Source organism: Cololabis saira, chromosome 9, assembly GCF_033807715.1.
Source record: "Cololabis saira isolate AMF1-May2022 chromosome 9, fColSai1.1, whole genome shotgun sequence".
Classification (NCBI taxonomy): domain Eukaryota; kingdom Metazoa; phylum Chordata; class Actinopteri; order Beloniformes; family Belonidae; genus Cololabis; species Cololabis saira.
Genome location: NC_084595.1, coordinates 10865357 through 10926304, shown reverse-complemented (window position 1 = coordinate 10926304; position 60948 = coordinate 10865357). Strand labels below are relative to the sequence as shown.

Here is a 60948-nt window from a genome sequence, read left to right as displayed (position 1 = left end):
AGTTGATTTGTAATGAATCCAGAATGTATGACATTTTTGTTTTTTTAATTGCATTACAGAAAATAAAGAACGTTATCACAATATTAAAAATGTTCTGAGATATATATATATATATTTAAATAATATTTGTATATACATACATATATAAACATATATATGTACATACATATATATATATATATATATATATATATATATATATATATATATATATATATATATATATATATATATATATATATATATATATATATATATATATATATATATATATATATATATATATTAATATATATAAGACAAACATATATATGGAGAGTGTGGTGTGGGCTCGGTTGGCTGCAGCTCCAGCGCGCTGGTGACGCCGGTGACGCCGCGGCTCCGCCATCTTCAACTTCCTATTGTTTGCATCAGACCGAGGCGTCTGAGACACCACAGCCAGCGGATCTATCCCTGACCAGCCCACACGTTTACACCCGCTCAAGCCCAGCATAAGCCACGTGTATGTCTTTGTACTAGGTCATTCTCAGGACGTGGACCAGTAAAACCTTGTAAACGATGGAGGACGATCAACCCAGAACCTTGTGAGTATCCCGGGTCCCGTCTATGTGCAGGAATGTAATGGCTCCGTCTACTTGCTGCGCTGCTGCCTGTAACGTTTCCACGTTGGTTGTTTCACCTCAACGCCGCGGACGCTAGGAAAAACGCACGACTGTTGCCATTTTTGCATTGATATTTCACTTTTAATTAATTGGCGTTATGGTAGTGTATGTTTTTCCGCGAAGGGGGACATAGAAATGTATGTTTGATCAAGCGAAACCTTATGGTTACGCGTTAAATCGACGCAGAGCCTACGCCGTAGGGTACGGCTGTAACGCGGAACCATAAATCAGCCCACGGCGTATGGGGCTTGTCGCCGCGTACCCTACGCCGTAGGCTCTGCGTCGATTTAACGCGGAACCATAAATCAGCCTTAAGTGCTAGTGCGAGCTATCATGAAACATCTGCTCGACCATTTCCCACCGAAATGATGCATATTTGTCAATAATAGTCGGCGATTTTTGACCGAAATTATGGAATGGGGGGTTTATACTACGCAAAAAGGCGGTGTGGTTTCATAAAACGTCGTTTTTTTTTTTTGCTGTCGACACCGACAGCGAGGCCCAGTGTGAGCCGGCCGGCTGGCGTGTTTAGCCGGCCGGGTTGAGGAGCCACGTCAACGGCCGGAGGGACGGCCGTGGCCCCGCCGGCGAGGCGGTGACCCCAGGCAGCGGCTCTCTGTGGGGGACCTGCTGCAGCCTGCCACGTTTTACACCCGTTTCACCGTGGTTTCATCCAGCCATTGGGAGCTGATGATGACTGGTTGCTGGTCGCTAGGCCGTGCGGACTAGTCTTTGTTTGCACGCCACTTCCTGTTTGAATGAATACTTTATTACAGACTCTAAAGGTTCCATGTAAAATACATAAAAATTACAGGACACACGTTAAAATACATGCAAACATCTGTTCCAATGTTTCCATAGTCCAGATGTGTACCTTGTATCACTCCGTTTGATGTTAGTGATTGCAGTTATTAGACCATTTTCTGACTCATGGAGTCGACACATACATTTAAACATAAAATTCCTCAGCAGAGCATGGAAGGTGGGGACATAACGATTAAGAAATAATGGCTGCGTCCAAAATTGCATACTTCCACCCTAATGAGTATGCAAAAACAGTATGTGAGATTTTTTCGTCCGTCCGAAATATTAGTACGTACTCAATAGTATGCTCTATCCATACTCATTCCGGAGAAATTTATTAGGCTGCATCCGAAATCCCATACTCCCACCCTAATGAGTATGCAAGATTTTTTAGTACGTACTCGATAGTAAAGATGCACCGATCAGGATTTTGAGGGCCGATCACCGTTAACTGATCTCCAAAATCAGTATCTGCCGATTTCAATGTTCCCGATCACCGATCACAGCGTGAAATCCATAAATTCGTCAATAGTATTGTCTCATGTACAACACTGACATTGGTATAAAAATTAGGAGATGAAAAAGTATCATCAATTGTCTGTTTTATTGCAGGCTGAGGCAAAGTGCTAGTATTTCACACTCTAGAGACTTTTAGAGATGATTTAGACTCGGCTTACAAAGAGTAAATGTAGCTTACTAGTTTAAGCTTTCCTGTGGCGGTTTGTTGTTGTAAACGTCATCTGATCGGCCCGCTTTGAACTATTATTTTCCGATCAAAACCGATAGGGGCATTATCGGGCCGATACCGATGGGTTGTCGATCAATCGGTGCATCTCTGCTCAATAGTATGCATTATCCATACTCTTTCTGGAGAAATGTATTAGTGTGTGGATTGATGGACACTAGCTAAGCGGAAACTTCCCACAATGCAATGCAGCGGTGTTTGGTTGCTAAGTGATACATATATGTCATAAGTATAATAATATTATTATATAATATTCATATTATAATATTCTAGGGGTGTAACGAGGGATGTTACTAGTCAACACAATAGATTAATATTAATAACCCAATATCACAATACAGTTTGTCACCTCCACGACACGTATCGTGACGTTTTTGTATTGCGAAATTTCGTGGCACGATATATTGTTGCACCCCTATATTATTCGTATATATTAATAATATTATATAATGTCATCTTGTTTGGGCCAGGATAAATGGGAAATAGCGGAGCGGTGTGCTGCTACTGCTGCTGTGACACGTCACTTCCTTCCAACGGCAGGAAGTGACGTGTGCGCTCTGAATAGTACGTCCGAATTAATGCATACTACTGATATTTACTCAAAAGTGTGCTGAACTTAAGTATACTTTTTAGTATATACTGTTTAGTATGGCATTTCGGACGCACCAATACATTTAAACATAAAACTCCTCAGCAGAGCATGGAAGGTGGGGACATAACGATTAACAAATAAAGTGCTTGCACTTGTCCATCTTGGAAGCTTAAGGAGGATCCTGAACGCATCATTATATCCTACCTGCAACTTCTTTAGCTTGGCGTTGGTATAATTACACCAAAGGTGAGCTGTGTACAATAGGCTCTGAATAGATTTACTTTAACATCAGCTGTGCACATATGGAATCTATGGACAAGCATATTGGCCTGAGTATAGCACAGCACTGATGCTGGATGTCGTCATCACATAGATCCTGTTTGATGAAGATCTTAAAACATGTCTCTCTCCCCCCTTGTTTTTCTGCAGGTACGTAGGGAATCTGTCCAGGGATGTCACCGAACCTCTCATTCTGCAGGTCTTCACACAGATAGGACCCTGCAAGAGTTGTAAAATGATAGTTGATGTGAGTTTGCTATTTTATTAACCCCTACACTAAATGGCCAGAATCAGAATAAGAATCAGTTTATTGCAAAGTTGTTTAACACTAGGTTTGCCAACTCTGAAAAATAAATAAGGGACACCTCATCGGCAGGGCCGGCCAACCCAATTGCCTTCACCCTTCCTGGCGTGGTGATTTTTCTTTTTTTTGCCCCTTTTTTTTGTGAGGGAAACGTTTTTTTTTTTTTTTAAACCATTTGACTCGAACCTGAATTGAATTAGATGCATATTTTCGAATGCCATGAACACATGGAAAACAAATTATTATCCAGCAATTCACTTTAATACAAAATAACAAAATTAACTGAATAAAACAAGTATCTTTCTTAAACAGAAACCTGACCTGCTTAACTCAAAATTGTATAAATTAATATAAATCAATAGAAAGAAAGCAGAACATCCATTCTGTAATAGTGCACATTTTTAGTGCAATAACAAAAGTGCAAACAGAAAACATATGTAAACATATTTGGGCCTCAAAGGCCATGACTGTAGGCTACAGTTGTAGTAAAAATGAACTCAACAGCTCAATGCCAATTTTCCATTGGCATTTTATGACTTTTTTTTGACTCTCACAGTAATACGAACAAAGTGCGTCCCTTTTCAGCTCAATACGGGACACATACTTTAGTTTATGAATATCGGACGATTCCGTTTTTCAAGGAACGGTTGGCAACCCTATTTAACACACAAGGAATTTGTTGTGGGGATTGGGGCAATACAAAAGAGCAAATAATATTAAAGGAAAAAATTTAATGTAAAAAAAATAATGTACATGAGGTGACCTGGGGTGTGCGTTTAATGTAACGCATAAGGTCAGGAGTGGAGTCCTTACGTTAATGTAGAGTGGGGTTGGGGGACAGTCTGTGTTAGACGGGGGAGACGGGGGTCCGAGGCCTTGTTGACGAGGCCCGCTGCAGTCGGGAAGAAACCAGTACGTTTTGTTGGTGCTCATAGTTTCCAGAATCAGTTTTATTGGCCAAGTCTGGTCAAACAAGACAGGGAATTTGACTTCGGTTATTTTCGCTCACTGTACAGTAAATAGACAAATGACAGCTCTTATTAACATATATAAAATAAAAAAGTGAAAGGTGCAGCAGTATGAGGTAGACATGGTTATTGGAAGGTGCATTGTTACAGCATATGATTGTGGTTATTATTATTATTATTACTGTTATTATTATTGCACAGTGATTGATTATTCTGAGACGCTGAATGTTGAGTTCATCAGAGCAACAGCTTGGGGGAAGAAACTGAAACTGAATAAAGTTCCCTTATTCAAATGAATATCTTTATGTTGTCTCATAGTTTCCGTAAAGTTTTGTTTTAGTTTTTAATTACTTGTACCACGTTTGACTCAAAAATAGCCTGGTGTTATCTGTAATGATTGAACTGTTAATTTTGGTGTTGTTTTCCTCTCTACAGACTGCTGGAAATGATCCATACTGCTTTGTGGAGTTCTACGACCACAGGCATGCTGCTGCCTCATTGGCAGCCATGAATGGAAGGAAAATAATGGGTAAGGTAAGCTATCGTATCTACAGGGTGAGTGGGGATGGGTGGGCTATGGGAGTGGGACATTTAACGTGTCTGATGTTATTTACTTTTTTTTTATTTTTAATTTATTTTTAATTTTTTTACTCCTAAACTAAACATACAGCCAGTGATTACTACATTACTACACACCTATGCACATTATTCATTCATTAACTTGGTGTACTGACCTGCAAATGAAAATAAAGTGTTACAATGGTCCAACGTTGGTCCACAGCCTGCAATACTATGTGCTGCAAGGGAAGAAACTGTTAAGTTTTTAATCAACAAGATTTAAAAGACCACAGGGCCTGATCAAATAATATATAAACCTTAACTGAATGGTTTAGTCATGAATACATTGCCAGGGCGTAAACCTATAACTTATAGTGTACAACTGTACTTTATTTTGACATCTCTCACAATCCAATACAGAGAACATACCACATTCACTAAAGGGAAGCGGCCTCATAGGTCCTCTATCTCAGCATCTCTGTTTCACAAACATACATATTTATGCATGCACAAAAATAACTGAACACACTCTTAATACACAAAACCAAATTGATACACAAATCAGCGTCAGGTGTGAGAGGATTATACATTGTTGATGACTACAATTAGGAAGACAATTTTAACAACATAATGTAGAAAATAACCTGAAGAAACCTTAATTCTCTGTTGTGCAAGAAAGTCCCTGTAACTCTCTGATCACTTGTGAATGTTAGTGATGAAGATGATATTTTACTTTAATTGTCATCATTACTAAATGTAAAGAAATATTAATAAAGCTCGTCACAAGTATGATCTTTTCCGTGGGAGGCAGTCATTGATGCCCCCTGTTTTTGTGTCATTACAGGGTACATTTTATTTGTTTTCCACATTCAGAAGACAATGTTATGACAAAATAGAACTTGTATTGAGCAATTTGTACTTTTTATTTATTTATTTTTTTACTGTTGATTGTAATAAGGCTGAAGTGCATTTTAAGGCATCATATTGCACTGAATTTAAAATCTAATGAGGCTGCCTTCATATTTTGAGTCCTATACTATAGTGGAGGTTTTACTCAATGATTTAAACATACCCGACCTGGTTTGTTCTCTCTCTGCCCTGTCTGCAGGAGGTCAAAGTCAACTGGGCCACAACGCCCACCAGCCAGAAAAAAGACACAAGTAGTGAGTACAAGTGTCTTTCACTGGGGATTTAAACTTTCACCGTAATGCACGGGAAAAACTTCAAGATGGAAATTGTGTCTAATAAATAAATAATTTCATTCCACAGTGACTTTAGAAGTTTGGTGTGGTATTAATGCATTTTATCAAGATGAAGGAACAACCACAGAAGATATAGAAAAGTGTTTATTGTAAATATTACATGTCTGAATCTTTTTCTTCCCTTATAGATCACTTTCATGTCTTTGTTGGAGATCTCAGTCCAGAAATAACCACAGAAGATGTCAAAGCTGCCTTTGGTCCCTTTGGCAGGATATCGTAAGTACAAGAGAAACATTTTTTTTTATTTACAAATGAAATTACCCGATGACCTTTGGAACTGTTGAGTGTAACATCATTAATTAGTTTGTGTAAACATGGCCTGTTATCCTTTGACATTTTATAAAGTGGAGGTTTTATGTCGTAGTTGGTATCTGACATGCTCAAGCTGGTGATTTTGTCCACAGAGATGCTCGTGTTGTGAAAGATATGACCACAGGGAAATCTAAAGGCTATGGCTTTGTGTCTTTCTTCAACAAATGGGTAAGTAGGTGTAATCCTATTATTAGCAGGGATCTTAAAAACAATATTATGACATATGTGAAACATGATGGAGGGTTTTTTTTTATGAAACAGACTTCCATTTAGATTGCTTTGTACTTTATGTTCTGCTTCCAAATATCATAGATGACCAGTTTCTTTGTTTATTCCAGGATGCAGAAAATGCCATTCAGCACATGGGGGGTCAGTGGTTAGGAGGCAGACAGATTCGAACCAACTGGGCCACAAGAAAGCCCCCTGCCCCAAAGGCCACCTATGAAAGTGCGTTGCCACAAAATTGCAGAATTTGTTTGGGTCTTGTGTTGAATTGACAGTTGACGGCAATAAAACTGTATCTTTCCTGCCAGATAACTCGAAGCACCTGTCTTTTGATGAAGTAATGAGTCAGTCCAGCCCCAGTAACAGCACTGTGTATTGTGGTGGAGTCAGCACAGGACTCACAGGTATTTAACAAGCACTCCCATTACTTTAACTGTTAATAGTTTACTAATGTATTTCTACTTTTTATTATAGAATTAATGAGTTGAGTGGGAAATGTATTTCAGGGTGTAATGCTTTAGATAGACCACAGATAATTGGTCTGCAGTTAGTGTTTTTCTTTTTAAAAGCAACATTTTATGTAAGGTATTTATTTTTCAATAATTTTAGTGGCATAACAGTTAAACAGCATAATAATGGTGATGATAATGACAGTTTTTTCCCCTTAATATATTAAAAAGGGGAATTTTGATATTTATATGTATGTTTGTACTTATTAAATGTATTGAAATAAACACAACCACCTTACTTAAAGGTTAGTTAAACTCAGAAATGTAGGTAATATGAAAATGATTAAAATGTTCTTTCATAACCTTTTTTCCCCATCAAGTATAAGTGCCAACAGTTTTCAAATCTTTAATATGTACAAGTCTGATTTGATAATGTGCTCTGTTAACCAACGTTTTTCTGAAATGCCAATAGGTTTTGATATTTATTGAGGAAAGAAATTCATTTCAAGTAACGTACATGGAATCTGGCAAAAATACGGTGTGATTTAAGACAATGAGGCGGGCAGCAGGGCTGGATCCAAACTTCAGCGCTCGCTGCTCTACTTCTGATTATGCTCCAGCGCCATCCCAAAATGAAACATGAATAGGAAAAAGTGACATCATTGGCTGCAGGATTTGCTCCGATAGGCTTGATTTGTTAAGGCTTTTCCATTTTTTTCCGACTTTCAAAGACGAGTAAATAACGATGAGTTTCTTTGTCTTTACGTTTTTAGTTAAGGATCCTCTGCTCAGTGAGGTCACTATGAATCCTTGTAGCAGCAAAATCCTTTCAAGCCTGTCCACCAGGAGACCTATACCCAGAAATAGAGCTTCAACTGATTTATTTTAGTCCTTGACAAATCATTTATTTACTGAATAGGTAATCAGAACACAATTATTTCTGTCAAGGCCCCCAGGTGTACATGACCTTTGTGTAATTTTTATACATCCCATGGATGCAAAAATCCCAACAATAACAAGTTTTCCTTGTGAACCCAATCAATTATGTTGATGAATTGCAGTCTTATCAAGGAACTTTACTCACCCAGGGATTGTTTTTTCCCACGGTGCATCAACCACAAACGCATAAACAGTGTTCATCGCCCTCTTTCCCTCTTTCTGCTTGACTTTTAGAGCAACTGATGAGACAGACCTTTTCCCCGTTCGGACAAATCATGGAGGTCAGAGTTTTTCCAGACAAAGGCTATTCATTTATAAGGTATGTGTGTATATTGACTGAAAAAGTATATATTGCTACAACTTTCATCAAAATCCAACATCACTGACATTAAACACCATTGTTTAAAACTAAAAAGTGTTACTACACATGTAACTTACCTGTTTAATCTTTAAGAACCTCTTTGTTTTGTGGTCTCTCATACGGGTCTTTAACGTTTTAGTCCATGTGGATGCTGGATCTCTGTACATGCAGTACTATTATTATTTTTCTTGAGAAAGTTTGCCCTTCTTATAGCTATAAATCCATATCTGAGTTGGCTCAAAGAATAAAAGTCCAATAACTTGGATACTGCTGCTGTGGTTTTTTTGGTGAAAAAGTAAACCCTTAAACAAAACAAACAAAAACAATCTGTTTTTACCATGTCACGTCGTCATGTAAATACAAATTCAGTTAAAACGACACATTTCACTGTGGCGTTGCTTAACAACAAAAGGTAAACTAAAATGCAGGAGCAGTGTGGTCAAGTAAGTAAAAAATTCAATTGTTTATAGAGCCACAGCAGTAATAACTTGAAGTAATTGTTCTCTAGTCCCCACACTCTTTCTTTACAACGCTCTTTGGGCTCTCTGATGGTTACAGCATTTATTTATGTGCGACTCTCAGAAGGTCCTGCCACAGCAGTTCAGTCGGCCCTGCTTGGGTGTGAATCTTTACTTTTTCCGACAGATTTTCTGGTGTGTCTGGCATCATTTTCTGGCTGCATAATTCCATTTCAAGTTTCATCTCTCAAACAGTTGGCCTCAGATTTGTTTCCACAATATTTTGGTGCCCAGAGAAGTTTATTGTAAATTCAGCAATGTGCCCAGAGGGCTGTTGAACAAAACCAAAATAAGTGATTAATCCAGGATATGTCAGTTATCCTGGTTTAATTTGGTCTGAAGTTGGTTGCATGAAAGCAGGGCTGGATAAGTTGCCATGGAGATGTATTCTGTGTAGCTATCCTGGTGGCCAATATAGTTGATTCCTTAATCCTGATGCTCTGTTAAATCAGTTGTCACTCTAATCTGAAATAAATGAAATCAAAGGGGTCTAATGATCTTCTTTGTGTATGTTTCCTTGTTTTCACCAGCCTGCATTAATGTTTGTTTCACAGATAAAATATATTTTTATCTTATTGTTTGGCACCAAACCTAGAACCAATACTACAAGTCACTGTACTTTTCGTGTATTACGTCCTTTTTCGGGTGAAGGAGCATTTTTTTTATGGGAGGTTGCAGTTGTGGAAAATCTCTGCCCAACATCGGTATGATTGCCATCATTCGGTTAGAATTCACATCCTATTGCAAATGAGTTGTTAAAGTGTAGCCTGTAAGCTGCACTGGACTACTGAGCATTCAATCTCTCCTGCTATTGTCTGCCAGGCAGACTCTAAGTTTATGTATTAATAGTGGCTTAATTTCCTTTTGAATTATTGGGCGTTAGACCTTCTTGTGTGTTTCCATTAAAAGCTGTTGCTCACTTGGTGAAACATAAGCGACACGTGTCCTCTCCACTTCTGAATCAGAAAGCTGTTTTGTTGAAAAAGCCCCAAGTAACCAGGGTTAGTTAAACCTGAGTTAATATATCTGTTCCTTCTCACCCTGGCTTGGCATTCATGCAAACGACTAAACGAACAAGAACTTTTACCAAATGTGCTAGGCGGATTGGACAAACGTTGGGAAATTCTTGTGGTTTATTGACATGTAACTGTGAAAACCTGCTCCAAACCTTCCTAACAAGTCACACTTGTTCTGTTTGACGGTACAGTATGAAAGTAAGACTTTTAACAAAACTACTTCCTTTGTAGATGTGTTCATACTTGTTAGTTGTATTTACCTAATTCTAGGACATTTTGATGATTAGATGAATGTATATTACAGTTGGTATGTGAAACCTAACAGTTGAAAGGATTACTTCCTCTTCCTATATATGAATCAGTGTTATTTTTGTTTGTGTCCAGGTTCAACTCCCATGAGTCAGCAGCCCATGCCATTGTGTCAGTGAATGGCTCTTCGATCGAGGGCCATATAGTGAAATGCTACTGGGGTAAAGAGACCCCAGACATGATGAACTCGATGCAGCAGATGTCTATGCCCCAGGTAAGGGTCGACTTAATAGGGGCTCATAGGACAAAATAAGCCTGTGATGCTGGACAGATGCTGCCATATCGGAAAACATTTGCCTCCTGCATTGCAATTGATGTCCTTACTTAAGGCTGAATTATGGTTCCGCGTTAAACTTACGCCGTTGGCTACGCGTGAGTCTCTCCGTAGCCTGCCGTGCACCTCCCAAAAATGTAAATACGTGTTGAGGCGACGCAGACCGAGAGGGCTGTGATTGGTTTGCTTGGTAGCAACGCATTTCCGGTTCGTGAAGCAGTAGTGAACTTTCAGCGCTTTTCTTCGTCTGTGTGATATTTTTTTGCACAATAGTTGTTCTTATTTCTTTGATTCACTGTGACCGGAAAAGCCGGAAGCTAAACAAAGTATCAACTAGCGCTCTGGTGGGGTACTGCACCGCAGCGAAATGGAGTGACGGAGAAGTCCGAAGGGTTCACGACGGCGTCACGGCAACGGTGTAGGCTCTTAAATCCGCCTTTAGAGTGGGTGGTGTTTTTCAACGGTCATGGAAAAAATGTGTGGCGTACGCACACTAGTATTTGACTTTAAGAAAACTTTTGAAAGTATTCTTTATCCATTTTGCAATAACTTTAAAACGAGCTAGTTCCTCTGCTCAAAGAGCTGGAAATATTTGTCCTGGCTGATCCTGTGTTTTTAAAAGTAACTTATCGCATCATACGGGGACCAAATGTTTGTCTTGTTAGTTGCCAGCAGATAAGTTGAGCAAGTTCCCAGCAGTAAAGACTATTTCCACATGTATTATAGTATGTGTGTATGTATGTATATGTATATATATATATATATATATATATATATATATATATATATATATATATATATATATATATGAAATATTCTTATTAAATACTTAGTTTCTTACATAGTTGAATGAGCTAAATCACACAAATTATCAATGGAAATCAAAGTTGGGTCTGGGTTTGGATCGCACACAAAATTAAAGAGGAAAAACACACTGCAGGCTGATCCAACGTTGATATAATGTCCTTAAATCACATCAAAATGAGGCTCAGGAGTGTGCGTGTCCTCCATGTGCCTGTGCAAATGTGATTGACTTGGAGTTACACTGTGTTTAAGTGTTCCCTTTTATTTATATTTTTAAGCAGCAGCAGAACAAGATCAGTTTCGCTGCAGCCCAGCCCTACGGCCAGTGGGGTCAGTGGTACGGCAACGGGCCCCAGATCAGCCAGTATGTCCCCAATGGGTGGCAGGTCCCCACCTACGGTGTCTACAACCAGCCATGGAACCAGCAGGGCTTCAAGTAAGTAACTCGGTGTGCACAAGGCTCCTCCACACCACCTCCTCCTACTCCAGCAACCCAGAGCTACCCCCTTCAAGACTGGGGCAGCAAGACTCTGGCCACGCAAGGGAGCAAAATCCTCCCACCTACCTGCTCTCTCCTCTTCTCGCCAAGCCCTCACCTTTCTCATCTTAAGGAGATCACAGAACGAACATGAAACTCATACACACACGCACACACACATGCGCACACACGCGGTCTGAACTAAAGTTGTGGTGTTTGCCAAGTTTCAACCTGACTTTACTGCTCACTCTGCACATCACAATCCATGAAGAATCTTTAGTTTTTAACTTTTTTTTTTTTTTTCCATGTATGTTGAATTGTAGCAACGTAGTAAATAAAAGCAAACGTTTTCTTAAGAACCAAGCGACAGCTGAATGGTGAACATTTTTAAAGATTATTTACCGATCAGTACATTTGCTGAACATTTGGTCAGTTTTTTTTTTTTCCTTTCTGTACACATCCAGGGATAGTTGCTGATGAATAATACTGTCATGTCGTGTCAGATGTCCCACCTTGAGCCATCATCAACTTTTCTGTTCTTTTATTTTAATATACATTAATGTCAAACAGTTCTACATTATTCTCTTTTGGGTTTCATTACTTTCGTTTGAATGATGTGATCAGTATGTGAATGTCAGTCGGACATTATGAATCTTTCATTGTCAATGTGCCGTTGATGTGCACTCAAGAATAACAAAGGACAAGCATTTTGTCTTCTGACAGTTAAATGTTGAACAACTGTATAGTTTCTACTAGGGCTGGGTGATGACTTGATTTATAGTTTATGGAGATTTATTGGGGGGGAAAAAATCTGAACAATTTTCACTTGAATTGGCATAATCTCAATATGGCACTGCCATCTTACTGCTGGACCAGCTTTGTGGTTTTCTTCTGGAGAGTTCTCAAGAGACTCAGACGAATCCACAACGTAGCGCGCTATGCCCTTAAAAGTTAGAACTCAAAAAGCAGCTTTCTCTAAAAAACTGACTAGTTATCTCTAAAAGAGGCTGTTTCTTCAGCTGCCTGGAAGTGGTTTATATTCCTGTCTTCTAAACCGCTGTAAAGTTTCTTTAGTTGTCCAGAGTATGTGGCACCTAAAGGTAGCAGCTCCACTCATTTATTCCAGCATCTTAAGAGTTAGAGGAATGTGTAGCTGCATAATACAGCGGGGGTCTTAAAGCACCCAGGAAGCGCGCAGTAGGATAATTTTCCTGTAATATATCTATGTTGTCCTGCATATGCTGAGTACAGTCAAGCCCAGACACGATGCTGCTTCTCTTCTGATTTAAATATTGAAGTAAAGATTGCCCTTTTTGTATTCAAAATTAGTTAAATTGAAAATATGACGTAGGGCCGTTTTTAGGCCATAATCACCCAGCCCTAGTTTCTATGGAGTTTTGAGTTGGATGTAACTGAAAGTAATGTTTGATTTTTGCGAATGTTTAGTAAATGGACAATGGCTAAGAGAAAGGCTAGACCTGTCTTCACTTGAAATTTGAAGGTAAAACTTTATCCAGAATAAGCTGTCTAAATTTCACGCTGAACTCTGAATTTAGTCTTATTTTCTGAATGATAAAGCTTTAAAAAAAAAAACAAAAAAAACATCCATCCTGTGAATTAGGAGAGAATTTCTGTAACACTTTGTGGCCAAACGTCGGAGTGTGGCGAAGAAAACAAAAGTGTCTGCGTTCTTGTGGATTGTGTGGTTCATTTGTCTGTAAACTGGTTTACGTTAATGAATATCAGTAGCTGGGAGTGGGTGGGACTGAAAATAATATCTGCTGTGCTTAGCTTGTACGCTTTTTGTCTGCTTGTCCACCCATATATATAATCAAAGGACACCTTTGGCTTCTCCAAAGAGTCCTCCACTTCCTGTCTCCTTGTTTTTATGCGAGCTTGATTTTTACCCAGCCTTTCTCACCTTCACAACCTGTGATAACCGTTTGCCTTCCTCTTCTCACTCCGACCTGTCCAGATTCCAGTAACTCTTAATACAAAGCATCCTTTTGGCTCCCCTTTCGCCTCGTCTCTTCTAACCTGCTGGCATTTTGTCTCTCTCTCCCTCTCCCCCCTCTCTCTCTCTCTCTCTTTACCTCATCTTTTGCAGTCACTTACCCGCCAGTGCTGGGTGGACTGGCATGGGCGCCATCAGTAACGGTGGGGTTATGGAGCCCACACAGGGATTGAATGGGAGTATGCTAGCCAACCAGCCCGGTATGGGAGCCGCAGGATACCCCACACACTGATAAGTGGGCAGTGTGGGAGATTTGTCAACAGTCTCTTATGGCTGCCAAGTGCCCCGCTGGGCTGTTAAACACCGCCTCCATTTGTGGCAGGACTATGTCTTTTGACAGGATGTTGAACCTAATGAGGAGGTTTACATCTGTGAAATGTAACTGGATCTTCATTGGGGGTGGGGTGGGTTGAGGTAATTGGGGGGCCAGGGAGCAGTAATTTGACCAACACAGGTTGTTACACCTCTTTGTGGAAGGCAGGACATTTTTAAGTTAAATGTAAATGAGTATAAAACTGTAAAGGAGAAACTTTTGGATTTTTTTTTTTTTTTCTGGGTTTTAAAAAAAAAAAATGCTTCCATTCTCACATCTTGCCTCTCCGACATCTACTGAGAGGTTGAACTTTTCTTTTTTTTTTTTTTTTTCTCCTCTTTTGTGAAATTCTGAGTCACATTAAGTCGTGAACTCTGGTAATTATTTGAGGAATGGAAATCTGTTAAATATTTTTCTAATTTTCTCTTGGATTAAAATCAATTGCAGGGATTGTTGCCACTGCTGTTTCTCTGTAAGGGCAGATAAATATTGCACAGTTTTTTTTCCTTTCTCGTACTCGCTAGACAAAAATTTGACTACCAAGAGTGTTCCCTTTTTGCATTCCATTTCTCCTTCATACCTTTCTGACGGCCTCAAATCTTCTCACCACTTGTAAATAACCATTCATCCATTCATTTGAAACGATGTAAGTAAAAAGCTACTGTTAACTGTGGGTGCTTGCTTTCAGTTTTGTTTTGATAATTCTACAGTTAACCCCCAACATTGTAGTAGCAGAGTGGCACTATGAAATGTGACACTGGCACAGTGCACACACATTTCTTCCATGCAGGGATAAGACAGCATTGCCATGCAGTGCATACGTAAATTTAACACAGTTCAAATGTTAAAGGGTGAACATGTATGTTTGAAACTGATGTTTTTTTAAATATCTATTACAACGGCAGTATTTTATATCAGCAATCTGTGTGGATTCAATCTTGACACGTTTTTTTGTTTTTCTTTTTTGTTTTGCCAGAGAAATGAGGAGGCCTACAATGTAACAGTTGCCTTATAGAGCTGGTTTCTTTTAGCTGACAAGATACTCTTTTTGATTAGGCAGTGCCTACAGACATTTTCAACCCCTTTTGTTTAGAAAGGTGTTAGCCCTGAGAACTGATGACTCTGCTACTGTAATCTATGTTTTCTTGCTTTGTCCAATTAAAATGCTAATGCACATATACACTATGTTTTTGCGTTTTTTTATCTTCTTTTTTCACCTGCTATATTTATTACAAGAAACCTCCATCCATCATTAACCACACCAGCTTCATCCTACGCAGGGACGTCGGTCCTGGGGTCAATTGCAGCTGTCTGTAGGATGAGAGGATACGCCTGTTTACAGGGCCGGCCACTCAGAGACAACCCACCATAAATCACATTAATTTCTGCGGTCAATTTAGAGTCAACAATCAGGCTCTCATGCAGGTTTTCATTCCATTTTGCACATGAAACGCTCTCGCCGCCTCTTGGAACTGAACTCTTTGGGGGGGCAGCTGGTAGTGCAGCCGTCTCACAGCAAGAAGGTCCTGGGTTCAATTCCCGCTGGGGAAGCTGTGGGTGCCGATTGCGTGTTAGTTCCCCCATGACTTCAGCATAGGGTTGCCACCCGTCCCGTAAAATACGGAATTGTCCTTTATTTGAGAAAAAAATGTTGCGTCCCGTATTGAACGAATATGGGACGCGATTTGTCCCGTATTTTCATTAACTTTTACACCATATTCTAGTTGAATTATTGAAATAAATTAACTTTTACACCATATTCTAGTTGAATTATTGAAATAAGTTAACTTTTACACCATATTCTAGTTGAATTATTGAAATAAGTTAACTTTTACACCATATTCTAGTTGAATTATTGAAATAAATTAACTTTTACACCATATTCTAGTTGAATTATTGAAATAAATTAACTTTTACACCATATTCTAGTTGAATTATTGATGAAATAAATTAACTTTTACACCATATTCTAGTTGAATTATTGATGAAATAAATTAACTTTTACACCATATTCTAGTTGAATTATTGAAATAAATTAACTTTTACACCATATTCTAGTTGAATTATTGAAATAAATTAACTTTTACACCATATTCTAGTTGAATTATTGAAATAAATTAACTTTTACACCATATTCTAGTTGAATTATTGAAATAAATTAACTTTTACACCATATTCTTCACCTGTATGTATATTATACATCTGGGCCGATGTGGACATACGTAGCATAGGAGGCTATTTCAGTTGCTAGTATGGTTGTCTGTCTATACAGTCATGAAAGTTCAATGCTATTAAAGCATTTTAAACTTTAAATCAAATGATTTTGTTTTTCATATAAAATAAAAATGTTTTTATTCAGTTTAGAAGTTTTAGGGCTTTTTTTTTGGCTCCTGCGCTGCTGAAATCAGGGCGTCCCTTATTTCTATTTCTGAAAGGTGGCAACCCTACTTCAGCACCCACACCCTGGGTGGGGTTGGAAAGGGCCTTTCTGTGTGGAGTTTGCATGTTCTCCCCGTGTTCCCTTGGTAGCTAATGTGAGCTACCCTCACAAAAACATGCACACAGTCCTGGGTTATACATGCCCCCTCTGGCCAACCGGGGCACCAGATGGGGTGGGGAGGATCTGGCCGGAATAACGTGTTCCTTCCACGCGCTACATCCGGCCAGAGAAGCCCCACCCTGTCTGGTGAAAAGAAGCGGCCTGCTCACTCCTCAGGTTAAGAAGGAGACCTGAAGTCAGTGTAGGGCCCTCCCGGGTTGGTAGAGGGACCAATGCCCTTAGGACTTAGGTGATAAAATGGGAAAACATCAGGGAAAAAAAAAAGAAACTGAACTCTTATTTCTCAAACATCAGAGGCACTATTGATCATGACAGTCTGAATGCACACTAACCATCCATCCAGTAGGTGGGTATGTTGTAGCTCAGCTCCATGTTGATGTCACACATTTCAAACAACTTTTTTTTAGTGGTTGGTTGTTTGTTCAGTGGTGTAATGTGTTTCAAACTTAATGCTACTAACATGCACGATATAAAGGCTCTAGAAATGTTGCACCTGAATGCCTTTCTGACGTGGTATTAGCTGCTAAGGAGAAAAAAAAAAAGTTATGTGGTCATTTCATCTCGGAGGACATCATTACAAGAATGATGGACCAAGTAAATTGCTAAGTATTAAGTGCTTTGCAAAAAAAAAAAAAAAATAGGGCATGGTAATAAGATATACATTTCAATTGTTTAGAAGTGAAGACGAAAGAAGTTTGTTGAAACAAAATTGTCTGTCCTGGCAAACCAACTGGATTAATTTAGCATCTGAAGGGGATTTTAGTGTTTTTAGTCTAGATCCTTTTTATCACAGAGATTTAAAACTTAATACAAACAAGTCATCAAGCCATTCACCTTCAGTTACATGGGCTTATTTAAGTTGAATTAATTTGTACTTTGACTTAATATTTAAAGCCTTTCTGATATATATTTGATTTATTTATATATACACACACACGTTATCCAAAAATATTTAAATGTCTTCTCACTACAAGGCTTTTGCTTCTCTTATCACTGGTTTTAAAACACAAAACTTGGTGGAAGTGACTCCATTAAAAAGTGTTGCTGTGAACATTAAGTTTCTTCCATAAACTAATGTGAATATCATCGAGGCTTTACGTGATCCAGTTCATCCATTTATCCCCTGCTGAGCTCAGAATGTCAAATCTGATAGCAGAAAAGAGAAGTGTAAGTTCACTCGGCTGGTTATCTATAAGACAAAGGTCAACTTATACTTTGTTAAATTTTCTGAGGAATATACTGGTGACACAATCGCCCCAAAAACTGTATGACAGATGTGGACAGAGTACTCGACCCCAGTACTTGAGTAAGAGTACAAATACTACTGGTCAAAATTTACTACGTTACAAGTAAAAGTAGCTCAGTCAAAATATTACTCAAGAGTAGAAAAGTACTTGCTTTTAAAGGTACTTAAGTATCCAAAAGTAAATGCTTTTAAATTTACTTTAAGAGTAAGAGTAAATTTCTTATTTTCCACATCAGTAAATTACAATTTTTTCTAAATTAATTTAAGGATCTTTTAACTCTTGTTTCTGAGAATTAACTCTTTGAAACCAGCTGCACTGATGTGCTGCTTTTAGAACCACAATGTTATATAAAACCTGCAGAAACACCAAAAACAAATCAAATGAATGAAATGAGTTTATTAACAATCATGAACTGAAACCAAATTAATCTGCACCATCCAACTAAGTCTGGATCCCCCTCAAAGACCACTGCTTTACAAAAAACTACATCTCTGCTTTCAATAACTCAATGTTGAAGTCACTTAACTTTACAGGACGGACATGTACCAGTACAATATAGAGCATGACAAACTGTCTCCCAATGTCTTGTCTCCCCATGTCTGTCTTCCTGTGTCTGTCCATCTGTAGTATGGAAAGACGTTAACACCAGAGAGGAAAAAACAGACACTGTACGTACTGCAGTGTTTCCGCTAGAAAAAATTGGCACCGGACAATGTGACCTGCAGGGTTTCAATTTACCGGACAAATGTTTGAAATTCCGGTCACATAGGCTATATGAATTTATTGAGGTTAAAAATAAATCATGCAGTAGTACGATATCAATGCAAATCATTTAATAGTATTTTTTATTGAAAAACAGGGTGTTTAAAATAAAATAAGTCCCGTCAATTGACTTGCGAGCGTAACTTCAAAAAATAAATATTGCAGAAGCTTGCGCTCTTCTGACACATGAATGAACATAAAGAGGAAGGCCTATATACTCTAAAATAAAACAATTTGTAAACAAATAAAAAACATATCTGGAGTGGCAAATAACATTTTATTAACATGGCCATGCTGCCAACTTGAAATAAAAAGATGTCCGTTCCCGCGTTTAAAATAAAACGGAATAAAAACTGAAAACAAACAGGGGAAATCCCTTCACCTAGATCCGGTGTATAACAGTTTACTTTTTGCGCATTTTCGCAGCACTGAAGTGAGCAGCTGCAGAATCAAAATCAAAAGTTCCAAGTGTCTCTGCACAGCTTGCAATGCGCATCAGTCTTGTTACTTTGTCCTCCCCCAGGCGACTCCGCTGCGCTGTTTTAATGCGGTTCTGCAGAGAGAAACCTCTCTCTGCTGGCACACTGGAGACAGGGATCACGCAGGCTATCTTGGCCAGTTGAGCCCACTCGGGGTAGATTTCACAGAAATCCCTGATTAGAACTTCACAGGCCATTGAAAAACTCAAGCCTCCATAACCGCGGAGCGCTATCATTACAGCGACAGCATCTCTGCACGCACTTGTCACTCATCACCCTCGCCATTAGAGCTTTTTCATTTAAGAAAAAAGCTTTTAAGATTTGCCTGTTTCGCCATATCAGAGACCTCTCTTGTGGTGTGTGGTTTGTCAGATTTAATGAAACAAATGCGACAAGTTTCGTTCCGCGCAGAAAAGAAATTTAGTTTCACATATAGGCTACATTCATTTATTCACACATACACACACACTGCTCATTCGTAAAAAAAAGTATATGTTTTTTCATAAAATGATGTGGAAATTACCCATTTTATTACAACTGAAATTTTCACCGGACACTTTGACCGGAGAGATTATAAAATACCGGACTTCGGCATATTTTACCGGACAAAGTCCGGCAATTACCGGACAACGGAAACCCTGACGTACTGTCCATCATATTTGAACTACAAATGCTCTGCATGGATTATTCTACCTTTACAACAATACAGCTTTCAGCAAAACAAGCTCGAAGAATGAAATGAAACCACAATGTCCCATGTTGTCGTGTTGTTGGGACTATACTGTGATGTAATGTGACCGTGTTCTTTAGTTGTTACAATTGTCACCCTGGTCCAACTATTCCAACTTGAAGAAGTCCTTATTCAACTTAAGTAGTAGCTGGTTTTCTAAGTTTTGTGAATGAATCCACCCCCGTCTTGGGCTGAAGAGCAATCCAGCTGCACCGAAGAGCCTTTCACACGCAGCAGAAGCGGGTAATGCTGTGTTTAACTTGAGCGACAGTTTGGCTACAGCCGGGCAAGTTTTTAAACTGTCCATACGTCCATCTGTACATGCAAAGTATGTATCAAGTTGCTTGTTGATACTGGTTTCCTTCTTGGCTGTGTGCAACATGCCGGAAAAGAAGTCATCTCCGTTGGAGGTGCTTGAAGAGACATTCAGCTGCTGAAGAGGTTCATCGTAGTCAAGAAGATGTTCCTTGATGTATCCGAGGCCTAACTGAAACAATCATTATTATTATCATCAGAGAACCATCAAACAGATTATTTATTTCGGCAGGTTTGTTGAAAATAGCGGATATAGTTGAACTTCAAACTTTAAAAATAATGTTTAAAAATCGTTACCACAACAGTTACACAATGTGTTCAGATTGGAGGATGAGGACAACAGACTTAAATTTGATTTCAAACATACTTTTGCAAGGCTAAACATAAAACAAATATAGTGTATTTCTGTTACAGGTGTAAAATTATGGCATGGAGAAAGCAAGGAACTGAAAAGTTGCACAAGTTTGTATCAGCTTAAGAACATTTAAAAAAAAGAAAAGATAAGTGCCTACAAAAAAATAAGAAGGAATTTTTGTTTGTTTTCTTGCTATAAATATATGTATAGATAGATTGGTGTTCAGTAAGTCAATGTAATTGTATTAACAGAGAGGGGCAGGTATCATAAGTTTTCTTCTTCCTGCTCCTTTTCTTTCATGCTGATAATGTGTACTTCATGGAATTTTGTACAACATTATTAAGAAGATATACCATGAATGGAATAAATGAAATGAAATGAAAAAAAAAATCATCATCATCCATTATTATGCTTACTTTAGTCACGTCATAAGCTGTTTTCAGGATCTTAATATCATTTGAATGTATTGGAAATCACTTGCTTTTAAGAAGGAATAAACAGGCTAGATCTTTCAGGTCTTCTTCTATGAAGTGGAAAATCAGAACCTGACAAAAGAAGGAATGTAGAGTTTCTCACCTAGTTGGAGGACATCATCAGTGGCCCAGGATAATCTGAATTTTGGGTGGAGAATAGCTGCAGCAATCCGCTCTGGATCAGACATCATGTCCCCAAATCGTTTCCTCACTCCGCCAAGGAGGGCGTCCACCAGCGGCTTGCAGTACGTCAACGATGGTCTGATTTTCTGAAGCCTATAGATAGAGGCGAGTAATATGGAAAAATATAATATCACCATTATTTTTCATGTTGGTTTCTATGGTTATTTTTCAAGTTACTATCAGTACAAAAACAGATCTATAGACCAAAATGCAGGTTTTAATTAATACTAAAATGGATCTCTTCAAGTGGATCTTTTATGTGGCTCAACCACTCAATCTACCACCACTGTACCTACCTGAAGATGAGGCTGGTGATTGTAGGGAGGAGCCATCCCAGATGAGTGCCTTTCTCTCAGGGGCGTCAATTGGGTATGGCAAGGTACGGCAGCCGCCACACCTTGGCTTCAAGGGAAAATGTAAATGTTTGTTTTTTTAAATACATTTATGGAATTACTCTGTGTCTATTTGTATTGATTATTCTATTACTTAATACATATAGAATAACTACAAATGCAAATCAGAACAACATGATCGATTTCACTAGTTATTATACACTGCAAAAACTCAAAATCTTAACAAGAATATTTGTCTTATTTCTAGTTAAAATGTCTAATTTTTAGTAAAAAAAAAATCTCATTAGATTTAAGACAAGATTCAAAAACAACTATTTTCACCTGTTTCAAGTAGATTTTCACTTAAAATAAGTGGAAAAATCTGCCAGTGGAACAACATTTTTTTGCTTGTAATGAGAAGATAAATCTTGTCCCACTGGCAGATTTTTCTACTTATTTCAAGTGAAAATGTACTTGAAACAGGTGAAAATGGTCAAATAACAAGTTATTTTTCTGGTGATGACTCTTGTTTTAAGTGTAATGAGATTTTTTGACTTAAAATTAGACATTTTAACTAGAAATAAGACAAATATTCCTGGTAAGATTTTGAGTTTTTGCAGTGAGCGAGACTGCATTTGAAAAAGTTCCAATTTTCTTGACCACACAGATAAGCTACATAGCAGACTTCTGTGATGAGTATTTGCTGGACGTGTTGATTGATACTCTAGTTAAGTTCTGTGACTCGTAACCTTGCCATACCTTAGCTTCGACTGAATTGACGCCACTGCTTTCTCTCCCTGCAGTATGTCCAGTGCCTTCGCAACACGAGCCATGGTGTTGGCATATTCACCCAAAAAGGCGATTTCAGCCGGACTGTACCTGTCAGACAGACACACCAAACCATGAGATAATTGGACCCCATTTTGACCAATGCTTTACCCCTCATCCCAAATCCTCTGTTTTACTATTTTGAAACACTTTAAAATACTTCAAATAGCAAATTGACATTGACATGTTGTGAGCTTGTAGATCAGGTATTTGAGCCATTTAAAAATGTTTTTCAAAATAGTAAAAAAAAAAAAAAGAAAAAAAAGGCCAACGGTTTTGGAATAAGGGTTAAAGCATCAATGAAAGTAGAACCACCTTTACCATTTAATTTAATACATTAAACAATCCTGAAAGGTTGTATATCTGCAGGTTATGAAACAAACATTCACTACTTACATTGGAAGATTGAATGCAGCACAGACCGTTCTCACAGCTCCCTCTCCTTGTTCTTTGATGATCCTAAGAATCCGCTCCACAGCCATGTAAAAAGAATTCCATCTTGTAGCATTGGGTTGCACCAGCTGAAGTTTGCAATGCTTTTCCACGACCTCTGCAGCACTTGCGGACCTTGATGTCTTGTTCCACAGGGCCTGGGATTTGCCAAAGGTGGACCTTGACAGTGTCTTGTAGTGCGCCGTCTTGTCTGCCTCTTTGACATCCACTGAAGACACAAGATTTAACAGGTGACGAGCACACCTATGATGCTTTGGGAGCTCATACTGGAGCCAAAATGGCTTCAACATCAATGAACTCCACCTCCTCCTCCTCCTCATCAGTTTCATCATCTTCATTGTTTGTCTCCTCAGCATCAGTTGTCTCAGCAGCAGCATTGTTGTTTCCATCTTCCCTAACTCCAAACACACGGAATGCTTTGATGAAGTTTGATCCATTATCAGTCGTGGTTCTTACAATTTTCTCACGGATTTCATACTCTAGGTGTATGTCATTCAACACATCTGCCAGGACATCAAATGTGTGAGGGCCCTTTAACTGCCTGCATGCGAGGGCAACAGAGTGTCTCTTAAAGCTACTTGAATCCAGCCAATGTGATGTAATGCCAAGAAAACTCCTCCTCCTTGCGGACCAGCAGTCCGTTGTTGTGGCTATGTACAAAGCCTTCTTCATTTCTTCCTTTATATTCTCCTTCATCTGCAGTGTGGCACTGTCAAGCTTGCGCCGGATAGTGGTTCGAGACATGACGGTACACTTTGGTTGTAGATCTGTGACTAGGCTCTGGAAAGCTGGCACCTCAACAAGAGAGAAGGGCTGGAGACCTTGGATAATGAAGTTTAATACAGCATTGTCAACAGTCTTCTGTGAGATTTGCTTGGTTTCTTGAAGCCTCATCTGTTTGAGATTTGTCGAAGAAGTCCCAGGCAATGTTTTAGATTTTCTCTTCAAGGACAGTCTAGTCAGTTCTGCATATTTCCTCTTGTGTGATTCATGACACCTCTGTAAAGACAATGTATAACTTCAGTTAAAATTGTTGTGATTATCATTAAAAGATTAATAGAGAATGGTAGGTAAACTACTTTATTACACACACACACATACATATATATATATATATATATATATATGCACACACACACACACACACACACACACACACACACACACACACACACACACATATATACATACATACAACACATTTTGAGAGTTCAATCTGTCACTTTCATTCCACCATTTATTTGAATTATAATTATTATTATTGCTACAATGACTGAGGAACCATAACTAAATTCGTACTGGTGCAGGAAGACATATGCCGATTCATTTTCTCCATCAACTTTTACAAAAATATTCATAATTATTTTAAGCTTAGAATCGAGCCATCCAGGATCATCCCAGTGAATGATGACTGTTATGGCAATCTATCCACAAAAAATGCCATATGAGGGAATTTGAAGCCATTTCCAACTCATGCTGGTTCTGAAAGAAGTGGTCCGACAGGGAGCTGCGTTCAACACTTTATTTTGCATGTGAAGCCTCAAAAAACACCTACAAAAACCTGGGTGCTGACGAGCCGGTGTATTATCAAAAACAACTACACATTAAGCTGCTGGTGATAGCACAACAAAACGGACCCACACAAACTCTGTGCACGGTTGAAAAACTGTGTGGCTTCCAGCTCCTAATTCCCCATCTGATCACCTGTGTCTCCCTAACTTAACCTCTGATTGGCAATTACCTCCCATGCCCACAGGTGCGCAGGTGAAGTAATTAGAACCTCCACCCACACATACATGCACACACAGCAGAACTCTAAATTGGCTACAACAATGACCATAAAACCTTTGACTCTGTGAAAAAGATACACCATATCCACATGTTTTTATGATCATTTTTCACTTGGTTCTATGCTTAACAAATATTTTTGTAAAAAAGACTTTGTGGGAAAATGAATGGGTTCATGTCTTCCTCCACCACCAGTAATACCAAAGACACTGATATACGCTATACAGCCACACAAGATAAGTAAAATATAGTACAATACATATAACAGCATGACTAGATTAACATACGGTAGGCCTAACTGTTAATGTATCTTACGGTATAATATTGCCAAGGAAAGTGCACTGTAGTAGCTATGTTCGATGCTGCATCAAATAGCCCATCTACAAGCTCGCAAACACATCACATCTGCTATGGGCCTGCCTGTTAATCAGGCATGCAAGGATGTTGTATGACAAGTAGCCTATACAGTTGAGGACGATATTATTAGCCCCCCTATGGAATTTTAAGTTTTTTCAAGTTTCTGGCAAGATCCTTTTTAGCAGAGCAAGGCGGTTCTAACAGAGCATTCCTGAACATACAATTTGTCATTATATGGGCCAAAACATTTATATTTGTGCACCAAAACATTATTATGTAAGAAAAAGCTAAAATGACCAGGGACATTATTATAAGCCCCCTTTAAGAAATTACCTTTTATTAAGTCATCACACAAGCCACTTTTATGCAGTGATGTGCTTAACCTTCACAGGTGATGTGCATAAAGGTAATCAGGTCAAACATTGCACTCAATTCAGTTAAGTTAATTAACCCAAGCCAAAACATGGTATAAAAGCCTCATTATGGAGCTGGCAGTTGAGGAAGCAACATGCCAAAAACAAAGGAGATCAGTGTGGACCACAGAATAAGAATTATAGATGTCCACAAAGCAGGGGAGGGATATATGAAGATATCCAACCGTTTCCAGGTGTCAAGGACTGGAGTGAGAGGCATCATTCAACGCTCCACAGACAGCAACACAGTGCAGAACAAGTCTGGCAGAGGTAGAAAGAGAAAGATTTCAGAGAGACTGGAGAGGAAACTGGTGAGAGACGTGTCTAGAGACCCCAGATTAACTTCCAAGGCGCTGGCAAATGACTTGGCCACATCAGGAATCATTGTCTCGAAGAAGACCATAACTAGAGCTCTGCACAGGAATGACCTACGAGGGTGCAGACCAAGAAAAACCCCACTTTTGAGGAAGAGGCACCTTCAAGCCAGACTTCAGTATGCTCGAGAAAACCTGGAGAAAGATTATTCATACTGGAAGCGTGTCTTATGGTCTGACGAGACTAAACTACAGCTCTTTGGCCACAGGGACACTGCTTACGTTTGGAGAAAAAAAGGACAGGCATTCAACCCAAAGAACACCATCCCCACAGTGAAGCATGGTAGTGGGAGTATTATGCTGTGGGGATGCTTCAGTGCATCTGGAACAGGAAATCTTGTCAAGGTGGATGGAATCATGAATAAAGAAAAATATTTGGCTATTTTGAAAGAGAACCTTAGGCAGTCAGCTGTGAAACTGGGTCTGAGACGTCACTTCATCTTCCAACATGACAAGGATCCTAAACACACCTCCCTCTTGGTGAAGAACTATCTCCAGACGACCAAAGTGAATGTCATTGAATGGCCTGCACAAAGCCCTGACTTAAATCCAATAGAAAATCTGTGGGGTGACCTAAAGAAACATGTCCATGCCAGGCACCCATTAAATCTAGAGGAACTGGAGAGATTTGCCAAAGAAGAATCGGCCAGGATTCCTCAAATGAAGTGTGAGAGACTTGTTGTAAACTACAACAAATGTCTGCAGGCAGTAATACAGCAAAAAGGATACACACTTGACTATTAGGGTGTGGGGGGCTAATCATTTTGACCCTGGTAGTTTTTGTGTTTTGTACAATATCTTAATTTCTGAGTGGAATATAAAATAGTGTAAGCATCCAAAATAAAACTACGAAGTCTACAAAAAGCTGTGTTCAGTTTATTTTGCTCTGGTTAATATAACTTGGAAAACACTTAGAAAACAAGCACTATTTTGTAAGGGGGCTAATAAAATCGTCCTCAACTGTACATCCATCTTGATCAACCCAAAAGCAGCATTCCTCCAGGATTAGCCTACTCGAACAGCATGTCTCAGTATAGCAAATGGCTAACTAATAACAAATAACATTACGTTAAGAGAGCGTGTCATTTGGTCATTGTTTAAAACTAGTGATGCACCGAAATGAAAATTTGTGGCCGAAACCGAAAATAATAATAAACACTTGGCTGAATACCGAACAATACCGAACATGGTTCTTCGCAGTTTTTCATTTATTTTGCCAATTTTTTCACCATTGCATAAATCAAATAAATTTGATTTAGGCATGCTTTTAAAAGAAAACATTTTTACAAAATTACAAGGTAGAAAACATTTGTTGAACATAAAAAACTGAACATTTTTTAATTTCCCAGCATTTCTTAAATATTCCAGCAGACATTATACCAGCAAAGAACAATAACTTAAAATAAATAAATTAGCAAAATACATTTTTTGGCCATCTTTGAGCTTACGTTAGGCTTAACTGACTGAAAATTGTAACATAGGCCTTAAAACAATAAAAATGCATTAAAGCGCTAAGGGTTTTTTATCATTTCAAATGATAAATCAAACTTGTAGTGCTGAAAGACTTTGCAGATGTGCCCCCTCTAGATATTTGAGCAGAACATTCATTGCAAACAGCCATTTTTGTTTTATTCTTTGCCACTCTAAAATACTTCCACCCTGCTGACATGTTTGCACCACACCACTTCACTCCACGCTCTTCGCTGTTTGATTTCGTCATCTAAACGCACCTGTAATAGATTGATTTATATTGTTTTGGTTCCACCTGCTGGTGAATGTTAGGTAAAATTCTTATGTGGTTAGTTTTTGGTTGGCCAACGATTTATGTGGTGCGCAACAGTTACGGAGCGGCCAGTCTATTTCCTTATATTACAATGCCGTTATTAATTGTTGTTTTTTTTTCCCACTTATTCCACCGAACACCGAAAGTGTTTTTTTTTTGCCATTTTCGGCCGAACAATTTCGGTTACCGAACAATCGGTGCATCACTATTTAAAACACACACACACACTCGCACACACACGTGTAGTTTTTGTGTTCAACAACACACACTCACATTCTCACAAAATTGACCGAGACAAACAGAAAATAACATGGTGAAAGTTTGGTTAACTTACGTCCACGTGTTTCTTCAAATTCGATGTTGAGATGAAAGCAGAGAGGTAGTTCTGCGTCGGCAGACACAATAAACATTTGAAAATAAAGGTCTGTGGTTTGTCTGTGCCCTCGGTTTTTACTCGGTCGAACTCAAACATTGAGTTAAGATTCGGCCAAGGATTTTGTGAAAGTCCCTGCTCCGAGTCCGGCTCATTATCAGACTCAGACGACTCAGCGGATTGTCTTTCTTCTCCTGACGCAGGCGTAGCCATTGTTGCGGCTCTGTCTTTACAAACGCAGGCTACTTTGGCGGTATCGTTTTGAGGAGGCTTTACGTACATCCCAGTGGAGAGCGTGCACTGTGATAGGTCCAGAGGTGGGTAGAGTAGCCAAAAATTGTACTAAAGTAAAAGTACTGTTACTTCAGAATAATATGACTCAAGTAGAAGTAAAAAGTAGTCATCCAAATAATTACTTGAGTAAAAGTAAAAAAGTACTTGGGGAAAAAACTACTCAAGTACTGAGTAACTGTTGAGTAACGTCTGATTAATTTTTTTAACACAACCATTCAAACAGACAAAAGTACAAAATAATCATCTTCAGGCAAATTAAATCAATACAATCATAAAATAGATTAAAATTAATAAAAAATAAAAAATAGTATAATTAAAATAAGCTTAAAGTAAATTCAAGTACTTTGATAAATAATAAAATAAGGGCAAGGCAAGGCAAGGCAAATGTATTTATATAGCACAATTCAACACAAGATAATTCAAAGTGTTTTACATTGACATTAAAAGCGGCAAGACATAACAAATAAGGTTGAAAAAATTAAGAATAAGATGATAAGAAAAGAAGTAAAATAATAAAAAGCACAAGCTGTTAAGAATAAGGGCAGTAGAATACAGCAGGTAAGTATCACAACACGGAATAAAATAACAGAATAAAAAAATAAATTAAGCACAAGTAGCACAAAATTTCAAGCCTTTGTACTTTTCTTTTTTAACCAGGCAGAACTAGAACAAGCCCATGAACTCATATAAACTCTGTGTGTGTTTGAGTCTGTGTAAATGTGACAAAACATGAAAAAACAAACATTTTTCTCAAAGAATCACCCAGTGATGTCATGAGATTGACGCCCACGTGGATAAAAGGGATAAAAGAAAAATAACAGCTCAACGTAGCCTAATGTAGCGGAGTAAGAGTAACAGTTTCTTCTTCACAAATCTACTCAAGTAAGGAGAGTGAGTATGGTGTAAGTAAGTATGGTGATTCAAAACTACTCCTAAAAGTACAACATTTCCCAAAACGTACTCAAGTAAATGTAACAGAGTAAATGTAACTCGTTACTTCCCACCTCTGGTTACAATACAAGAATGACGTCAGAAAGGAGGTTCATACTACCGAAGGTGAGAACAGGTTTGATACGGATAACTTTGGTTGGCTGGAACTCTATACCAGTTCATATTTCTCATGTAGGTAGCAACGATTGGTTTAAGATTCAGTTGAAACAATATCTTTTTAAATTTAATGAATTATGTTTTGACATTTGGAAAGGAATAGAATGAAGTTTGAATAGAATTACAGGTAGTGTAAACCCTATCACAATAAAGGTGAAAAGTGGTCAAGAATTTTAGGATAAGGTAATTTCAGGGAGGTATTTATGAAGGTGTTTTATTTGATTTCATTTCTATGTATTTATGTCTGAGAATGATGGTGATTTAGTTATCCTCGGGGTTGTTTGTGACTAAAGGAGTTGTCTATTATTTGATTTGTGTGTCATGTATAATGTATGTCTGTTATGAATTAAGTGTTTATTTGTATGTTGTGTGTATGTCGGACCCCAGGAGGAATAGCTAATGTGTTTGCTAATGCTAATGGGGATTCTAAATAAAACAGACAAACAAACAGTATAAACTCAAGCTGTTCAACCTGCCTGACCTGCGCCGTGAAGTGTGAGTGCATGTTTGTGCACTAGATGGCGCCCTCAGCCCATATTTTTCACATGTGGAGCAGTTGACAGGATTTTCTGTAATTTATAAACCTTTACAAAAAGGTCTAACATTGGTGTGTTTGTGTAAGTTTCATAAAACAAATGCAGAAACCTTTTTAGTATAATTTTGTTTTATTTCTGGTAAACGTCATCTTTGACAGTCTTTCACCCTAAAGAATAACCACGTATGAGCTGTGTGTGTGTGTACTTGCTTTTTGGTGTCATGTGAGGCAGCAGTGCCTTCTCTCCAGTATCTAAACTAGTTTATGGTCTGTCTGGCATGGAAAAAAACCCAACAAAAAGCATGCAGTGAGAGTTGATGTGCTGATAAATGGTTTGTCTCTTCTCACCTGCTCAGCCAGGACCTGACTGGACTTTAATGGATGCTGAGAGATGAAGTGAGAGAGATGTCAAGAGATGACTTACTGACCAGATTACAGCGGAAATCAATCATCCCTCTTCTCTCATCATTTTCTGTTTTCTTGCAGTGCTTTAATCAAAAATTACAACATCCTAATCTTTCCTGTAAAATGTATTTATCAGATAGAATTTAATCTAACATTTGGGACAGGTAAAGGCTTTTACAAACTATACCGTTTTATTGTTAACTATTAAAACCTTTTAACCAATTAAAATACCTCTTTCATTTATAATTTAAAAGAAAGACTTTAACCTCCTGCTCGGGGTCAGGCGTTAGGTAGGCGGATGGTGTTTGAGTTGATACCAGCTGTCGCTGGGTTAGACACGGGCAGGTCACCAGTCCATCATAGAGCCACATGAAACACTCAATCATGGACGCTGACGCTGACACTGACCTCCATGCTCTTTAAAATCCCCAAACTATCCTGGGAAAAGCCTCTCGGGCCCAGGATGAACACACAGAACCTTTCTTATTGACCACCACTGTGACATTTAGCCTGTTCCTTCGTAAACGGCCAGAGCTTAGATACTATCGACTGGACATAGACTTTTAATGTTAACCAAGGAAATTATGTGTGTGTATATATATGTATGTATGTATGTTTGTGTATATATATATGTGTGTGTATGTGTATATATATATGTATATATATATATATATATATATATATATATATATATATATATATATATATATATATATATATATATATATATATACACATACACAAACATACATACATACATATATATACATACATAGGACTGTCTCAGAAAATAAGAATATTGTGATAAAGTTCTTTATTTTCTGTAACGCAATTAAAAAAACAAAAATGTCATACATTCTGGATTCATTACAAATCAACTGAAATATTGCAAGCCTTTTATTATTTTAATATTGCTGATTATGGCTTACAGTTTAAGATTAAGATTCCCAGAATATTCTAATTTTTTGAGATAGGATATTTGAGTTTTCTTAAGCTGTAAACCATGATCAGCAATATTAAAATAATAAAATGCTTGTAATATTTCAGTTGATTTGTAATGAATCCAGAATGTATGACATTTTTGCATTACAGAAAATAAAGGACTATCACAATATTCTAATTTTCTGAGACAGTCCTGTGTATATATATATATATATATATATATATATATATATATATATATATATATATATATATATATATATATATATATATATATATATATATATATATATGTATATGTATATATGTGTGTGTGTGTGTGTGTGTGTGTGTGTGTGTGTGTGTGTGTGTGTGTGTTTGTGTGTGTGTGTGTGTGCATCCCGAGACATGTCTCTGGGTGGTGTCTCCTGACTTGCCACAGCTGAACTAATGACACAAACCGTTTTACTTTTCTGTAAAATCTGATAACTTTAATGACCAAAACACGTCTATTCTGTGTATTTTTCATTGAAAATAAAATATTTCAACATGTATTCTTCTTATTTTTCAAAAATCTCCAGTTCTGATGTCCAGGTCTAATTATTTCGGCAGCGATCACACCAGTGTTGACGTATACTGTCAACCAAACCTCCCTGGTCCTTGTACACAAACCTTTTCACATTAAAAATAAAGCTCACTGGTGTTTCTGATTCTTCTACAGTGCCCTGAAGCTGCTCTCATTAGTAGATGTTAGTCCAATAACAAATGTAGCTGAAAGGCTTTTAACGCCCCAAGTCTTACCGTCCTGGCTTTACTGGCTTTCAGGAAAACTGATAACCACAAGGCTGTACATGACTTGGCATCTGCATGTTTAGATGAGATCTTCTCCCCTCTTTTCATCCGTCCGACTTCCTCAAGTGACCGTACTTTTCAGGTTTATAGATATATGAGTATTTTTAATTTCACAGTTATTAGACAACCAATTTTATCCATTCAAGCACAGAAAAGCTGATTTTTTTTAATATCTCCTGTTAACACCCAACTCACCTTAAGAAGTAGCTTATTCTTTATGCAGTCTGTTCCATCTTTTCATAAAATCGACATAATTATCACGTGCAGAGACACAATATAAAACCCAGCTTTTTTAATAGAATGTAATTTTCCTCCCATGAATAAACCATGTTTCAGCACTTGAGCCCTACTTTCTCTATCAAGAATACACCTGCATCTCTTTTGATACAGACCCAGGAGGCTTTGGTTTGTATTATTGTTTTATATGATTCTAACATTTTAACTGTGCTGTTCATCATTTTGAATACATTTAGCTTTGAACATTTAGTAACTCTAGAAACTTCAGAACATGCGCCACAATGTCCTTAAATCATGTAGTCTTAATAACCTAATAAAACATTTGAACCACACTTAATTTGACTGTTACATGTTACATTTAAAATTATTTCTGCAGCTGAGAACATGTCTTTGGCTATTTGAAGTTACCAACTCAAACACAACACCGCCCATTCACCTTGTCTGGAGTTTCCTGAGTCTGAAACTATGTAATGAAGTGAGCCTTTTGAACGTACATTAGATCCAGCATCCCCATCTTTGTCTCCTCCCAACTTCCGCCTGTGGAAAGAGAGTGGCTAACCACCATGTGTCATGTAGACACATAGTTCAAAAGGTGCCTTTTGTCTCACATCTCTGTGGTATTTTGGGCGAAGCTTGCAGATATTTAGTTGAAAGGATATTTCCACTTGTTGAAGTGTGATCTATCACTGAGTAATCATAGTTCACACAGCCGGCTAACGGCCGATCAGAATTCCTCCCTTATTTTCCAAACGGAGAGCTGAGACCGCCGTCTACTGCAGGTAAGATATTAACAACAAAATAATTTCTTCCCTCAATGCCGCTTAAATAAACCCGCGGCAACCCGCGGCTCTAGAGCCGCATGCGGCTCTTTAGCGCCGCCCTAGTGGCTCCCTGGAGCTTTTTCAAAAATGTTTGACCTTTTTTTTCCTTTTTTTCTTCTTTTTTTCTCTTTCTTTCTCTTTTTTCCCCTTTTTTCTCTTTTTTCTTCTTCTTTTTTTTGCCTTTTTTCTTCTTTTTTCTTTTTTTCTTCTTTTTTCATTTTTTTCTCTTTTTTCTTCCTTTTTCCTTTCCTTTTTAATCTCGACATTTCGACTTTTTTCTCGAAATTGTACTTCAACATTAATCTCGACATTTCGACTTTTTTCTTGAAAATTTTGACTTTTTTCTCAACATTTCGTCTTTTTTCTCGACATTTCGACTTTTTTCTCGAGATTGTACTTCAACATTAAACTCGACATTTCGCCTTTTTTCTCGACATTTCGACTTTTTTCTTGACATTTCGCCTTTCGCCATTTGCCTTCATTCTAAGGCTAATACAAGACTTTTCATTTTTTGCGGCTCCAGACAGGCGAGAAGTTGTCCAATAACAAAAAGAGTCATGTGGAAAGACATTAGCAGCTACATTTGCAGCCGAAGACCCAGTTAATATACTGTAGATACATGCAGCATGTGCTGCCTTCATCCTAAGGCTTATACAAGACTTTTCATTTTTTGCGGCTCTAGACATATTTGTTTTTTGTGTTTTTGGTCCAATACGGCTCTTTCAACATGTTGGGTTGCCGACCCCAGATTAAGGACATTACATCTCTATGAAGCAGTTCTGTCTATGCTTCCAACTCCCGTAACTCCACTCTCTGGTGGTGGGAAACGGTTGTATTGCCGGTTGTGTATTTCCCGTGGCCGGTGGAGCACTGTAGGAGGTAAACTGAAGCAGAGTAAGAGCCGAGGAAATATACTGAGGGCTTGAAGCACACGGCGTACCCTGCGAATTGTTTGAGTGAACGCCGTCTGCGTGCATTTGTCTGTGTTTCCATGCAAGTGACAGCCTGCTGCAGGGGCTGACAGCAAATAAACATGTTCCAGTAATTAACCTTGACAGGCCCAATGTGGTGCCAACAGCAGAAACCTGCTAATGACACAATTAATCCATAATTAAGGGATTCTGTCACACTGCGCTCACATAGCAACTCTGTCACCAAACATGGTGTGTGTTTCTTGGAATGACTGGATCATGTCTGTACAGGGAAACGCCACTCACATGAACACTGGCAGGTGGAAGTCCAGTGAGTTTCAAGCTTAGTATTAATAATGCAAGTGTAGTGGATTATTCCGTAACCCTTACTGGCAGCACCTGGTTAATATAGCTTGAATTAGAGAAGGTTCAAGACGACCGTATTTTCCGCACTATAAGGCACACCTAATAGCCTTTAATTTTCTCAAAAACCGGCAGTCCGCCTTATAATGCAGTGCGCCTTATATATGATCCTTACAGTAATTTCTGTTACTGTAGTCAGGGGGATTGTGGGTAATGTAGTTGGTGTCGCCGAAGTAATGGCGCTAACAATGTCAGGAATCATCACAGATGTTCAAGACGACAGCAGCGACGCCGACTCGCATAATGGCGACATTGACGAGACGGAGCAAAGCTGGTTTTTATTTTGTTAATAAAAGTTTGACATACGGTACTTTTCTTCTTGTTTTTTTTTTTTGCATTTGCTGTAGGATTTTGTAGCATTTCCTGTAGCGCAGCTCCATCAGGTAGATACGTAACTCAACCCCAGCCACTATAGTACGGTATTTTACCATATATTTAGTGCGCCTTATAATGCGGTGCGCCTTATAGTGCGGAAACTACGGTAGTTGCTGAAGATAAGATCATGGTGGCGGTGTTACTGAGGTAATGCATTTGTACTCATGCCTCAGTTATATAACTCGTGAAGAATCAAGGCATGTGTTCCCAGAGATCACTCAGTGGGTCCTGTATGCAAGGTGTCATCCGGCCGTCGCGGCAGACATGTCTGAAGAAGATCCTGTAAGGTCTGCCGTCGTATTAAGATGGACCATGGTGGGGGCACGGTGGCGCAGCTGGTAGTGCAGCGGTCTCACAGCAAGAAGGTCCTGGGTTCGATTCCCGCCGGGGGACGCTGTGGGCGCTGAAGTGCGTGTTAGTTCCCCCATGACTTCAGTGCCCACACCCTGGGTGGGGTTGGCGAAAGGATCTTTCTGTGTGGAGTTTGCATGTTCTCCCCGTGTTCCCTTGGGTAGCTAATGGGACGTGATCATAACGTGATCCTTCCACGCGCTACGTCCAGCCGGAGAATCCTGTTTTCTTCTGGTATCACTGGCTCAGCAAACCAAACGTTGCCTACTTTTTATATCTGAATGTGGTCAACTTGTATGTGAACTTCTTTGTTTCTTTTCTCTTTGAAGAGCCAGGGACTTAAAGAAACTGAACAAACTTCAGAAGGCTGGCTCTGTTCTGGAGCCTCTGGAGCTGATTGTGCGAAGGTGGATGCTTCATAAAATAACTAAGGTCATGGACAACCTTGAGTGTCTGCTTCACATCTCAGTGACGCACTAACAGTGTCTTCAGTCGGAGGCTTCTTCACATCCGGTGTAGCACACACTGCTACAAGAGATCCTTGCTGCTCACAGCCATTCATTTCTAAGACGACTCTCTGAAGGGACTTAAATCATGACTACTGCAACAATTAGTTTACCTTCAGGGATTAAAGGTATTGTGACATGAAAAACACATTTTTCTTGATTTTTTGTGTTTTGTTGGGTGTCTTGACATCAATTACACCCAAAGAAACCGAACTTTTAACATTCAGTGTATTGTGTGCTTTCTGGGAGTTTCCGCATAATTATGCAAAAACGGCGCATCTGGTTGGGTGGCGGACCTATACGTATAGGTCCGCTAAATCACCGCTCCCTCCACTGTTTAGAGCCCCCTCTGTTCTCATCACCGGAGGATAACTGCTAAAAAGACCCGCGGCCACTGACTGGACTTAAGATAAGGGGACACTGCTGCTTCGCATGCCTTTATTTTTGTGATTGTTTGCTGTGGACTGCTTCGCCGTGCTCCTTTTCCGTGCATGCTTCGCCTGTCGCTCCCGCGTTAACTCTCCGACGCCGCTGTGAGCGTATTGCTTGCGGGGAGCTACGGTGCTGCCTTCCAGCCCTCTGGTCCCGGACTTCATCCCCGGGCTGTAGTTGCCCTCTCTGGGCTGTGTGTGTGGGTGTTTGTGGTTCGGTGTGCGCGCGTGTGTGTGGAGACGGCAGAAGTGTGTAGCAGTTGGGTTGGAGGAGGTTTGGAGGAGGAGCGGGGCAATGATTGACAGGAAAGGGGGAAAAGGACGCGTTTTTCACTGCGCAAAAAACACCGTCATCTCCAAGCCAGGCATGGAGTACTGGAGTGAAGTTTTTCTTGTTACACCTTTTTAGACACATTTGAGGGATATTGGCCAAGACTTTTAATAGTGTTAAAAGCATGTTAAAAAGTATGTCACAATACCTTTAAGGCGTATTTTAAATTTAATTAAGCTCCAATGTCCAACAGGTTGATGGAGTCCACTATTAGTGGTGCTACTTTGCCCAGATATCTGAACTTGTACCTGCATAGATTTTGTGTTAGTCCTGACTTCCTATTACTTTCCATTATTAAAGTTAAAAACAAAAGGAGCTCTTTTGCACAAAGATCTGGGGGGGAGGGGAACAGAAATATAATACACTTCTTTTTCACTCCCCTTTTTATTGAGGTGGAAGCAAAAGGTTGGAAAGTATGGAAAGAAGGAGAAGAAGAAGATATATATCAGACTGCTGATATTTCTTTTTCATAAAATGCCAACTCGGGCCTGATATTAACCGATATATCTAAACCTGCTGCTCCTCCAGTGTCTGTGTGTGTTTGTGCCAAGTATCTTTCAGAGAGCTGCTACCCTGTTTATAACTTTGACAGCTTTTTTATGCTCATTGTTTACAGCTGCAGCAGAAAGTCTCGTCCCAGGCTTGTGTAAATAGACTTGCAGGTGATTTGTGACTGTCAGAGTGTTCATTGTACGGCCATGACTGAATTACAGTCGGTGCGCCAAACACAACCAGAATAATCCCGCAGACAAATAAAGATGAAACTGCTCCCAGGTATGCGTCCAGTGTAAACACACACACACACACACATAACTATTTGCAGGAAAACACTGCACCGTGCCCTGCTGTGTTTGTAAAATCCCGTTTTAATCTCTGTATGTTTAGATATGCTATATCTGTGTTTGGGTCTGCATGGCCGTTTCTGTTTGGCTGTGTGTGAACCGCTCACCCACATGAACGATGGAGCTCGTGAGTCTGTCAGGGTGTGTCAGCCTCAGCGCTGACAGGTGCGTGTCATCTCATCATTTAAGCTGTCATTGGCGCCGGCAGGCAGGAGGAGACGAGACGCCGATGAAGGACAGGAGCTGGCTGTCGCTCAGGCCCAGCCACTTCCTCTACACACACAGTTTAGTGGGAGTCTTGGAGAAGTCCTATATAGGACAAAGGCAGCCTGCGGCTAACTCCCCCTCCTCAATACCACTGTCTGTAAAAATAAAAAATCCCCCATCTGACTTGACTCATCGCTCATCACCAATGCAGAGGGTACGAGAGAGCTTCACGGATCAAAGACTAGATGTCAGAGTCCCCTCCCCTTCCTTAAATTCATCCAAAAAGCCAGAGTGAGGAGCTGTAAGCATACATGTGTCTATGTGTGTGTGTGTGTATATTTGAATGTGGAGACACTTGCCAAGTTCATCAACTTGAAGCGGGTTTTTATGTACTTTGTCACTCAGGAAAATGAAAAAGTGTAAATTCAAATGCCAGTGATGAAGAGGAGATTTCTTACAGTGCCCAGCAACATGTCCCAGACCTTTTTTCTCTTCATCTTTACTACACTATTGGCCGACGTACTGCCTCGCAGACGGTGGACAGAAGATCTGAGCACAGTGGACAGAAGACGGTAGAAGAGGGGATGGTGGTAGGGGATGTTTCTTGAATGCACATAAAAAAAACCCCACTTAAAATAAGAAATTGTGCTACAGCCAAGGTTAGTCAAGTTGTTCCTGAGCATTTATTTGTGTGTGTACACGTGTGTGTGCAGTACTCGAGTTGTAAAAAAAAATTCAGGGGGGATGGTGGATTTTATCATATGGGGACAGAACATTTGTGCTGATTACAAATAATATAATATATTACAAATAATGGCACTGACCAAAACATCTGCAGAAATACTGCAGGAATGACATAGCAGCAGTTAAATGCAGCCTTCTGTAAGCTTTAAATATCCACTGGGCTTACATCAAATACATCAAAACACAACAATAAAAAACAGTTTTCTGAATTTATCAATATGACTCTGTCCTTCACAGTAAAATGGATCACTGCAAAAACTCAAAATCTTAACAAGAATATTTGTCTTATTTCTAGTTAAAATGTCTCATTTTAGTAAAAAAGAATCTCATTACACTTAAAACAAGACTCATCACTGGAAAAAAACAACAATTTTTACCTGTTTCAAGTAGATTTTCACTTGAAATAAGTAGAAAAATCTGCCAGTGGAACAAGATGTTTTTGCTTGTAATAAGAAGATAAATCTTGTCCCACTGGCAGATTTTCCTACTTATTTCAAGTGAAAATGTACTTGAAACAGGTGAAAATTGTCAAATAAGTTATTTTTCTGGTGTTATTTTTCTGGTGATGACTCTAAATGTTGAAATAGCAGTAAAACCACATTCATTGATGAAATTACATAAGGGATGGAAAGGGGGGATGATTTTGACCTTTTTTATTTCAGAGGGGGATGCCATCCCCCCTCATCCCCCCTCAACTCGAGTACTGTGTGTGTGAGTATACAGAGGCTTTTCTAGAATGGAAAAGCGGCCTCTGTTGTATTTGGGCGACAGAGTAATGGAGAAAAGGATGTGTGTGTGGATTGTGTGTGTGTGTGTGTGTGTGTGTGTGTGCCTGTCTCCAGTGTTCAGTAGGCCTGCCACTCAGCAGTACATACACAGGGTTGACAGTACCCGCTTAAATGTGTCACTCGACATTACCCACAAAGCACCACCAGAGAGAGAAGGGGAGTGGTGGACGTGTGTGAGGCGCCACTCAGGAGTAGACGCACGCTGTTGGAGCGGTTTGTCTCTTTTCACCTTTACTTTAATCTGCATGCTCGGGCTTTAATCAAAGCCGTTGCTCAGATGCTGTTTGTAACTTTTGGGTCGGAGGCACCAAAGGTCCTCCACTGTTGCATCATGCAAAATCAATGACAAACCACTGCCGTCATTTCCCAGAGAAAAGCAGCCTTAGCTGATGCCGTCACATAAGATATAGCAGAAAAATCCCCATGGAGAAGATTCATACAGAAAAACCAAATCAGTGCAGCTACTAACTGCAGCTGCAAGCTAAATAGGTAGAAACAGGGTCGTTTATGGGCCAGGATTAATATTTCAAGTGTCTTCTCAGACTGGTCAGAGTAATTTGAAAGCTTGCTTTTACTCATTCTGAGAGCCTCAAATGCATTCAGAGGGAACAAAAATAAATATATTCCAGAGAGGTTTGTCATGTCCATCTCTGTTGATGCCACGATGGAACAGCCTCTCCAAAAGCATTATGTACAGACAAGGTCCTCTAGAGAAGGAGGAGACTCACGGGATCCAGGACTATGTCTTGTCTTTCCATTACAGTCATGAGAGTTGAGTTGTAGACCAATTTAGGACAGTTAACTTTCATCCTACAAACTTCCAGATTATTGCTTTGTCTTGGTTTTTTTTAGGTTAAGGCTATAAAACTACGTGGTAAGGTTTGGTTTAGTATGCTGTGCTTCACAACCCAAAAAGTACCATATGAATTTGAAAAGGGAAACATTTGAATGTGGTGGCAACACCATAGATTTGGATACTGATGAAAAAAAAAAAACATGCTTTCCCCACATATGCTCATTCAGTTAAAAATTGAAGCAGTAGCTGTGCTTTTCAATGATTTATAACACAAGAGGGTCTTAAATGAATATGTGATTCTGTGAGAGGGCAGTAAGGTGATGGGGGATGCCATCATTGCATTCTAATAGTTTCCTGGTTTAAATTGTACGGGGTTTACATGTCATCCTTTTAACATTTTTTTTTTTTAAATTAGGAGGAAGTGAGGCTAGTTGATAATTGTAAATTGTTCTCTCTGCAATACTGACTTTCAGTGACACTATACAGGACTGTCTCAGAAAATTAGAATATTGTGATAAAGTCATTTATTTTCTGTAATGCAAAAATGTCATACATTCTGGATTCATTACAAATCAACTGAAATATTGCAAGCCTTTTATTATTTTAATATTGCTGATCACGGCTTACAGCTTACAAAAAATTTGAATATTATGGGAATCTTAATCTTAAACTGTAAGCCATAATCAGCAATATTAAAATAATAAAAGGCTTGCAATATTTCAGTTGATTTGTAATGAATCCAGAATGTATGACATTTTTGTTTTTTTTAATTGTATTACAGAAAATAAAGAACATTATCACAATATTCTAATTTTCTGAGACAGTCCTGTATACTTGTAACTTTGGTGTTGGAGGCACCACGGTATTGTTGTGTTGTTTGAGAGACTGCCATGAGGTATGATGACGATACATATATATAATATATACGATATAATGTATATTCTATACATTCAATGCTATTTTTGCCGTGCAAAACTTTGAGAAACTGATAAATAAACACATAAATACATTTGTAGAAAAACAGCTGAAAAGGTGAAAGAATAGCTCAGAGAGAGGCCAAGTGGAAATGTCAGAGATCGCCATGGATACGTTGGTTGGGGTGTTGTGTTTGCAGCCTGAGGCCACGTCAGACAGCACAGGTGAACTCTCCCAGTAGACAACAAAGACGTACACTCAGAACCAACAGTTCAGTAACCAGGCTAGTTTATCTCAATGGGTTCTCCAAGACTCTCTATGTTGTTTGCCAGTGATCTCATATTCCTGGAAATGATTTAAATGTCCTCCTCTTTGATCTCTGTTTTGCTCCTTGCTGACGTCCTGGATGTCTCCCGCCGAGCTCCTTTAGGTTTTACGTTTTATTTCTTATTCTGGCCTTTACTTGGTCTTTTGAAACCTAAACAGCTGCTCCCGCGTGTATACAATTTTCCTGTTGGATTTCTTTTTCATAAGGGGCAACCTGTGGTTTTTTTGTGTGAAGTCAATGCAGAAATGCAGTTCCTTGAGCGGCCTAAATGACACCTCCAGGAATGAGTCAACTTTGGGATCGACATCTGAAACTATGATGGATTCAGTCAGAATGAAAGTACACTTTTTTCCTTTCTTTATTTTTTATCAATATGATAATAAAATAACTTGTATTTGTCCCACAGTGGGGGAATTGCAGTTAATAAATATGTATCTATACAAAAATGCTCAGTAGAAAATCTCAAGAGGATGTAAAGAAATACACAATAGGCCGAGGGCTGTTGCAACAGGCTGACATTAATGCAGCACCACTGAAGAACAAATCTGTTTTACTGCTTACATATGATGATATACTTACATAATGATGAGTACAGGGATGATCTATTGATACTGGGGTTGTGGTGAAGTGATTTTACAGTTTGGGATCATGTAGTTACCATCAAACAAGTAACACGTTTCATTCTGCAGCTTGATAGCAACTCTTCGACTGTTGAGTCCTTCGTGCGAAAATGCTCCACTTGTTCTTTTACGGCTAATTAAAGTGTTTAGAGTCAACTGGCACATGTTAGTAAGTCGATTGTGGATAAAAAAAAGGAGAAGGTTTCTTGGGGTGATTATGTTTTTTATGACAAACCGACAGATACAGTGGGTGTTGGGTTGTGTAAAGCTGTCAGATAAAACAGGATTATGGGAGTTAAGGGCCACATGTCAAAACACGTCTCTCGGTCTGCCCAGGGGCACCATAACAACAACCCCCATCCCTGGAAAAATCAACCACCATTATTCTCTCTGTGTCGTTCAGTCCCCACCCAACTCTCTCAGCTCTATTTCCTGCCAATGCAAACTGTCACGACCGACACGCGTACACATTTCTGTACACTGACAGGCAACAAAAGGTAATATCAGTTACGGCAGAGCCTGCCTTCATGCACAAAGTAGCATGAAGTGTTACAACTTTATGTGGCGTCTGTATGTCTGTCAGCATGAGGACGGCGCAGAGAATCAGTTAAGATAATCACTTGTCTCTAAGTGATGAATTGTCTTGTCGTGGTTTTACGAGAGGTTTGTTTGGTCCATGCAAAACAAGCGTTCTTTCTTTGTTTTTATAGATAAATCAGATACATATTCACCCTTTATACATAACTGATTAAATGTAATTGTCTTCTGTTAATATTCTTTAATGTGCTCATCTCATGATCTTCCAGTTTTATTTTGATGCATCTTATCCCAGACTGTATGTCTTCTTCTCGTATTAATTATCTGCTTCTTATTTACTACCACTTATTCTTTCCTTAACTATTGTATACAATGTTCAGTTCAGTTAAGCACCTGGACTCTCTTAAAGCGTACTTTTTTCGTTGATGCAGTACGTAGTTTGGCATTTTTTCTGCTGAAAGATTTAAGGCTTTTACTGAAAATCACGTTGTCTGAATGGAAACTAAAACCTGTAAGTATTGATTGATTGATTTGATTTATTTTGTACATGTAAAAAGACAACAATTAAAGACAAGAAAGACAAGAAAATAAAACAAAACAAAACAAAAAAAATACAAAGAATTTCATCTTTTAAAACTTAATATGCATTTTTGCATTTTATTTTATTTGCATTTTTTGATATTTTGATATTTTATATATTCTTTGTGCATACGATACATGCCTTATTTATCTGCATTCATTTTATTTTATTATTTTATTCTGTACTTTCAACGTCATGCTGCTTAGTTGTTTTTGCAATTGCCCCTCGGGGATAAATATAGTTTTTCTGAATCTGAATCTGAATCTGAATATCTTAATTTACATGTGCAAAAAGGAGTAGGAAGAAGTGTAAACTTATTTAATCCTACCCCCATTAACAAGTATTTATAGTAACTATAGTATACTATAATTATACTCACAAACTGTACTCACACACATACCTATACTGTACATACATACACATAGTTGAATACATTTCAGCGTTAATTCTTCCTATTCAGATTTGCACGCTGCCCCTAATACACCTCCTACCACATAGAGCCGGCCTTTGAGTACCAGTAACAGGTTGGATGATCCCTCTCCCCTCCAATCCTGAGGATTCAGCATTCGTGGTTCACAAAGTGAAATACATTTACAGTCGTCTGACCATAGGACAGTTTTTCTACTTTGCCTCAGGGCCTTTTTAATGAGCTTCGGCCCAGAGAAGACAGCTGCATTGCTGGATCATGTTCACATGTGTCTTTGTCTTTGCATGACAGAGCTTCAGCCGGCATTTCAAAAATGGGGTTGAACCTGAACAGTAATTTACGTTGTACATTTCTCACCGACCTTATGTCAATAATGTCTGAATGCCATAATTTAATCATGGGCACATTTTTCAGTGTAACGAAGCAAAAGATATATAGTGAAAGCAGGCTCCTCCTATTAAAATCTCTCTTTCATTTTCTGCACTGATGTATCAGCAGATATTAGAGGACAAAGAAGAGCAGGGAATTCATGATGTATTCTTCACATCCTTTAACTCTGTCGGTCATGTTCTCTCTCAGGTTTGGCGTTGGAACTCATTTTAGTGCCTCCGATGAAAATGCTGCAGATGCCACCAGACTAGTACTGGAGGGGAAGAATGAAACTGCTTTGCATATTGTTGTACTGATCTTTGTTCTGGCTTGTTCTGCGATCATTACTTGGATTGGTATTCAAGGCTAGTTCTCATAAGGGGCCTGGAGAGAAGTTTTCATCCTTGATCTTATAAATCACAAAGGTGTTGGCCTGGATGCTGCGGTGGGAAATGTGTAAGCTGCTTTTTTACTTTTGGTTTGTTCAGAAAAGGAAACAGGTCCAGTGACAGTAAATGGATGAATCGAGTTGCTAACACTCCCATGGATCAACTGATACCAGGACCAGTCTTGCATGCATTAATAGCTTAGAGTCTTTGAACAGATATTACTCTTACATCTTAAATCCTGCCTTCTTTGGTTTTGGCAAAGAAAAACACGATACTTTCAAGCAACATTTGAACTTCCATCATGACAGACAGACAGACAGACAGACAGAGAAGAAGGCGAGGACTAGCTGAAGAAGATAATAGTGATTGACGGCATGTTAAGTGGATATTTTACTCTAGCGTAACTGTGTCGTGACAGGGGGGATTATAATAAGACACAAAGCTGCTTGGTGGGCCTTAAACTATTGATTGACACATGCCAGTGATATTTGTAAAAGGCTCTACCAACGGAAGTCTGATAAGTCAATCAGGCTAGGTGAAACAACATGTGTCTTTTATATAAGGCCGTTGCTGCAGAGCTGCGGTTGCCCTGGGACAGCTGTTGATGACGGTTATACGCGGTTGGTTTCTGTTAGCGGCCAGATCGTTGACGTGTCTCCATCACCAGGAACAGCCCTGCAAAAGTGGCCTTGAGGAACCTTTATGGGGAAAAACACATTCCTTTAGATTCCTTTAAAAATGTTTGAATATGGAAATAGATGGGGGAGGGAAATATATTTTTTGTGTTTATGTGGTTTCTGTAGGAGGACAAACATGACACAAACATTCTGAACGTTTTCCAATGCTGTAAAAATGTGTAGAATAAATATTACATTTCAACATTTCTGTTAACGAAGATTTGTACAGAAGAGTATCAGGGCCATGCAGGGTAAAAAATATTGGAGAGGGGAAGATTTTTTTTTTATTGTGCACTTTGAGAAAAAAGTCAAAATGTCGAGAAAAAAGTTTAAATGTTGAGAAAAAGTCAAAATTTTGAGAAAAAAGTCGAAATGTCGAGAAAAAAGTTGAAATGTCGAAAATAATGTTGAAGTACAATTTCGAGAAAAAAGTCAAAATGTTGAGAAAAAAGGTGACATTTCGACTTCATTCTTGAAATTGTATTTCAACATTAATCTCGACATTTCGACTTTTTTCTCGGAGTTCAAAATAAAAAATAAATCTTCCCTTCTCAAATAATGTTTTCTCCTGCATGGCCCTGATACTCTTCCGTAGAGGATTCAACGTTTCTTGGAGCAAATCATTTGCATTCATTGCCTGAATGTTTGCTCTGTAGCGAGAAGTTGTCCAATAACAAAAAGAGTCATGTGGAAAGACATTAGCAGCTACATTTGCAGCCGAAGACCCAGTTAATATACTGTAGATACATGCAGCATGTGCTGCCTTCATTCTAAGGCTTATACAAGACTTTTCATTTTTTGCGGCTCCAGACATATTTGTCTTTTGTGTTTTTGGTCCAATATGGTTCTTTCAACATTTTGGGTTGCCGACCCCTGGTCTAGTAGAAGAGGTTCTCAGATTGGCCCACAGGAACTACCTGGCGGAGGGGTCTCTGCTGATCCTGGTTTGTAAATTACCTTCAGCACTCTCATATAAACATAAATCATATGAACACAACTCATTTGGACCAGAAACATTTTGGTGCAAGTGCATTTGATGAATATGGAGAACACAAGAAAAACCATAGATGGACTGATGGACTTTTAATCTCAATCACTACCACCGCGGTGTATATTAAAAACCACAAAGAAAAGTGCAAGTGACACCTTTGTCCCTTATGTTAACTTGTTTCTTATTCTTTTTCTTCTTTGCTGCATTTTTGTACCACACCAGAATAATTTATCAAGCAATGAATGTACGTCTAACATGACTGATTGACATTTGGCTGAACGTATGGCTAGGCATTATCACTTCCTTATCCATAATCATCATGTTTTTATCGTTCTAAATCTCTATGTGTCTTGTGATTATTTTTGTAGTCCTTGTTTTTGTTTGATTTTAACTGTGAAGCACACTGGTTCTTTTAAAAGTGCTATACAAATAAAGATTGAGTGATTGATGATACCTGGCTTAGCCAAGCAACCAGCTGTTTTTACAAACCCAGAGTCAACTAAATGCTCGACTTCACTAAATGCTTGAATGCTTGACAGTCATTTTTGATGTTACCTCTGAGAATATGTTAAATGGTACATTCAGCTGTAGGAGATTTTTGGACGGGGATCTGCTGAGGAGGAGCTGGTGGCCCAAGCTGACTTTGATTGACATATGGTGGGTGTGTTCCCGTTGGCTTCCCGAGCAACATGGCTGCGCCCCGTACAAAGAAAAACACGACTGCCACCTCATGGTCAGCTGTGTTATTTGTTCAGTCATGGTTCTTGTGTGGTGTTACAATCAGTACTCGAGTTGTAAAAAAAAATCAGGGGGGATGGTGGACTTTATCATATGGGGACAGATCATTTGTGCTGATTACAAATAATATAATATATTACAAATAATAGCACTGACCAAAACACCTGCAGAAATACTGCAGGAATGACATGGCAGCAGTTAAATGCAGCCTTCTGTAAGCTTTAAATATCCACTGGGCTTACATCAAATACATCAAAACACAACAATAAAAAACAGTTTTCTGAACTTATCAATATGACTCTGTCCTTCACAGGATAAGTAAAATGGATCACTGCAAAAACTCAAAATCTTAACAAGAATATTTGTCTTATTTCTAGTTAAAATGTCTCATTTTAGTAAAAGAATCTCATTACACTTAAAACAAGAGTCATCACTGGAAAAAACAACAATTTTCACCTGTTTCAAGTAGATTTTCACTTGAAATAAGTAGAAAAATCTGCCAGTGGAACAAGATTTTTTTGCTTGTAATAAGAAGATAAATCTTGTCCCACTGGCAGATTTTCCTACTTATTTCAAGTGAAAATTTACTTGAAACAGGTAAAAATTGTCAAATAAGTTATTTTTCTGGTGTTATTTTTCTGGTGATGACTCTAAATGTTGAAATAGCAGTAAAACCACATTCATTAATGAAATGACATAAGGGATGGAAAGGAGGGATGGAAGTTTTACAGGGGGGATGATTTGGACCGTTTTTATTTCAGGGGGGATGCCATCCCCCCTCATCCCCCCTCAATTCGAGTACTGGTTACAATGCTGGAGACACATCGGCTGAAGGGGCTGGGCAGGGGTTTGGCCCTATAAGCGATTCCTGTCTGGCGGGTTTATCCAGAACCCCAAGTAATGGAAATCCATCTCGAGGGATTTGATTGGGCACCCCTGTAGCCCCACTCTTCTCAGAGTACAACTTAAAACAATGATGATGGCTAATTACTGAACAAGGCCTGTGAGCAGGTAAAGAAAAGTGCAATGGATCATTTACAAACAGCCTAAAATTGGCTCTTTGTGTTTATTCGCCATAAAGAATGAACGTTTACAGGATCTCAGTTAGACAAGACGCACAATCAAAACTGCAGAGGCTTTTTCTCCTGATAAAGCCCTAAAGTCTGTGGCTGTGCTCTAATAAATCCCCACTTTTAAGGCATGCACAAAAATACCCCAGAAAGAGTAAGAAACAGGGATTAAGAATGAAAATGTGAATGTAAATGTGAACTGGATCTTTGGTTTGTTAAGTGAGGACTGGTATGCGTAGCCTGACACAACCTGGCGTTACACCATCTCCAATGAGTGCAGCGTTACAAAGGGAATACACTAACATGGAAAATGCTGTGTGTGCCTGTATCATCAGCTTCTATTCTAAAAGGATCACGTCAAATGAAGGGACACTTTGTGGAGGCTTGATTTAGTGTGCATAATTGTATACCCAATAGAGAGCAGCAGCCACCTGACATGCAATGTTTAATTAAAGTACATTAGCTCTTTTTTGTGGCACTGTTGGCCTTTATTTTGAAAGTGGCTAGACAGGAAACTTGGATGGGGGGAAGACACAAGAGCCACAGGCTGGGATTCGAAGCTGCGCTGCCTGCATTTTTATGCAAAGAAGCCTAAACCTTTGTACACGAGGGACCTGCTCAACCCTTTGAGCTATAGAGCATCCCATAAAATATGAACTTTAGTGAACTTCGATTATGGTGTAATGATAATCCATACGATGGATCAAAGCAGTCACAATGAAAGATATGGCTCTGTAAAGAGTTTTGTCTTTCTCTTTATTTAACTTTTTAAAAAAAAAATAAGCAACAATGACAGTACTATTATCCACATCTGCAGATGCGTAAGCAGCGGTGCAGGAGTTTAAAGCATAGCCAAATCATAAGCTGCGCCCGCCGGCTGCCTCAAACACGTTTTCAGTCAGCGCCACCAAGCACAAACGTGTCAGAGATCATCATAATCATCTTATATATGGTATCTGTGGCTTCCCAGCAGGAACTGCGATAATTAAATCATTGCTGTTCTCTATATCCTTCTATTCCTATTCCTCTATATCTGTATAGTTGCCATGTCCCTTCAGCTTGAGTTGAGTTCTCCAATAGTTACGTGTTATTGTACAATCAAAAACAAGTGTTTAACTGTCTTATGCAATTTAATTGCATGCAGTGCTTACAATGATAATTAACACTTTCCACATGATAATTAGGGCCCGAGCACTTACAGTGCGAAGGCCCTATTGTATCTGTAGGAATTGTTTTTGTTTTTAATCCTCGTTTTTCTTCCGACGAAATGAGGGCCTTTTTGCCCCCCTAAACGTGCCCCAAAAGTCACCAAATTTTGCACGCAAGTCAGGCCTGGTGATAAATTGGATATTTGATGGTTTGCATTAATGGGCGTGGCCTAATGCCTAAAACTTTGTGCCTCAAGCCCCACAATACGGTTTGACGTACATGCATGAAAATCGGTACACACCTGTATCATGTCGCAACTTAAAGAAAAGTCTCTTGGCGCCATGGCCGAAACCGAACAGGAAGTTGGCGATTTTGAATTAATCGTGTAATTTTGGCGCAATTTATGCCATTTCTTCGGCCGTTAATGCGGCCCGAACCGTAACGTGCACCCAGGTGTGTTATACATCAAAATGTGCGTCTCCATCCTGCGACGATGTGCATTACTTTTCTCAGTCAAAAGCGTTACCGTAGACGCCAAATAGCACACACCCCCTTCATCTGATTGGTTCATATTTGATAGTTCCTATTTTCTGCAATAACTTTTGAATGGTTTGACATAGAGAGTAGTGGGTGGTGTCATCGGACTCGGTTTTGAGTCCTTGAACATAATTGGTGCAAATTAGCCCCGTCCCTTCTTCTGATTAGTCGATATTTCATAGTTCCTATTTTCTGCAATTACTTTTGAATGGTTTGACATAAAGACTCGTGGGTGGTGTCATCGGTCTTGGTTTTGAGTCCTTGACCATAATTGGTGAAAATTGCACGCACGAGGGCCCGTTCATCGCTGCTTGCAGCTTTAATTGAGTTTGTCATTGTTAATAATCTTCTGGTGACTGTTAATGACTTTAGATTTGGCATTGAAGCAGTTTTTGATTCCTTCATTTAAGTTTTTTTAATGCATATTTGTCACAAACATTGAATAATACAACACACTATCAGGCTATCAGACAAAAAGTGGAAACAGGGATGATTTTTCTGTGTATGAATTGAGGCCGCGGACGTTTAAGCCTCAACCCGGCCTGAGTCCATAGTGAGGAATTGGCTCATGACACGATTTGACAATTCAAGCTATTTCTGCTAAAGCTGGTTTTACTAGCTGTGAGGTCACGGGGTGTATTGTGTTTTTCACTTTCTGCTTCCACATCTTGGCTCAGTTGTTAAGTAAGTAATGACAAGCTGTAACATGTCATGTGTTATTATTCCTCTAAAGTTGTAAAAACCTAGTTTTAAGGTCTACTAAGGACCAGATGATTTTTTTTTTCCCGGGGCTATACAGAGGTTCTGCAATAATGACTGGAAATGTATCAGAATAGGATATAATCAAATACACAACCAATGAAGGTTAAACAGTAAAAATAAATAGAGTCAAAATGAAGAATTACAATTACTTCATACATGTTTATTTTTTTCAGGAATAAGTCATCATTTATTCTCCGTGCAGTAAAATGTCTTGTATTTGTCAAATGTCAGGAAGTCCAGTATGATGTAGCTTTGTGTGTGGTGACACGTGGGCATAAGTGTGTGTGTGTGTGTGTGTGTGTGTGTGTGTGTGTGTGTGTGTGTGTGTGTGTGTGTGTGTGTGTGTGTGTGTGTGTGTGTGTGTGTGTGTGTGTGTGTGTGTGTGTGTGTGTGTGTGTGTGTGCGTGCGTTCTGTCAAAGCAAGACAGCTGATATCTCAGGTTGTTTGCTATGACTGTGGTTGAATCTCTGGCATGCTGTGTTTGGGTGCAAAGTATTTGATGTCATCTGACCCAGACACAACACCACACACACACACACACACACAACACACACACACAGTTGTAGTTTTGGGTGACTTATGAAGTATTCATCATACCTGTGGTTTCTTGCAAGCGCGCAAAACATCAGTTTGGCCACATAATTGTACATGCACCGTGCCCTCTCCTGTTTGCTTTGTTTTTTCTGCCATCGTTTCCTTTCCCATTCTTTCCTGCTCCTCCTCGTCATCATCTCTGCCTGGCCTTAATGTGGGAGTGATTGAGGAGGGCGGTATGAGCAGGCTGACAGAGCTCATCTCTGGCACATGATGCATGGCTCGCCTGGGCCTCCCTGCCGCCCCATTACACCCTGATTAATTGGTTCTGCTTAAGTCAATAACTCATCTGTATAAAAACAAAAAAAAAAGCTGTATCAGAGAGAAGAAGGAAGAGATGGATAGAACAGTAAGCAAAAGAGAAAAAGTGAGAGAGAAGGGACAGGAGAGAGGACAATGGGGATGGAGAGAAAACAGCTGAAAATGGCTTAAATGTGGTCATTCATAAACCTTTGAACAAATACTTACACCCGTCATGTCTAATTACAGTGAATTTGCATGTTAATACTCAAAACAATTTTAATTTAGTATTCAGCTCTCTCAGGACTACCAGTGGGAAATTTCATAAAAAGAATAGTTTAACCACTTACCTTTATACTCCACCTTGGGTGTTCAGTCTGGTGTCATGTAAGTGTTTTTAATGATGTCCAGCCAAACCAGCAGGGCTTTACATCCAACCCACCGCCACCGTCCACCAACAAGTAGGGGTGGGTATCGCCAAGGAGCACCATGTGTTGCAATTCTTAAATGTATGATATGGTGCTATATAAATAAATAAAGTTTAAAGTTTAAAGGACCTCACGATACGATACACATCACCAAACTTGAGTCACGATACAATATGATATTGCGATATTCAAAATTTGCGATATATTGTGATGTTATACATAGTTTGTTGAAAACTACGGAGCCCTTCTGGTGACATTTGAAAAATGGCCACGCATTATGTATCTCGTGCCCACGCATTATTTTACTCGTGGATGGCATTATAACTTACTGTCTAGTTCGTGGATGCAACTTCCTTGGTGGGATGGTTATTCATCATTAATAACAGTAATTATAGTCTATTTATATTAAAGAACAAGAGTATTGTCATGGCGAGTGTAGTAATAACATGTGACATTTGAAAAAAATAAAATATAGCGTGGCCACGCATTAATAACTCGTGGCCACGCATTAATTATCTCGTGGCCACGAGTTATTAATGCGTGGCCACGAGATATTAATGCGTGGCCACGCATTATTTTATTTTTTTCAAATGTCATCAGAGGGGCTCCGTAGAAAACTGTAAAAAGCATTATGCATCTTAAAATCTGAGCTGCACGTACATCAGATTATAATCAATTCATGGGACAATGAGTAAAACCAAGTAATTCGAATTAGCCATGCTGTTTTATTGTAACTATACAAGCTAAAGTTAAAACATATTTGCATATGTTTTTCATGTTATTTACATAATATGAAATTAACATTAACAATATTATTTAAGTCCATGTATAAAATAAAGTTGTACTGTTTTTTTTCCCCAGGCCATATGATTACTAAATGACTCATAGCTGGTGAATACCTCCCCTCATGAATACTAACTCGGACTGTTGCACCGATCACTTTATCTATTACTGCTGCTTTTACTGCTATATTACACATTATGTACTGTGAGTGTGGAAATACTGTATGTGTGGTTGTGTGGGTGGGGGTGATGAGTGAGGTTGAAGGGAGTGACAAGTGTATGCATGTCTAGGGGGGATCCGTCATAAGTTTTATTTATTAGTAGTTTTATTTATCTTATTTTATTTTAAAGCACTGATCGGAGTAGCACCTTAAATTTCGTTGTGTTGATACGTACAAATGTATGTAACTGTATGTATGCAATGATAAATAAAGTTTCTATTTTATTCTATTCTATTTACAACCCGTCTGAAACATGACTTATTATTTGAAAAAAAAAAAAAAATATCGATAATTGAATTGGGCAGCAAAGTATTGCGATATATTGCCATATCGATATTTTTTCCCATCCCTACCAACAAGGGTAAAAAATGTCATACCTTTTTTATTTTGAGGAGGCTGAAAGTTTCATCTTAGTCTATTGAGGAAAGATGGAGAGAATTCAAAATCTTCACAAAATGGCCTTGGAATACTTTTCTGTACTTGTTGAAGACTAAGGAAAGCAAGATAACCTTTACTCTTACTCTGTGATGCCACAACATTTTCAGAGCTCCTATAAGTGATACCAATGAGCTATATTATATGTGCCCCTAAAAAAGAAATCCAGTGACTATTTAAGATTTGTCTTACTTAACTCTAACTTCATTCAGTATTTCTTTGGGCTGAAAAATAATCTTATTTTCTCTGTATTCTCGCAGAAAAATGGTCAGCGATTAAATCATTTTTATACAGATTTTATGTCTCTCGTGCATCCAAAAATATTTGTGTCCTTTTATTTTTAGTAAGCAACATCTATTACTCTGCGTATCTAATTGGCTCAATAAGTGAAATATTGTCAGATTTAGGCACCCTTAAAAACGTGGCAAGACAGTGTCATGTCAAGGTGTTTTATTTCATTTCATTTAATTTCATTTATTCTTTATTTCATTCAAAAAATAAAACAATTAAATACAAATACAAATGTTCTTAAATTGTGAATGAAAAGGGAGCAGAAAGAAGAAGAATCTTATCTGATCTGCCCCTTTTTCCAAGAAATAACTTCACAAATAACATAAATTAAAAAAAAAAAAAAAAAAACAACAAGTGAATAAAAAAATAAAATTAAATAAAATTAAATAAAATTACCACCGTCTATGGGTATGTCAATCAAACTTAACTAACATATTTCATTATATTTACTTAACATACAGGCTTTAATTGTTCTTTTGAATGTAATGTTTGATTTGGATTCTTTGTTTTCTTTATTCAGATTGTTCCATAAACTGATTCCTTTCACAGAAACACAACGTTCCATCAATTTTGGTCCTGCATCTTGGTTTTAAAAAAATCTCTGTTCCTTTTAAGTTATACTTGCTTTCTCTTTTTTCAAATCTTTTCTGGATTTGGTTGTAACTTAATGTTTTTTCTATTTAAAACATGGTATACATGCTAGGAAAATATACTGTCCTATAAGTGATGATGGTTTGGTGTTGGTACACTTATTAACAGGTCAAGAGCTATTTAATGCATAGTAATAAATATATACAAACAGTGTTTTGTTGCCAGTACTATGTGCTAAGAAAACCCTGTTTTCTGCTGTGTGTGTGTTTTCCACATACAGACACACCCCTTCCCTATCCAGCTGCACAGCATAGATCACAACCCTGAAAAGCAGATTACACCTAATCACCACAGACACTTAGATCAGCGTTCTGATCAAATAACAGCTCAGCTGTAATGTCAACACACGCGCTCAGATATCCCCTTGCTGAGCGATGGATTTGAAAGCAGACTCTTTGTTATCTTTGTTATGGTTTGGTGAGCTGACATGTTTGACAGCAGTGAATGTAAGTAGCAGTGTTATGACATGTCTGAGCGACCATGAAAGAGGCCAAATACTGTAGGGGCCCAAGCCCGGACTGCTCTTCACACCGGCCCTGACATGACAGAGATAAGAGTGAGTAACACAATGAACCGAGCTGATCTCCTTCAGTGTCTCTGTGCACTGAAGAGGCTTTTGTTTAGGACATCTTTGGATTTATTGGCTTGATGTGTGTGTGTGAGAGAGTGCTCCTGTGGACAAAAAACAGACAAGACGTGCAAACAAAAATGAGGAAGATTAAACAAGTTAGTTGATTTTAATGTCGTCATCTTTCCACCCCCGCCCCCACCATGATCACCATCTCTTAATCTTCACCCTCCAGCAGATAAAACAGGCAGCCTGGCTCCTTCCTGCTCAGTGCGTAGATATGGCCAATACTAAACTCTTTCTCTCTCTCTGTCTCTCTTCATCTCTCTCCCTCCGTCATACACACACACACACACACACACACACATGCACGGGGAGAACCGAGCTGTCACAGCACACATATGAGCCTCGCCTGGCCTCTGAGGAAACACGGCCCTGCTCCAGTCATAAATAATAATGGGATTGGCTACATGACATGTTGAGTGATGGGGCCCCTCTCAGAACTCATTTACATGGCTTTGTGTAGCAATCATCGGCCCCCTAATGTAGCACTAAGCAAATGAGCCTTTCGGAATATTGTGCAATTTATCGCAAGTCAACTGGCACCAGGCGGGTGCTCTATAAATCACACTCGAACACATGCCCCCAATGACAGCTAAATCAACATGGAGTAATTGCTTTGAAATGTGGAGGAAGCGAGTAGGCAGGCTGGACTAAGCAGTGTGGTTAGCGGTGGTGGTGCTGAGGCACTTTGTTGCTAACCCCACTGCGACTTTGGAAATGGATCCTACAGATGTTCTTTGGAACCTCGCGGGAGAAAAGAAACCGGCACAGACGAGAGGAAGAGCCGACTTCTGAGTGAATGGTCGTTGGCTGCCGTGCATGAGAAACTGAATTTGATGTATACGTGTATGCATGTGTGTGTGTGTGTGTGTGTGTGTGTGTGTGTGTGTGTGTGTGTGTGTGTGTGTGTGTGTGTGTGTGTGTATAGAGTGTGTATCAGCAGTGCTGTGTAAATGTGTGTGTGTCAGAGAGAGTAAGTGAGCAAAAACAATCCTGTCCATCAGTGTCCATTACCCTGACAGCAAGTGAGATTAATGACCACAAGGTCAAAGAAAGGCCCACCCCATCCACACACACACACACACACACACACACACACACACACACACACACACACACACACACACACACACACACACACACACACACACACACACACACACACACACACACACACACACACACACACACACAAACGCACATACAGATATGAGGGACATATGATCCCAAGCACACAGTCATTTCAGTGCACACCAAACTCAGAGCTGCAAGCCAAGAAAAAGACACAAAGACAAAACTGAAGCAGACCACCACTATTCTTTAGAGCTCTAGTCAGTGCACGTTGAAAGCAGCAGCCGCTGCTAACATACTGACTGACATACATGCGACTGAGAGAAAAAGCTCAGCTTCTTTTTGTTCCTGAAAACCTGTCTGGTATATAGAGATTTGCGTGTTTTATATCATGTGTGTTGCACCATCGATGGGCAGAGGTGTCAAGTAACGAAGTACAAATACTTTGTTACCTTACTTAAGTAGAAATTTTGGTTATCTATACTTCACTGGAGTAATTATTTTTAAGAAGACTTTGTACTTTTACTCCTTACATTTTCACGCAATTATCTGTACTTTTTACTCCTTACATTTTAAAAACAGCCTCGTTACTCTATTTCATTTCGGCCTTTAAAAAAAACTATCCAGTTAAATTGCTCCATCCAGATAGAGTGAATTTGGTTGTGGTTGTTTCAGATGTTCTTGTCCAGTTTTGTTCTTACATCCGTTCCCTCAGATTCCTGCAACTAAACTTGGATGTACATTCCAATAAAGGTTAGAATAAATGATAACATACCTCTGAAGTTTGACTTTTTGCACCATTACAATACTTATAGGCATCTAGTCATCATATCTCCTGCTCTCTGAAACACATGTTAATGCTCAATAGTTCACATATATGGTTCTTTAATATGTTTGCATTATACTAAGATGCATTCATTTTCAATGGCTTTTGTCCTTAATGGCTTTTTTTCCCCCTTACATTACTTTTACTTTTATACTTTAAGTAGTTTTGAAACCAGTACTTTTATACTTTTACTTGAGTAAAAAACTTGAGCTGATACTTCAACTTCTACAGGAGTATTTTTAAACTCTAGTATCTATACTTACACTGGGTTACACTGAGAACTGCCTTGGACTTAATTTCAGAATGAGACTTTGAAGCAAAATTTCATTGCTTTTCATTTTAAGATTTTTAGAGTAGCTTATGATCACCTGGTGCGTAACCAAGTCTGTGATGGTATAGATAGTTACAGCGCATTAACCTTGAAGAAGCAAACCATGGCTTTGAGATATAGCTCACAGAAATGCATCTTCCCTGGATGCTAAAGCGTGCAGAACCTGGGCTGTGTACATTAACATTAACTTATCCCTGATTTTTTCCCCATTCTTTTTCCACCCACTGCTCCTACCTAAGTAAGTACTGGGCATTGCTCCCTCTACCAACCCCGGGAGGTCCTGAACTGAGCTCAAGTCTCCTTCTTAACCTGAGGAGTGAGCAGGCCGCTTCTTTTCACCAGACAGGGTGAAGCTTCTCTGGCCGGACGTAGCACGTGGAAGGATCACGTTATTCCGGCCAGATCCTCCCCACCCCATCTGGCGCCCCGGTTGGCCAGAGGGGGCATGTGTAGCCCAGGACTGCTGCTTGTTTTTGTGAGGGTAGCTCACATTACCCTTTCGTCAACCCCACCCAGGGTGTGGGCGCTGAAGTCATGGTGGAAGTAAACACGCACTCAGCACCCACAGCGTCCCCGGCGAGAGTTGAACCCAGGACCTTCTAGCTGTGGCTCCACTACCAGCTGCGCCACCGTGCCCCACATGAATTGATATTTTAAAGGGCAAACACAGCAGATGTATTTAACAAATAAGGGGGTCCGTTAGCAGGAATTTCATATAAAAAGCTACTCAAAAAAACTTTAAGGAAGATTTTGACAACACATCAGATCTCACTTGGAAAAACAAATCATGCCTGATCTCTATACTGATATGACTGAGTAATGTGTTAGGAACTACTTTTGATGGAAATGAAAAAGATCAACTTACAGAAGGGCTGAAAAACCTGAAAATCAATGGGAAAAATAATGCAGCAGGCCAGTACATTTGACTGAAATTTGCAGTCAACTCAAAAGTGTAGTCAGTAGTTTATATGGCCTCCACACGCTCGTATGCTTCTAATGAGACGATAGATGGTTTCTCGGGGGATCACCTCCCAGATCAGCACCAGGGCACGACTGAGCCCCCGGACAGTCCTAGTGGTGTTGGATGGCCCGAAACATAATGTTCCAGAGGTAAGCAACTGGTCTTCGTTCAGTCAAGTACGGGGGCCAGTCAATGGTATCAGTTCCTTCATCCTCCAGGAGCTGCCTGCATACTCGCCACATGATGCTGGACATTTTCCTGCACCTGGAGGAACCCAGGTCATTGCACCAATGTAAAGTCTGACAATGGGTGTGGTTGTCTAGCCTGTAGACGTCTGTCTGTCCCTCCATGGATACTATGTTACGGGCAGTACTCGAATTGAGGGGGGGTGAGGGGGGGTGGCATCCCTCCTGAAATAAAAATGGTCAAAATCATCCCCCCTGTAAAACTCATCCCCCCTTTCCATCCCTTATGTCATTTCATCAATGAATGTGGTTTTGGCAGATTTTTTTCTACTTATTTTAAGTGAAAATCTACTTGAAACAGGTGAAAATTGTTGTTTTTTCCAGTGATGAGTCTTGTTTTAAGTGTAATGACATTTTTTTTACTAAAGTGAGACATTTTAACTAGAAATAAGACAAATATTCTTGTTAAGATTTTGAGTTTTTGCAGTGATCCATTTGACTTATCCTGTGAAGGACAGAGTCATATTGATAAGTTCAGAAAACTGTTTTTTATTTTTGTGTTTTGATGTATTAGATGTAAGCCCAGTGGATATTTAAAGCTTACAGAAGGCTGCATTTAACTGCTGCTATGTCATTCCTGCAGTATTTCTGCAGGTGTTTTGGTCACTGCTATTATTTGTAATATATTATATTATTTTTAATCAGCACAAATTATCTGTCCCCATATGATAAAATCCACCATCCCCCCTGATTTTCTTTTACAACTCGAGTACTGGTTACGGGCTGCACAATGTCCTCCACTGCTTCACCAGACCTTTTTATCAACGTCACACATGCTCAGGGGGAACCTGCTCTCATCTGTGAAAAGCACCGGCCATCACTGGTGGATTTATAACTATAGTATGTTTTCATTCGTATAAAGTTGTTTCAAGAGGGGTATGACTTATTGTGGGTCATCACCTTTAATGAAGTAACATGCTGCTATATAGCATGTAGTAACAAGAAATAACATGCTGCTCCGCTATGTTACTTCAATAGCCAAGAAGGGAGAAACCAAACATTGACTCCAGGGTGGGCCATTGGTATTTTTCACATCTTTCTAAAAGGAAATACCAGGGTTGGAGTTAAGTGGGGGGTAGGGATCTCTAGTGACATATAGCTGCACTTTAAGCAGCTAATGTCACAAAATCCTTTACATCAGACCATCCACTCTTCTTGAAGTTCTGTTTCAATCTCTTAATTTCTCAGCTAGTCATGTGAAAAAAGTCTACCCTCATACCATTCTCTGATTTTATGATTCAGGAAAACAAAAATCTTCCTTTATGCCCCAAATTTACAATAACACACAACAGATTGCATCTTACAATCATTAGATTTATGAAGATGAAGCCAAAATGCCCAAGTATGTCAAAAGTTTGCATGCACTATTGTTGAATAGCTTTTGTAGTAATTTATTTCAATACTAAAACGTGGTGAATGTTTTTTTTCCTCTTTTTAAACCCGGTTGTCTGCATATATATTATAATGGTTAACACCATATTTGGCAGAACCTGAAAGCCACGTACCTGTATATGCATTCTGATCTTGCAACAGAGAGGTATTTTTTGTGCATGGGTCTGTGTGAGAGTGGCTTTCGTTCATTAGACCTCACATTTAATTGACCCCTAAAAAACAACCTCATTCTGTCAGAGGACTAAAATCACTGACAGCAGGACACAAAAAAGCAGGAAAAAGAAATGACAAAGACAGTGATGGGTGACCGTATGGTGTGTTGTAGTGTATGTGAGTGAGTGTGTAACATGTGTTGGAATGAAAGGATAGACATTTAATGTAGGGAAAACAGTTATGTACAAAGGTGTGTGTGTGTGTGTATTTAGCATTTACATTACACTTAGATGAGCTTGAAATCAGGCACTGCTGGTGTAGTGGTATCATGCAAGATTCCCATTCTTGTGACCCGGGTTCGATTCCCGGGCAGTGCAGCTGAATGTTGTTTTATATCGACACTGTTAAAACTTGTATGTCTTAATTTAAAAAAAAGCAGAGGGAAAAACATACAAAACAACTACAAATCCCCTAAACTCCTTATTCATTGATGTATGTGTCTTTGATTCAATAAACAATAAAGAGTGAATAATGGGAAACGTTATAAAGCACATCTTTCCAGGTACACACAGCACGCATTGTGGAAAACCCCCAGCATGCCCCACCTTCCGGTTTTATTTTACCCTGTGTTCATTTGGTTGTTTGTATAACTTTCTGTCTCTTGAGTGCATTAAGAAGAAGGTGGGATGTGCAGGGAGGATATTTCCCCGCATGCCCCAGCCTTCCACATATCAGGTTTGCGGGGGGATGGAGGAGTGAGGCCGGTCCGGGGCAGAGGGCCTGCACCCCCCAATGAGCCTGGGGTGACCACAGGAGCCCAGGCTGCCAGCATGCACCGCCACCGCCAGGGACAGCAGGGTTCCCAGGACCCACGCAGGGCCCAACACGCTCCCAGCCTGGGTACCAGGTCAGTCTCAGGGAAGGCCGAACCACCAACCAGGCACCCCCAAAACAGCAGAGGGCACCCGACCTCTGCCCCCAAGCGGCGGCTGCACCTCCCCCAGCACCACCGCTGCTGCCCTGCGCACAGGCAGCAGACAGGAAGCAGCAACCACCCCCCAGCAGCGATCCCGCCGCCCCGATTCACATAGTCCAGGGGTCGGCAACCCGCGGCTATAGAACCGCATGCGGCTCTTTAGCACCGCCCTAGTGGCTCCTGGAGCTTTCTCAAAAATGTTTGACTTTTTTTTCCCTTTTTTTCTCTTTTTTTTTTCTTTTTTTCTTCCTTTTTCCTTTCCTTTTTAATCTCGACATTTTGACTTTTTTCTCGGAATTTTGACTTTTTTCTCGACATTTCAACTTTTTTCTCGACATTTCGACTTTTTTCTCGAGATTGTACTTCAACATTATTCTCGACATTTCAACTTTTTTCTCAACATTTCAAATTGTTTTCACGAAATTTAGACTTTTTTCACGACATTTCTACTTTTTTCTCGACATTTCGACTTTTTTCTCAACATTTCGACTTTTTTCTCAAGATTGTACCTCAACATTAATCTTGACATTTCGACTTTTTTCTTGAAATTTCGACTTTTTTCTTGACATTTCGGCTTTCTTCTCAACATTTCGACTTTTTTCTCAAGATTGTACCTCAACATTAATCTTGACATTTCGACTTTTTTCTTGACATTTCGACTTTTTTCTTGACATTTCGACTTTTTTCTCGAAGTGCATAATGAAAAAATAATCTCCCCCCAGTTATAACTAATATAGCTACATGCAGCATGTGTTGCCTTCA

The 60948-nt window shown here is 39.2% G+C and overlaps 1 protein-coding gene and 1 non-coding gene across 3 annotated transcripts; both read left to right on the top strand.

Annotated features, from left to right (window-relative positions):
• Positions 1 to 378: 378 nt before the first annotated feature.
• Positions 379 to 15366, top strand: LOC133451415 (cytotoxic granule associated RNA binding protein TIA1-like). Of its 2 annotated transcripts, none has more exons than XM_061730444.1 (12): positions 379 to 584; positions 3233 to 3329; positions 4790 to 4888; positions 6021 to 6075; positions 6303 to 6390; positions 6579 to 6654; positions 6825 to 6933; positions 7020 to 7115; positions 8334 to 8418; positions 10379 to 10517; positions 11663 to 11817; positions 13967 to 15366. In XM_061730444.1, exons 1-12 carry the CDS (start codon positions 559 to 561, stop codon positions 14103 to 14105), a joined length of 1164 nt encoding a protein of 387 aa, XP_061586428.1. In that variant the 5' UTR covers positions 379 to 558; the 3' UTR covers positions 14106 to 15366. The 2 variants fall into 2 exon arrangements, with proteins under 2 accessions (XP_061586428.1, XP_061586427.1); XM_061730443.1 differs by having other exon boundaries at positions 11660 to 11817.
• A 44150-nt stretch (positions 15367 to 59516) lies between these two features.
• Positions 59517 to 59587, top strand: trnag-ccc (transfer RNA glycine (anticodon CCC)). Its single transcript has one exon. It is a non-coding gene; the product is annotated as a tRNA-Gly (tRNA).
• The last annotated feature ends 1361 nt before the right edge of the window (positions 59588 to 60948 follow it).

Bases quoted from the DNA above. Each gene is read 5' to 3' on its own strand.
- LOC133451415 (XM_061730443.1), top strand. From the start codon at position 559: ATGGAGGACGATCAACCCAGAACCTT. The intron at 6,391-6,578 runs GTAAGTACAAGA...TTTTGTCCACAG, and splicing joins GGTCCCTTTGGCAGGATATC to AGATGCTCGTGTTGTGAAAG. The intron at 8,419-10,378 runs GTATGTGTGTAT...GTTTGTGTCCAG, and splicing joins AAAGGCTATTCATTTATAAG to GTTCAACTCCCATGAGTCAG.